Raw genomic sequence first — 68427 nt, forward strand, 5'->3', positions numbered from 1 at the left:
AAATGGCTCACAGGGAAGACCTATATAAAAGTCCCAAGTCCAATAGGCGGTTCACCAAAAATGCTGGCCAGGCTAGCTGTTCCGATTCAGGTAAGAAGCCCAGAGACCTCTTGGCTTTAATGAAACAAAGGCGACTTTACAAAAGAGGAAAGTATTTTAATGGGGAAAACATGCATGCCAAGTCTGTTCTTGGAGTGCCTCAAAGAATCCAGCCAGCTGGAAAACTTCAGAAACGTTTGGACTGGAAAGACAAGGGCATCTACAAACTTAGCCAATGCAGACTTCTTGAACCAGGAAGAAGACTAAGGCAACCCCTCAAAGACCATCTCCAGACTCGGGAAGCATTGCATCTGACTACAGCGACAATCAGAACGGCCTCAGGGACCGGACCTTCCCCTCCAAACCCCAAAAGACTGAAACCCGAGCCAGTATCTCCCTCCCCTCCCCCTCTCTACAAAATGGCGGCTGAGCCATCCCTGGCCCAGTTCATGGCTCTGCTAGAACAAGTTGCTGCCGACGCTGTGGAGATAAAGTCTGCAGTCTCCCGCTTGCACACCTCAGTCACTGCCATCCTCAACACCCTTGGGAGTCTCTCTGGGTCTTCGGACGAGGCTGAGCTCAGGATTTCCGACTTGGAGGACACCTCCCGAAATACAAAGGCCCAGCTTGTGAAGCAGTGTAATGATATTAAAGCTATTGAGGCCAAACTGATTGGGAAAGCCATCCAGACCAATGTCATTGCAGGGTTGTGGTCGTCGCTGAGGGGTCAGAGGGAGGCAGCCTCCCTTCATCAGCCCCCTAACTAATGTGCAAGGATGTTCTGAAGACTTGGCTCAGAGAGAGATCAAGCACCGATCATTCCAAAACTAGGCTTGGATGCGATTGGCCAAGACAACCTGTTCACCGGTCACAAATCCACCACTCCTTTCTGCTGCCTTAGAAGAACCTTTGCAAGCTTTTGACCCTCTGCTTCTTTCAATAAACCTTTGGTGACCACAGTAAAAAAAATAAAATAAAATGGTTCTTGTGCCTCTGCTGATGTTGATTCAAGTCATACTTGGCCTATCTAGGAATGGAGGGCAGGAGAGTAGTCTGGGAACAAAGGGGATGAGGGCAGCCAGTTTTGCTTGCTACATTCAGGTAAAGGGACCCCTGACCATTAGGTCCAGTCATGGCCGACTCTGGGGTTGCGGCGCTCATCTCGCTTTATTGGCCGAGGGAGCCGGCGTACAGCTTCCGGGTCATGTGGCCAGCATGACTAAGCCGCTTCTGGCGAACCAGAGCAGCACACAGAAACGCGGTTTACCTTCCTGCCGGAGCGGTACCTATTTATCTACTTGCACTTTGACATGCTTTCGAACTGCTAGGTTGGCAGGAGCAGGGACTGAGCAACGGGAGCTCACCCCATCGCAGGGATTCGAACCGCCAACCTTCTGATCAGCAAGCCCTAGGCTCTGTGATTTAACCCACAGCGCCACCCGCGTCCCTAATCACTAACATTGCATGTAAATTCCTACCTTTCCTCTGTGGAACCCCAAAGGGTGTAACTGAGGGTTCCCTGGTAGTTTTCCATCCAGGAACTGACTGAACCAGCTTTCCCCAAGAAGAGAGAGGTCCTCTCCCTCACTTTGATCGCCATGTTGAAAAGCACAGCCTGAAAGTGTTGCCTGTCTCCCAGTGCTGCTTGCGGTTAGAAGCTTCTGCCTGGAAGACAGGAGTCACCCTACGACAGAGCACCCATAGGCTGCTGAGGCAGATGAGAGATATCGTTGACTTCCCTGGGATAAAGAGGGTGAACGAACAACACTATAAATGCAATGGTCAGACAGAGCGAGCTCCTGACAGCAGGATGTGTCACAGCAGAGGCCATCCATGTAGTATTGCCAACTTTCCCATCAGCCACTAAAGCTGCGCCTCTTAACAACAGCTTGACGTGCAGATATTTATTAATCTCTAAAGCACCTATAATGTTTAGGCACAGTTTGAGGAGAATAACAAGAAGAGGAGAGGGAGCGGCCTACAGAGTTAGGTCATGTCCACACCATATATTTGTAGCACTATGATACTACTTGGAACAGCCATTGTTTTCCGCAAAGCATTCTGGGAACAGGGGTGGACTTTAGTAATCTTTGGTAATATGGCACCAAAATTTGGCATCCCTGAATTATGGAGCTTCTCAATTTTGTGCCCCATCAGCTTGGCACCCTGTGCCAGGGAGAACCACCCTCACCGCCCTAAACCCAGCGCTGCTATGAGCTGTAGTTTGCTAAGGGTGCTGAGAGTTGTCGGTAGAGAGAACCCCTCATTCCCCTCACAGAGCTAAATTTCTCAGAGTGGCTTAATGCTCAATGCCTCTTCCAAGAGAACTACCAGGAATCTTGGGGGGGGGCACAATTGTTTAAAATGGCATCATAATGCTTTAAAACAGGCTTCCTCAACCTCGGCCCTCCAGGTGTTTTTGGCCTACAACTCCCATGATCCCTAGCTAGCGGGACCAGTGATCAGGGATGATGGGAATTGTAGTCCCAAAACATCTGGAGGGCCAAGTTTGGCCATGCCTGCCTTAAAGCTTTCCTTTGGGGGGGGAGGTGCTGGCACTGCGCTCCCTTGAGCATCCCCAGAAAAACAACAACATTGCCTTAAAGTCCAGTTAGAAAGCTTGTGGTGTATATTCATTTGAGGATCCCGCCTGGGGACCTGAGGAGACCTGGATTTAAATGCCTAATTATACCTGGCAGCAAGTACCTAGAGGTGTCTACATTCCCAAAAAGTACAGTTCCGTAGCACTCCTGGAACACCTAAGCTGAGATCCATCAACATGGGCGGTTGAGCAGGGGCAGCTTCCCTTTTGTCTTTTGCAGGCTGATTGCAGCATTGGGGCTTGATGAGGAACAGGTGGCCCCTCCCCTGTTCCAAGCTTACTCCAGCTGAGGAATCACACACTTCCCAGAGCTAACAAGCCCCACCTGGCTAGCTAGGGAGCTGGGCTGTGGGTCCTTGCCTGCCTCAGCCTCATAGAGCACCCGCCCACCGCTCCCTGTGCCTTGGAGCTGGCCGAGTTCGTGGAGACAGGGGCCCCTTTGTCTCTGGTTCCTGGGCACTGACTCTCAGCCCTTCGCCATCTTCTGCCGCCCTGTGAGTACATTCCAGCTACCCCCCCCCCCACCTCTCCTCCACCTTGCCCTGGTGTGTGCCAATTGTGGCTACACCCCTTCCTCCTCCCTGTTGTCCTGCCAATTCATGAACACTCGTCCACTGTGAAGCTCGCTTTAGGTGGCTTGGGGCCAACCCCTGCTTCTCTATCTAACCTAACCTAGCTCCTTGGAGGGAAATTGGGATAGAAATATAAGATTTGGGAAAGTGGGATAGAAATGAGGCAGCTAGACGGGTGACTGGGAGCGGCCGCCGAGACCACATAACACCAGTCTTGAAAGACCTATATTGGCTCCCAGTACATTTCTGAGCAGAATTCAAAGTGTTGGTGCTGCCCTTTAAAGCCCTAAGCGGCCTCAGTTCAGTATATCTGAAGGAGCGTCTCCACCCCCATCGTTCAGCCCAGACACTGAGGTCCAGCGCCGAGGGCCTTCTGGCGGTTCCCTCACTGCGAGAAGCCAAGTTACAGGGAATCAGGCAGAGGGCCTTCCTGGTAGCGGCGCCCTCCCTGTGGAACAACCTCCCATCAGATGTCAAAGAGAACAACTACCACTAGACTTTTAGAAGACATCTGAAGGCAGCCCTGTTTTAGGGAAGCTTTTAATGTTTGATGGATTACTGTATTTTAATATTTTGTTGGAAGCCGCCCAGAGTGGCTGGGGAAACCCAGCCAGATAGGCGGGGTATAAATAAATTATTATTATTATTATTATCATCATTATTATTAGGCACGATGCAAACTGAATAAAGGGGATGGGGAGGGAAGAGGGAAATAAGCAAAATGTTTGCCCTTCCAGCACTCAGTGTCACCATGAAGCCTTCCCGAACCTGACACAGTCCAGATGTTTTCGGCTGCAACTCCCTGGGAGTTGTAGTTCGAAACATCTGGGTGGCGCCACGTTGGGGGAAGATTGTCATAGTTAATGTTCCAGCTTCTTTCCTCCGGTCAGGAGGAGCTGCAGATTGATTCAGGGGCTGGGTTTGACTCTGCTATGGAAAGCTCCCCCTGCTGATTTTTCTTTCTCAGCTCAAGCTCCTGTTAAAGGCACAAAAGGAGCCCCGGCTCCCACCATCTCCACAGTCAGATGACTAACCTACTTCCTTAACAGAAGAGGTGATCCTAGTCAGGTATGGGGTCATTTAAGCTTCTCCCCACCAGAGGGCAGTGCATGGGGGTTTTTGTTACCAGGCTAGAATGAAAGGAGTTTTATTTAAGAGGCTGAACCTCTAGTTGATTAGTCCTTCCTTACACCTGGATGCTAGTTTCATGGGATTGTGTGAGAAGGGGAAAGACTTTCCCAGAGCCTCCTGCAGTAGAGAGAGCAGCAGGTGAACACCCTGCTCAGCATTCCTCTGAACTTCTTGCTCCAGGTAAGAATCGATGGAACAAACATAGATAAAAGATTTTGTACCATGGGGCGGGGGACAGGGGATGGGACGACAACAACAAACACCTGCCATTTCTTTCTTTTCGTTTGCTCCAGATCCTTTATATGATGAGAAATTAATTCGCTCGCCCTGTTTCCAAAGCTTATGCTTGTTTATGCAGGTCAGAAATAATGCACTCAGGGCTAGAGGAAAGCTGTAAATCTGTGCCCCTCTATTTAGGAGATTTATAAACCACTTGATCAAAGAGCTCCCCAAGCGCTATACAAATCAAATGGTTGGGAGCCGGCACTGCTAAAATCCATAGACTAATTTAAAACCAAGTGGGCTTAATAAAGCCATTGTCATTTAAAGCAAAAAATCAAATCAAATAAACTTTAGAAATTTTTGAAAACGCAGAATCCATAGCTTCATTACCCACCAACTTTTTTTTCCTCCCCCTCCTTGCTAATAGTAAACTATTAGGCTGAGGCAGAGTTCTGGAGAACCTGAAAACTTGACCATTATTTTGTGACATTTTGGCTGGCCTAAATACTGATTTTGAAGTAAGTGCCGCAAGATTCTTTATCTCTCTTAATGCAAAGTAAAACGCTGTGATCCTTTACATCTCCTGGTACAATCTGCCTCCCAGACGTTGTCTCCCCTCCTTAGAGGCAATCCCCTCAAGGCAATAAGAAGCAAAGAGAACTAAATGGCCGTTCATACAATGCATTATAAAGTGAGTATCTTCAATTGTTATGCAAATTGTGCAGCACAGGAGTTCAGCCATTTGCCTTTGGAAAGCTATGTATCTGTTGACATCTCCTTTTCATAAGAGAACAATGTCCTTCAGGTGAAGGGCTGAGGTCAAGACAGGAATAAAAAACAGACTTTTACACACACACGCTTTTTAAAATGTATTTATTAAGGTCGTTTATATACCGCTTCATCCTTCAAAGGAAGATGGAAATATGTGTAGCAGTTAGCGTTTCTGGGGAACTGAGGTAAATTTATGATTGTGTCACACACTGGGATTTCAGAAGGACTTCAAGACACTCTGTAATCTCTATTTCATAGGATAGGACTTTCCTTGGGACAACGATGGCTCTAGCTGGGCCTCTGAGCAGCCAGATTTTCCTTCCAGCCTCTCTCTCCCCTGGAAAGTTTCCTCGGTCACGTCCCCCAACCAAGATGGCGGACCAAGTTGGCACTCCTGCGGAGACTAAGGCGTTGTGTCTGGCCAGCCAGGAATCTCATCGGCAGGTGTTCCGCCAGAGCATTGTCCCGCATGGAGAAACTCCTCTGGGGACGCTGTCCCGCCTGAGCGATGCTGCTCATCGATGGCTGCGCCCTCAAGAATGCACCAAGGAACAGATTGTGGATATGATCGTCCTGGAACAATTCTTGTCTCTGCTTCCAGAGGAGATGCAAGTTTGCCTGAGAACTAGAGGGCCAGGCAGCAGCAGCAGCAGCAAAGAGATTGCTCGCATGGTGGAGGCTGCCCTGCAACAGCAAGAACCAGCTGAAGTCGTCGTGGAGGTGAGGAATGCTGAAGGATTTGTGCAATGACTAATTCTGGTTATTCAAAATCTATAATACTGTCTACCCGTGTTGGGCTAGGCCAGATGTGAGGAACCTTTGATCCTCCAGATGTTGATGAACTACAACTCCCATCAGCCCCAACAAGCATGACCAATAGCCAGGGATGATGGAGGTTGTAGTTCTGGAGCGTGGATTTTTCATTGGGGGGGCAGAACCGATGTGATTGGTCAGTTAGTTATTTCTATTGTTTTACTTGATCTAGGGTGGGCAGTTCCCCCTCCTCCTTGGCTACACCCATGATCTGGAGCATCTTTTCCCAAACTTGGGTCTTTGGCTGTTTTTGGACTGCAACTCCCATCATCCCTAGCTAGCAAGACCAGTGGTTAGGGATGATGGGAACTGTAGTCCAAAAAAAAAAAAAACAGCCGGAGACCCAACTTTGGGAAACACTGATATGGAGGGTCAAAGGTTGTCCACACCTGGGCTAGACAATGTGGGTCAGAAATTTTGCTCTGGTTAAAGCTGGTGGGAAATGAAAATATTTTTTTCCTTCTGGCCGCTATAAGCCTCGCATAAACTCTCTGCAAAACCGCAAACTCCAGAAATGTGTTCCAACTACAACGACAAAAACCTGCCTCTGGTTTTCAGGAATCTGAACTTTGATTCTTTATGGCACTATTGTGACTATACAGCAAACAAATCTTTAGGTGTGAACATTTTTCAGCTGCCAGTGAATTTTGATGAGCCATCGACGTCTTTATCCAAAAGTGAGCAGACTTCAGTGAACCCCGGGCAAAAGACCCTTTACTGGAAAGTCATGGAGGAAAGTGATGAGAGCGGGTCATCATCAATGGGTAAGATCTCTTGCCTTCCCTTTGTCGCTGGATGCAAACAACTGAGCCACTGAAGGAGGACTTGTTGATGCATGCGTTTTAGCCAAGTTGAGGTGTGGATTACATATCATGCCTGAAACAAGTATTCTTTCTCTCTTATACACATACTCATCAGCTGAGTAACCGCTTGCTTTGTCATGTCCCTTAATTGCTAACTGCTATGCAACCTGGATTGGGGTCTCCTGAGCCCAGGTAGAATTCAGTTGCCTGTGAAGCATTTCTTTTACAGATCACCATTGCTTTTTCAGTGCTTCAGCTGTCAGACAGCAACACATCACAAACAAAAGCTGCCAGTCTTAAGAAGTCTGAAACAGGGATCCTAGCATCCATACAGGTGAGCAAACCTTGGGGAAAAGAGGGAAGGGATTTGGGAGAGGAGATAAATGAGGAATTGCAAGGGGTGCTTGTCACTCACTCACTCACTTTCTTTTTGACCTTAACAGCCTGAATCCATACATCCAGTCTCAACTTGCACTGTTGCCGATCCAGGTAAATTATTTTAGTTACTTACCTAGTTAGTGAATTTATAATTCTCCCTTCTGCCCCAGAGAGCCCAGGGCAGCAAACAGATCCTCAAGTGAAAAACAAAGCAATGACATTTTGCAAACAAAGCAAGCGGTAAGCTTTGCAGGTTGCTGTTAACGGATTTGAATATTGCATCTTTATATTGTTGGAACCCACCCTGGGATCTTTCAGTGAAGGGTCAGGAAAATAACAAAAATAAAAGACGCGGGTGGCTCTGTGGTTTAACTAGGGCTTGCCGATCAGAAGGTCGGCAGTTCGAATCCCCGCGACAGGGTGAGCTCCCGTTGCTTGGTCCCTGCTCCTGCCAACCTAACAATTCAAAAGCATGCCTGTGCAAGGAGATAAATAGGTACCGCTCCAGCAGGAAGGTAAACGGCGTTTCCATGCGCTGCTCTGGTTTGCCAGAAATGGCTTAGTCATGCTGGCCATATGAGCTGTACGCCGGCTCCCTCGGCCAATAAAGTGAGATGAGAGCCGCAACCCCAGAGTCTGGACCTAATGGTCAGGAGTCCCTTTACCGTTACCTTATCTTTATATTGTAAGAATCCACCGTGGGATCTTACAGTGAAGGGTCAGAAAAATAATAAAAATAAAAGATACCACCTATGGCACTCTCTTTGATGCAGAAGAAATATAGGGCTGTCATGGCTGCTTCATAAAGGATCAACAGAGGGAGCTTGGAGGGCTCTGAATCATTGGGGGCTGGTCCATTAGGGTGGAGGAGGCACTGCCCCACCAATTACAGCCTGCCCTCCATCACACACACACACACACACCGTCATGTGTTTGCCTTCGGACTTAGAAGGGCAGCAGTGCCTGCCAGCTTCCCCTGCCTAAGTCTGAATTTCCCTTGTAGAACTTAGCATGGAGGAGAATGGGGAGACCCCACTGGAATGAGTTGGCTCCGCCTCTCCCTGGCTCCACCTACTGATCGGGCTCCCTGCCTTCCGACCCACCAGCCACCTCTGGCTCAGCAGTATTCCCTTTGTGTTATGTAGGGCCATCTCTTAGTTTTAGAGACTCAGAGGTACCATATTCTGCTCCTTTGTCGCTAACGAATGTTGTCTTCAATGCACTGCGAGGGGGACAGTGCAGCAGTTGGGGGCACACGTGCTGGGCAGGAGGGCTGAGGTTCAGTCCCCGGAATTTGCAGTTTTAAGGGAAGAGGAAAGGATTCTGCTGGAGGACTTGGAGGGCCACAATGCTCAAAGGGCAAAGTCTTCCATCCTCTTTCCCTGCAGTGACCAAACAGATGCCCATAAGAAAAGAGGCACGCAGGACCTGATTGCAACAGCAATCTCCCATTTGTGATCCCCACCAACTGGCCCTCAGAAGGTATATTTCCTCCAACAGTGGAGGCAGAACCTAGCCATTGTTATCATCAATAGCGCTGTCCTCCATGAATTTGGCTAATCCTCTGAAATATACTCGGAGTCGAGAGTGGATTTCATGCTCTTTATTCAGCTCATAGTGGTGAGGAGGAATGGAAGTTCCCCCAGAATGTCTGCTTTATATACATTATTTACACAATAGACCCCACATGATTGGCTAATTCCGGGATTCTCCTGTAGGCCAATCAGGTTGCGGATTCACTTCCACCTGGAGCTGGATTGGGTGGCTCCTGTGGACCAATCAGACTGCTGCATTCTGAATCCTATTGTTCCAGGACCAATCAGACTGCTGCATTTTGGATCCTATTCAACTCAGTACATAACATCCTCTTTTAAAGCTGTCCAGTTTGGTGGCCTTCACTACCTCTTGGGGAGAGCAGATTCCATAGTCTGAACTGTACATTGTGTGAATAAGTACTTTTTTTTGGTCTGTCCTGAATCTCCCAACTTTCAGCTTCATGGGTCATAGAATTATAGAATGGGAAGGGACCCTGATGATCATCTAAGCCAGTGTTTCCCAACCTTTTTTGGGCAAAGGCACACTTGTTTCATGAAAAAAATCTCGAGGCACACCACCATTACAGCCCCGTGACGTCAGCGCGCAGCGTCACGCCGGGAGGGACATGAATTGCTAGCAAATTACATAATCACCTCCTTGAGGGCTGGCTCATCTTCTCCGAAGGCAGAACCCCATTAATTAACAGCACAGACTCACACCATAGCCAAGACGAGGGGGGAAAACCTCAGTCATGCACAGTCATGCACATGTGGGGGCTAAATGAGGACGAAGACCGGGCAGAGAGCAGGGTTCAAATCACCCCACCTGGCCAGGACAATCCCTGGGTGCTCCCTTGGGCCACTCGCCTGACCCACCTCGCAGGGCTGTTGTTGCGAGGATAACACAGGGAGAACCACGCGCGCCCCCGGGAGCTCCTTGGAGGAGAAAGCGGGCGATGAATGCAATGCACAAAATATATGAGAGGCGACCAGGTTTTGCAGGTGAGGGGCCCCCGCCAGCCTCCGCTTCCAACACCCGGCGCAACGACGGCAAAGTTTCCCCCCGGGCTCGGCTCGGGGAGCAGCGCTGCTCCCCCCCGGCTCTCCTTCGCCCTCCCGACTCTCTCTGCCACCCACTGGGGACCTCCCTCACCTGCCAAGTCCGGAGCGCCGGTGGAAGTTGCCTGCATGCATGCAGGGCGCCGCGTTGCCATTGCATTGCACTGCACTCCATGTAACGCCTGCACGCATGCATTGCCTTGCACGCCTGCCAAGGGGTCTCCCCGCGGTCCAATGCGTCCCCTCTGGCGCGGATGCAGCATTGCAAAAATTAAAACCCCCCGACGCAGCCCTACCTGGGGGGCAGCCGCCGCCGCCGCCGCTCCGCCTCCACGGGGATCCCCGGGCTCCATCCTGCCGCCCGATCCCCGCGGGGGCGCAGGCAGGCTGCGCGGAAGAGCCCCTGCCCGCCCGGCCGCCGCCGCCGCCGCTGCGCTCATTCCATGGCCGGGAGAAGAGCGCTTCAAACAAAACACCCGGCCCGCCAGGCCACGCTGGGAAACGTAGTTTGCGCACCCCGCACGGGCGCGGAGCCCAAGGGCGAGGGGACTACGGATCCCGGCAGCCCCCACGCCGGGGACAGAGGGGGAGAGGCCGGGTGCAGGGATGGAGGGACGGGTGGGCAAGCGAGTGAGTGAGTGGCAGCCGCCAAGCCTTGGCCGAGAGCCAGGAAGGGCCTCCCCGGAGGAGGAGGAGGAGGAGGAGGAGGGAGGCGCAGAGCGGGAGGGAGGGAACCCCAGGGGTCATCTAGTGACGGCGCCCCAATCGAAAATTTGACTTAAAAAAAAAATCTTTCGAATTTTTTAATTTTTCCCGCGGCACACCAGGCAACATCTCGCGGCACACTGGTGTGCCGCGGAACAGTGGTTGGGAAACACTGATCTAAGCCAATTGCCTGCGATGCAAGAATGTCCAATGGGAGAATGCTATTTTATTGTTGGTGTTGTTGTTCCAGAAATCAATACGGTGGAAATAAATTCAGAAAGCGAGTTTTGGCAGGATGATCCTAAAGACGAAGGGAATGAGATTCCTTCCTGGCCTATGAAGGAAGAAGAAGATAATGTGAGCTGGTACCGGCCACAGCAAAGCGATCAGCAAGGAAGCCACCCATGGAAGGAAGAGGAAAACGCATTTCATTTTGGAAGCAATTTGGAAGAAAACCACGATCCACAGATCCACTTACAAACCGAACAAGAAGTGGTTGACTACACTTCTACTTGGCCTGGGGAAACATACACAAGCACATCAGGGTATGAGAAAAGGGACGCCAGAGGAAAAACGTCCTACATGTGGCTTGAATGTGAAAAATGGCCCCCCTTCAGCTCTGACGTTGTAGGCCACTCAGAGATCTTCACTGAACTGAATCCCTCTGAAAACACCTTAAGCAATAGTTCAGTCCTCTTTAAACATGTTGCCTCTACCACAAGAGAAAGATCGTACGCTTGCAAGGACTGTGGGGGAAGTTTCGCTTGCAAATCAAGCCTTGATCGGCATCGGATGAGTCACACAGCCAACAGGCCCCACAAATGCCATGAGTGCGGCAAGAGCTTCCAAGCCCGGTCAACTCTTGTTCGTCACCAGAGGATCCACACAGGGGAGAAGCCTTACCAGTGCCCCCATTGTGGCAAGAGCTTCAGAGTGAAATCATCCCTGACCCAGCACCAGAGACTTCACACTGGAGAGAAGCCATTCCAGTGTCCTGACTGCGGGAAAAGATTTAATCAGCGCATGAAACTCGTCTATCACTATAGAACCCACACAGGCGAGCGACCCCATCAGTGCTTCGACTGTGGCAAAGGCTTCGTTAAACGTTCAGGTCTTGTTCAACATAATGAGAGAGTCCACTCTTAGGGCAATTGCAAAAATGTCCTCTGTGTGGAAGAGCTTTCAAGTCTAGGTTCTTTTTGCATTTTGTGCCTTTTGGCAGATGTGTCTTTTTGTAAATTACTATGTGGTTTGGAAAAGCTTTGATTTGAATGCATGTGCCCGCTTCTTTTTTATGGAACTTTTGTGTTTCTTACAAACCATGTAGGTATTGCATAATAAAAATAATAACAACAATAACAACAACAATAATTTTATTATGTATACTCCGCCCATCTGGCTAGGTTGCCCCAGCCACTCTGGGCAGCTTACAACACATATGAAAACATCAAACGTTAAAAACTTCCCTATACAGGGCTGCCTTCAGATGTCTTCCAAAAGTTGTGTAGTTCTTTTATCTCCTTGACATCTGGTGGGAGGGCGTTCCACAGGGCAGGCGCCACTACCGAGAAGGCCCTCTGCCTGGTTCCCTGTTACGTCACTTCTTGCAGCGAGGGAACTGCCAGAAGACCCTCGGAGGTGGACCTCAGGGTCCGGGCTAAACGATGGGGATGGAGACGCTCCATCAGGTATAAAGGGCCGAAGCGATTTAGGGCTTTAAAAGTCAGCACAGTATTTGGGAGACCACTTTTAACTCTCTTTTTGGAGGGGAATGATCTGGCTGACGCAAGGAGAGCAGGCGAGGAAGAGGCGTCGCAGGCACGACCACCAGAGGGCTCTGGCTACAGCTGAGGGAGGGGATCTCGCTCCCTGCCTTTCCCAAGCTCTCTATTCTTTCCCACCCAGGATATCAGGGGGCTGAGCTTCCTAGGTCACCCCAGCTGCGGCGGGTTCCCCCGTAGCGACCAGGCAGCCGCGGCTGCTGCTCCTGGCGAAGCACGGCGTTCGGCCGGGTGGCCGACCGGAGGGAGAACTGCCGCTGGCCGGGCTCAGCCTCGTGGCGCAGCAGCCGCGGGCGCCGCTCGCAGCGCTTAACCCTTCAGCAGCCGGAGACTCCAGGTAACCCAGAAGAGATCGGGAAAACGGAGCAGTTGTGTTCAAGGGAGAGATGGAGAGAAATGAGTCTTTTTCTTGTTTTAAAGCCTCCATTTTAAAGCCTCCCTTTCCAAACGAGGCGCGGTGGTGGCGCTGGTTTTTACGCAGCAAACACAAGACAGAGGGGGATTTTCCCTCAGAGATCAATCTCTGCATCTGATCAATAGGGAGAGCAGCGAAGGGGGACACTTAAAAAACAGCAGACATGTTTGCGTTTTCGAGGGGGGGGGACCCTATCTTCCACAGCTTCCCCCCACTCGACGATGCGTTTGTGCGGCGAAAAACCCCACTTGCAAGATGCACCGGTTTATTTGGATGCTTGCTCTGGCGTGTGCTGCAAAACGACACAGCGCGTTTTGTTGGGGTGTGGGATTCAGAAACCAAACCGAGCACCACCAGAAAATGGGTGGGGGGAGCTTAGGGGAAACCCTGCAGTTATATCCTTCAGCGTTTTTAAATTTAAACATAGCCCTCAAAGCACAGCCCAAAACACATCCTTATTTGACAGCAGCATTTCCGCTAGGGATTACATCTGTTTTATTTCAGCACAGGTTTTCTGTTGTTCTTTTGACAGCCACGTGAGAAGGTTGCTCCTTCCTCCTCCCGGCCGGAGCTTTTAACAACTTCACAGGTGTGTTAAGGGAGGAAGATTTTTTTAAAAAAAAATTAGTGTCACAAGAAGGCGAGACAGAGAAGATCCTATTTATATTATATTATGTTTGGCTGCAGGGCAGTTAAACGAATCCCTGAGTCCTGACAGGGGAAGAAAAGTGGAAAGGTAGTAAGGGATGGTGACAGAAGCAGGTGAGCTTTGTACCTGTTTGTGTCATGGAACTGAAGGGGTTCCTCCCCCCCCCCATGAGAAAAGAATGAGGATGTATGAGCATGCAGTATATCTATTTATCGCTACCGAGCCAAATTCAAGGTGGTGTTATTGGTGTATAAAGCCCTCAATAGCTTATTAGGAGCAGTTGACTTCTGAGCTCACCTGACCCCAAATATGCCCACTTAGCTGCTTCCATCTGCGGAACGGGCACTGCCACAGGTGCCACAGAAATACTCAGCCTGCATTTGTAATAATTAGATATTTTAGTGTGGCAGCACCTATACTTTGGAACTCTCTGCTGGTTTGATATCAAGCAAGTACTTCCATTGTGCTCTTTTCGGTGCCTGCTAAGGACTTTTTTTCCTCAGGCAAGGCTACCGAGATTGGTGAGATTTTTATATGTGTTTTTAGCTTACAGGCGGATTTTAATTCTTTAAGAAATGTTTTCAGTAGTTGTTTTTACCAAAAATTGTATCGTTTTATTCTGTTTTTTTCGGGGGGGGTTGTTTTTACAATGAAGCAATGTATAAATTTTATGAAATAAGACAAATACATATATACACCCACCCATTCAAAGGTATTGCTCACCCTCTCGCAGCAAAGGCACCTGAGACAGTTTGCAATAAAATCCAGTCTAAAATGTATATTGTGAAATCAAGCCATCATTTGCTTACTGTTGCCCATAACCTCCAGTTCAGTGCCGGATTTACGTATAAACTAAACAAGCTATAGCTTAGGGCCCCACTCTCTTGGGGCCGCCCAAAAAAATTAAAGGAAAAACAACAACTGGATGTACATTTCCAAAATATAATAGAAAAAGCAAATGAAATAAAATCTACATACAGCAACAATGTTTTGTGTTGTGTAAGCTCCTATTTGTTATGTGCAAATGGCTTTAGGTACCTATTAGGTCCATCAATTACCATATAGCATATAAGGTAAAGGTAAAGGGACCCCTGACCATTAGGTCCAGTTGTGACCGACTCTGGGGTTGCAGCGCTCATCTCGCTTTATTGGCCGAGGGAACCGGCGTACAGCTTCCAGGTCATGTGGCCAGCATGACTAAGCCACTTCTGGTGAACCAGAGCAGCGCATGGAAACGCTGTTTACCTTCCCACCGGAGCGGTACCTATTTATCTACTTGCACTTTGACGTGCTTTTGAACTGCTAGGTTGGCAGGAGCAGGGACCGAGCAACGGGAGCTCACCCCATCGCGGGGATTCGAACCACCGACCTTCTGATCGGCAAGTCCTAGGCTCTGTGGTTTAACCCACAGCGCCACCCGCGTCCCTCATATAGCATATATTCAACACAAAAAACAGTGACAATTTGTTGCTGACAAATGACAGCTGGGCATATAAAGGGCCCCATTACCTTCAGTAGCTTAGGGCCTCATGAAACCTAAATCCAGCCCTGCTCCAGTTCTTCCTTTGCCTGGAGTTTGGCCAATGGGACCTGCTGCTTGTTCTTCCAGAGGCTGCGATCTGTCTGAGCTGCGGCTGCTGGTGGCAATGGAGCAGTATGTGCTGCTGGATCCCCGGCAGAAGGCCTTGTACCACGACGTCATGCAGGAGAGCTACGAGACGCTGATGGCACTTGGTAGGACGATGCTGGCTGCCTCCTCCTCTCCTCCACCCATAAACTTTTACAGGGGGAAGCCAGTGACATGAAGCAGAAAAACCTCCAAAACGTTTTTTTCCCCCTTCTGCGGAAAGTCTTCTGTTTCATAAGTTCAATCGTGAAAACTAATTACAAATGCAATATCAGGCAATCATCAAACTGCTCAGCTTTGTTTACTAAATACAAATAAAATGTACATGCTAAAAGACATCACTCTCTAGGGCTTTGGAACATTTTCCAATGCAAGCTGAAAATGGTTCTGATGGAAATTAGCCTTATGCAGATCACCCTAATTTACATAGGAAAATTCCCCAGGTTATTTTCAAATTCAAATTTCCCCCAAAAAACCCAGATTACAGGGGTGGGGTGGGGGTTCAGGGAGTTGGCACACATCTTCACAGAGTCTGCTGCTAAGGGAGTGGTGCCCTCTCTACATGCCATCTGGGGAGATGGACTCCATTTTGTATACGGGAATGTTCATATTTATTTCGGGGTGGCGGCTGGAGTGAGAAGAGATGTGCCAAAATGTCTATGATTTTGTCGCTTGGTGTAATTGCTGCTGACGGCTTTAAAGTCAGAAGTGCTAAATTGGTACAGCAATGTTTTGCAGCACATTGATTTCTGTTCGTGTGCCAGCTTTCAAGTTACACAGACGCATTCACTTGAGAATTCCCAGTTCTTTGCAACCGTGAGAGCCCAGGCTTCTTTTAAAAGAAAAGGAGAAGAGATGAGACTTTCAGGAATTCTGAGCTTGCATAGTGAACACACAAATATGGCATGAGAATAAACAGGTTCAAAGTTCAGTTCCCTGAACATTGAGTAAACAGGGAGGGTTTCTGCAGTTCAGATCAATATTCTGCTTTCAGTATCGACACTGAGCTCAAAATCTTTATATATAAAAAATAATTATTGGTCTCCCTGCTCCTCGCCCAAACATTCTTAGTTTCAGAAGCCAAATACTGGGGTGGGTGGTGGGTTTGTTGCTGCTGTTAAAACATGTGGAGTCAACAACGCTTACTGATCTATTTCAAATCACCCATAGGTTTAGCGGGAGATCCTGCCCACATTGGCCTACAAATAGTTGAGATATGGGTAGCGGTGGATGATTTATAAGCTGAACTAAAGCTGCATTCCCTCCTCTTCCTCCCCCTGCCCCCATCTTTTCAACCTCTTTTCAATTGAGAAGAATTTCCACTGTCCAAGCCTGACTTGCTATCGCGATTGGAACAAGGAGATGAGGCGACAACCTTTGACCTCCAGGACCCGGGAGTCATCCTTCCAGGTGAGTCATGGGCTTTCCTAAAATACTTTGCTACAGATATTCAGAATAAGCCCTGCCAGTCCTGCCTTCCACACACTGGGGCTGAATCACACAGGGAGCTTAAAGGCAGAGAGCCAGACTCCATATATTTTGCTCCAGTGCATAGACCGCAGCTGGCTGGCTGGCAGAGGACATGAGAGTGGGGTGCACAGGCAGTCAAGGGGTGGGGGCTCACGGCAGAAAAGGAGAAGTGATATTAGAAGTGGAACATAGTTCCTGAGTACACTTAGGTCCAGCTCCGAGGGCCTTCTAGCGGTTCTCTCACTCCAAGAAGTGAGGTTACAGGGAACCAGGCAGAGGGCCTTCTCGGTGGTGGCGCCTGCCCTGTGGAACACCTCATCAAACCTATATTCAGGCCTGTTTGTGTAACTCTGGCTCCTCCTTTTTCCTCTTCCTGTCTCTCCAGCCATCGGTGGCAACATGGAAGAAGAGAATCTTCCTGCACAGAAGGACCCCAAAGAGGTGGAGCCGGCAGCAGAAGACTCCGAGAGTCCCAGGGGTGTTGATCTGAACAGTGGCATCCTGGCTGAGAGCCCCCTGCCGCCCGCTCCGCCTTCATCCCCGCCCCCTCCTCCTGCCGCCCTCCACAACCCCAACAACTGCCTCCAGTGTGGCAAAACCTTCAGCCACAAGTCCGCCTTGGTGAAACACCAGAAGATCCACACGGGAGAGAAGCCCTACGGGTGCGAGGAGTGCGGGAAAGGCTTCATCCAGCGCTCTGACCTGACGATCCACCAGAGAACCCACACGGGGGAGCGGCCATACCACTGCCCCGACTGCGGGAAGAGCTTCAGCGTCAGCTCCACGCTGCTGACCCATCAGCGGACCCACGCGCCGGGGGGAGAGAAGCCCAACCGCTGTCCCGAGTGCGGGAAGTGCTTCAGCGAGCCGGCGGCCCTGGACCGGCACCGCAAGAGCCACGCCGGAGAGAAGCCCCACGAGTGCGCCGACTGCGGGAAGAGCTTCGCCTGGAGTTCCCACCTGGAGAGGCACCGGCGGATCCACACGGGCGAGAAGCCCTACAAGTGTCCCGAGTGCGGGCGGGCGTTTGCCTGGAGCTCGCACCTGGATCGCCACAGGCGAACGCACGCCGGGGCGGCTCTGCCCGAGGAGGCGCCGCCCTCAAAATGCGCGGATTGCGGCAAGCGGGTCAACCACATCACTCAGCCTCAGCGCTTCAAGCACAAAGCCACCCAGACCCCTCTGGAGCACGAGGATGCAGAGGCAGCGGAGGAACAGGAGGCTGAGGCCGAGGCACGGCCCTATCCGTGCGCCGTCTGCGGGAAACGCTTCAGCCACAGCTCCAACCTGCTCAAACACCAGCGCGTCCACACAGGGGAAAAGCCCTACCAGTGCCCGGAATGTGGGCGGCGGTTTAGCTGGTGCTCCGCCCTCCTCAAGCACCAACGCGCCCACAGCAACAGCAGGCCGCACTCCTGCCCAGAGTGCGCCCGCAGCTTCCGGGACCCTGCCTCTCTGGCCAAACACCAGCTCAGCCACACCGGCGGGAAACCTCACCAGTGTCCGGACTGCGACAAAAGCTTCGGGTGGAGTTCGCACTTGGAGCGACACCGGCGTATCCACACCGGGGAGAAGCCCTACGAGTGCGGGGACTGCGGCCGGGGGTTCACGGTGGGCTCCCACTTGGAGAGGCACCGGCGCATCCACACCGGGGCCCGGCCCCACGGCTGCGGGGAGTGCGGCAAGACCTTTGCCGTCGGTGCCACGCTGGCCACCCACCGGCGCCTCCACGACGCCAAGTCCAAGCCTCACCGCTGCCCCGAATGCGGGAAAGGGTTCAGCAGCGCGGCGGTGCTTGAACGTCACCGCCGGTTGCACCGCGGAGAGAAGCCCTACCAGTGCGATGTCTGCGGCAAGGGCTTTGCTTGGAGCTCGCACTTCGACCGCCACCGGCTCTCGCACACCGGAGAGAAGCCCTTTCCGTGCGCCTACTGCGGGAAGTGCTTCGGCCGCAGCTCCCACCGCAACCGGCACCAGCGTGCTCACGCGGTCTCCGAAGACCAATGCCCGCCACAGAGCAACCAAGATGATGCATCGCTGGCAAAGGCCGTGCCCGAATGGTGGGAAGGGGACGGCGAAAGGAGGGTCCCGCTGGAGCAGCAGGAAGTCTGGTCGTCTCCACTAGATCCCGTTGGCCCTTTCCCGTGGGTGGCCAAATCTGCTGGTGATGCATGGAGGACCATAGGGGGAAACGGTTTGGGGCAAGAGGCCGAGAGTTTGACAGCCCCTGCCAGAAGCTGGACTCAGCCAGTTGCTCACATGCCCACTACTAACCCCCCTTGATCGATGCTGTGCAAATCTCATTCCCATTTTGCTTCCCCTTCAGCTGTTCACACACAGAAACACTTAAATACTTCCCCCTTACCCAGTAAACCAACTGTAGCTGGTCCGTATCTGCCTTGCCTCCCCACACCTCCATGGGCCAAATGTGATCACGTGAGCCCACATCACGTGATGTGGTGCTTTGAAGGCCCAGCACTCAGTTGATTGTTGGCACGTCAAAGCACCACACAGAGCTCTTTGCAAGGGACCCTGTGCTGTGCTTTGAGGTACTGCCAACCAACTGATCTTTGCTGTTTCAGAAGCCGTTTATGGCCCTATCCAGCTGTCTTTTTATGTGCCTGCATGTGACGTCATATATGACACCTGGTGATTGGCAGGTGGGCGTGGCTTGGCTAAAGTTCCTTACTCCTAGTTAAAGAGCTGAAGTTGGGCTGAGGAGCCAAAGTTGCGTGACACGGGGAAGGAAGTGGGACCCACTGGATTGTTTGTATTGCAAGTTCAGGTTCTGGTTGCCAAGGGGGTCTCATTGGACTCAGCTGTGTCACAGAGTGTGGCAGAGGCTGGAAACATGTCATGTCCAACTTTCAGAACGACCCTCTCCCTCCACAGATTAAACCACTGGCACCCTAGAATGAAGAAGCTGCAAGAGGACACAAGCAAAGAAAAAATAGGAGTACAGTGGTACCTTGGTTCTCAAACTTAATCCATTCTGGAAATCCGTTCCAAAACTAAAGCTTTCCAAAACCAAGGCACACTTTCCCATAGAAATGCAAAATTAATTAATCCATTCCAGACTTTTAAAAACAACCCCTAAAACAGCAGTTTAACATGAATTTTACTCTCTAACGAGACCATTGATCCATAAAATGAAAGCAATAATCAATGTACTGTATTATAAAATAAATAAGTGTTGCAGATGATAAAAAAAAAAATATTTTTTTTAATTCCTTACCTGCACTGATGATAGCCATTGTTTGGATGGGGGGCTTTTATCCATTTCCGCAGCCACATAATCAGTAAGCTGAACTGGGTTCCACATAGTCACAAAAACAAATTAACCGAAAAAGCCTCAAAAACAAAAAAGCAAAACAAATAGCTAAAACAAAAGTGCCAAACTTAATTCATTCCGGAAGTCCGTTTGACTTCCGAAATGTTCAAAAACCAAGGCGCAGCTTCTGATTGGTGCAGGTGCCCTGGAAACAATAGCCAACAGCCACATTGGGCGTTTGGTTCCAAAAAATGTTCAAAAACCGGAACACTTACTTCAGGGTTTTCGGTGTTTGGGAACCAAGAGGTTTGAGTACCAAGGCGTTTGAGAACCAAGGTACCACTGTATTGCTAACTGGGTTGTACCACTGAGGGAGGGACCCATCAAAGGGACATGTGCTCCTTACCTTTCCATACCTTGAAAGCACTATATGTCACTTTAAACAGTCACGGCTTCCCCCAAAGTTTGATTCGGTTTGAAATACAGTGGTACCTCAGGTTAAGAGCAATTCGTTCTGGAGGTCCATTCTTAACCTGAAACTGTACACACACACACACACACACACACACACACACACACACACACACCAGTTCCAACATATAGCGTATCTTCTCATCTTATACAATATTTTAGACTTCCATCAACACCTCTGATGATTTTCCGTTCTTTATCACTTATTCTGCATTTCTTAATTTCTATATTACATTTAGTTATCCTTAACTAATAATTCTCTTCATAGTCTTTCTTGCAGTATTTCAAATAATCCACTTTACAAAACTTCTTGCAATCCTACTAGCGTAATCTGTTCGTCACAATTACTTTTCAAATAGTTCATATATTTACTCCAGTAACCTGAAACTGTTCTTAACCTGAGGTACCATTTTAGCTAATGGGGCCTCCCGCTGCCGCTGACCAATTTCTGTTCTCATCCTGAAGCAAAGTTCTTAACCCAAGGTACTATTTCTGGGTTAGCGGAGTCTGTAACCTGAAGCGTCTGTAATCCGAGGTCCCACTATATGTGGAATGATGCCTGCAACTGGATATACACACAAAGGTTTTGCGTGAGTGGTTAAAAGAAATTACCCAGAGCAGTGTGTCTGCGCGTTGCATGCTGAGAAGCACTATTATTTTTTTAAGAGCATTTTTGTTTTGTTGTTGTTCAGCCCTAGTGGTGTCGGAGAAGTACGTAATTTGGAAATCTGAGAACAGGGAGTAGGTGAAAGCATGGGGTGGAGCCCCAGGTATTCCAACAATGCTGTGTGTATATTCAGCACCGCTGCAAAAGGTTTGGTTTAGGTGTAGAAATCCCGCCTCATAAATTCAGCTTTCATTTAAAAGCAAGCCAACGTTCTAGAATCATAGAAGAATCATAGAATCATAGAATCATAGAGTTGGAAGAGACCACAAGGGCCATCGAGTCCAACCCCCTGCCAAGCAGGAAACACCATCAGAGCACTCCTGACATATGGTTGTCAAGCCTCTGCTTAAAGACCTCCAAAGTAGGAGACTCCACCACACTCCTTGGCAGCAAATTCCACTGTCGAACAGCTCTTACTGTCAGGAAGTTCTTCCTAATGTTTAGGTGGAATCTTCTTTCTTGTAGTTTGGATCCATTGTTCCGTGTCCGCTTCTCTGGAGCAGCAGAAAACAACCTTTCTCCCTCCTCTATGTGACATCCTTTTATATATTTGAACATGGCTATCATATCACCCCTTAACCTCCTCTTCTCCAGGCTAAACATGCCCAGCTCCCTTAGCCGTTCCTCGTAAGGCATCGTTTCCAGGCCTTTGACCATTTTGGTTGCCCTCCTCTGGACACGTTCCAGTTTGTCAGTGTCCTTCTTGAATTGTGGTACCCAGAACTAGTCCTCATTCTAGTCCTCATGCTGTGCGGCGATGAGACAGAAGTGGGCATCTTTGCAAGCGGCAAGTTTTGCAGGGGTCAGAGGGTGAAGCTGGAGGGTTGTACTACCCCCGTTCCATTGCTGCTGCCCACAAAAAGCAGAAACTGAATATTGAGTAGAACAGGAAGAAGCTTGTGACCCTCCAAATGGTGTTCCATCTCCCATCCCTCCTGACCATTGACTGTGATGACTGGCGCCAGTTCAAAACCAGCAGTTCAAAATCAGTTCCATGTCAAAGAGAAAAATAACTACCAAACTTTTAGAAGACTTCTAAAGGCAGCCCTGTTTAGGGAAGCTTTTACTGTTTAATAGATTATTGTATTTTAGTGTTTTGTTGGAAGCCGCCCAGAGTGGCTGGGGAAACCCAGCCAGATGGGTGTGGTATAAATAATAAATTATTATTATTATTATTATTATTATTATTATTATTATTATTATTATTATTATTATTATTATTATTATGTACCGCGTCACACAAAAGGAGTCCTGAAGCAACTTACAGGAATAACAACACACAGTATATAAAAAATAAGTTGATGGGAGTTGGGAGTTCAACAGCTGGAGAAGCACAGGTCCCCTATTCCGGATTTTAATTGGGAGCAGCAAGTTAAAGGAATGATTAGCTGAGAGACAAGATAAACAAAAACTTTGTTTTTAGATCTCTCACACAAAGCAGCCATCAACTAGGAAGAGGTTTGCTGTCACTCAGGAGGAAAGTGCCTCTGCTACCTGTTCTTGTCACCTGCAGTTTCAACAATGATTTTGTGTTTTTCAAAGTGATTTTTTAAAACAACCACCACCACCACCTGCTGATTTATTATCAGGACACCGTTTGAAAAATATATATTTTTAGAGTTCCAGTGTGGTGTAATGGTTCGTGTCGGACTTGGACCTGAGAGACCAGGGTTAAGATCCCCACTCAGGCATGAAGCTCGCTGACCTTGGGCCAGTCGCTTTCTCTCAGCCTACCTTACAGGATCATTGTGAAGCTAAAATGGGGGAGAACCTTGTGTTTCTTGGAGAGGTGGGATAAACCTGTAATAAAATAATGTGAATTGTCCAGCAAATGTGTAATTTTAAGCGTGTCTTCTCAAAAGTATACCTCTTTTACATCAATGGGAACTTACTCGCAGGTAAACGTGCATTGGATCGCAACCCAAATCAGCTAATGCAATGGCCCTAACATGCATACTTTACACAGGTCACAGAATCTAGCTGTTCTTGGCAAGAGTTTGGATGACCTTCGTGCAAAACTTTAAATACATCTCACTTTAATATTTATTCTTTTTTGTAAGCACAGCCTGGGCTATAACTTTCCACCAGCTGCCACTCGCTTCCTGTTTGAATCTTCCCTTTTTCTGTTCCATGTCCTTCCAGCCATCTTTTTCGATTCTTCCCCTTACGAACAATTGTTTTAATTCTGAACCTTGAAAGCGGAATAAACGTGTTTGTATGCCAACGTTGCTCGATTTGCAGGATTTGGATTGCAGACTTCTTGGTAGCTGAAACAGAACAGCCTTTTTAAAGATTCAATCTAATAATAATAATAATTTAATCTACACAGGTCTGACCCTTACGCCTATGCAAGTCCATGAAATGCAACTCACCCAAGCTTTCTTAAGGTCTAGTGAGTGATGCATAACACCCATTCAGACAGTTCCTGCCCATCTGATCTTATAGACCTCTTTCCTGCCCCCAATCAGCTGCCTTTTGCAAAAGCAGATGGTGAGCATCCCTTTGTGCTTATTGCAAGTGGGAGACCTGTTCCCCTCCAGATGTAGCTATCCTACACAACCATCTTGGCCACCAATCCTGCTGGCTGGGGTTGATAGGAGTTGGAAGTTCAACATCTGGAGGACCACATCTCCCATCCCTCCATTAACCCCTTGCGAGTGGGCAGACTCTGAGCGTCTTGATTTACTTTGATATGTAGACCTTTGGGTTACGGTAATGGACACAGCCAGGCAGGAAAGGGGAAGAGTTACTATGAATGAAAAGAATGCCTCTGAGCACATTCTACTGCAGAGAATCCCAGCTTGCTTTCTTCACTTCAGCAGCCTGATACAGGTGGAGACCCTGTCATTTTGCTGTTAAGCAATTGGAAGTGCTGTATTTTTAATTGCTTCTTTCAGGAGTGCCAACTTGAATAAAATACTGGGGAGGGGGGCAGCAGGTAAGCCCGGTTTCGCATAACTGATCATATGACCCAATGTACACACCATTTAAATTGCAATGCCCATCAACTTTGGAGGGGCCGGCCCCCTCAAATATTTTACTGGGGGGACGGGACGAGGGGACCTTGGCCCCTAGGAGTTGGGTTTCTCATCTGTTGTACCCCATTGAATTCAGACCGCACAATACAACAGATAAAAGAGGCAATTAAAATGAGTATTTAATGCGCCGGATGTGCTGCAGCTGGTCTTCAACCAGATATGCGAAGGACCACCAGAATGAAGCTGGCAGACCAGTCTGGGAGCAACTGCTTAAGGTCAACACTCTTCAACCGAGGACTCGTCTTCAGCCCAAACCTGCATTTTCAGATGCACTCAGTTTCTTACCATTTATTGGTACGGTCGTTGTGCTTCCCTTACTTTGGAGGGAATGAGAATCGTCGTCTTTCCCCCCTAACTGTATATAACCTATTATAGTAACCCACCCTGGCACCTTATGGTATACATTTTATTATACAGTGGTACCTCGGGTTAAGTACTTAATTCGTTCCGGAGGTCCGTTCTTAACCTGAAACTGTTCTTAACCTGAAGCACTTTAGCTAATGGGGCCTCCTGCTGCCGCCGCCGCGCCACTGGAGCATGATTTCTGTTCTTATCCTGAAGCAAAGTTCTTAAGCTGAAGCACTATTTCTGGGTTAGCGGAGTCTGTAACCTGAAGCGTATGTGTCAGGGGTTTAGGAGCAGAGGCAAGGGCAAGGGAGGAAACAGAGAGCGAAGGGGAGGAGGCAGAAGAAAAGATGAGTGATGACGACGACCCGAGATCTCCGAGTCTTTCCAGTGAATCAGAGGATTCACAGAAAGGAGCACCAGTGGCCAGGGCAAGGGGGGAGTTTAGGGGGGCACCCCAGGAAGAGAGAGCCAGAGGGGACTCAGAGGAGAGCAGTTGGAAATCGGGACCAGCGTCACCGCTAGGGAGCAGGGAGGAGGAAGGGAGCCAGGGGGCAAGCGCTGGCAGCTCACCACAGGAGGGAGGGCATGAGTCAGGAGTGGCCACACCTCCATTGGGGAGCGAAGAAACGGTTAAGCGGAAAGTGGAAGGTTGGGCGCGCGCGCCAAGTTCAAATGCAGAGGAAGGCGGCGCAGTAAGCAGCCCGGAAAGGGAGCCAGGTCCTAAAGCCCGGCGCAAGGAGGCAGGAGGGTCCGGGTCAGCGTCAGAAGAATCCCGGAAGGAAGAAACCCCGGGGGGCAGAGGGACCCAGAGGAGAACAGGCGGAAAAGGTGGAGCAGGGCTAGGATATTAAGTTGGTGCACAAGGGGCGGAGAATCAGACGGAGCTGCGCCGATCTAGCTACTAGACGTAGAGTTGCACGCAGCAGCTTGAAAATGGAAACTGTAACTCAATAAAGACTTTTACTTAATGATCGCTGGCTAGCGTGATCCTCTGTGAGCTAGGATCTTCGAGCAGCTCTGACAGTAAGCTCCGTCTCACAAGTGTGGGCATCTACAGCCTCGAGGAGGGGAGAGAAGCAGGTGCCTATCAGCGAGCTCACGAACGGCAGCCGACATGACGGCTGAGCAGCAGATAGAGGAACTCAGAAAAGCAGTGTCACAACTGAATGCAGAGGCTCTCGCATCCCGGAAGAGAGAGGAGGAGGCAGCTGCCACCTGCAGGGATCTCCAAGTCAGGTTAGACGTGCTTACAAAGCAGACACCCAGACAGGAGGGAATTGGGTTGGCGAGACGTACAGGCGGTCTGGTCTCTCACTTCGATGGGAACCTGCAACAGTATCCCAACTTTAGAGCAGATGTACTGTGCGCACTGCAACTGCTGAATAAAGACTTTAGAGATGAGCAAGAGAAGGTGGGATTCATCATGTCCCATTTACATGGGGATGCTAAAGCATGGCTGCGCAATCTATGGAGAGATAAGGATCCGGCGCTCCAAGATGCGGATGCCTTTATTAAAGCGATGGATGGGTGTTTTTTATCAAGCATTGACGTGGATCTTGCCCGGAAGGAGGTGCATGGACTAAGGCAAGGGAGGGCCAGCGTAAGGCAGTATCATGCCCGCTTTTTCGCTTTGGTCAGTGCCCTGGAATGGGACAGAGATTCGGCCCCTGTGAGAGACCTCTTTTGGGAGGGGCTGCACAGCTCGATTAAAGATGAAATCGCGAGGGGGGAGAGACCCCGGACCACCCAGGAGGTCGTTCAGAGGGCACTGGCAGTGGGGGTGCGGCTGGAAGAACGTCCGTGGAGCAGGGACGAAGGGCGTGGAGGGCGCGAACCAGCCAGGGGCCCCTCCTTCCTTCCCAGAGACGCAGCGCGGGCGCAATCCACGCCTCCACCAGGAGGAGGAGCGGAACCTATGGAGGTTGGAGGTGCAAGGGCTCAGTCAGCAACCAGAGCCCTAGCACCGGCAGCAGTGAAAGCGAAGCCTCCTAGAGGGAACAGGAAGTGTTATGTCTGTGAGGAGCCAGGGCACATGGCGAAAGAGTGTCCCCAGAGGCCCCACAAGCTCACTGCAGCCTCAGCAATGGTGACTGCAGCGACGCAGCAAGGTGGACCACAGCAGGGAAACGACGCAGTCTGGCTGGAGGAAGAGGCACTGGGGCCCAGCCAGACGTGTTAGTGACGCAGTCCCCAGAGATTTTACAGCCCGTGAACCCCCTCCCGCCCAAACCAGTAGTGAGGCTCACCGCATCTCTCCAGCTGCCCAATGGCATCACCATGGACGTGCCAATCACCGTGGACTCGGGCAGCAATGCGGACTTTATAGGGCAGGAATTTGTCGACAAACACGCTATACAGTTGCTGCCGGCCACACTGCCCCTGCAGGTTGTCACGGTGGATGGCAGGGAGCTGCTAGGGGGGCAAGTGGTGAAGCAGATGCCACCGATGGTGATGCGACTTGGGAATCACAAAGAAGTCATCAGCTTCAATGTCACTCAACTATCGGATACGCCCATTGTATTGGGAATGAGTTGGCTGGACAAGCACAGCCCAACGCTGGCTTGGTACCAGAGGCAGCTGATCTTCGGCTCTTCCTTTTGTGCTGAACACTGCATCGTGCCCCGGCAGGAAGGAGAGGAAGAGGAGTCACAGCTGCTGCTAGGCACGCTGCAAGCGATTCCCCACAAGTACGCAGAATTTTTGGAAGTTTTCTGCGAAAAGGAGGCGGACAGACTACCCCCTCACAGACCATATGACTGCAAAATTGACCTGCTGCCGGGGGCGGCGCTGCCTAAAGGGAAACTGTATTCCATGTCAGAGGACGAACTGCAAGAACTCAAGGAGTTCATAGATCATAATTTGGAGCGCGGTTTCATCCGAGAGTCCAAGGCAGCGGGGGGCAGTCCTGTATTCTTTGTTAAAAAGCGAGACACGCCCCAAAAAAGACTGGTCGTGGACTATCGCATTTTAAACAGTGGGACCAAGCCATCGGACTTCCCCATGCCCCGAATCGACGACCTCCTAGCGAAGGTGCGGAAGGGAAAAGTGTTCACCAAGTTGGACCTGCGAGGGGCGTACAACCTCATTCGCATGCGGGAAGGAGATGAGTGGAAGACGGCCATGTTCACGCCACTGGGGACCTACGAATATAGAGTTATGCCTTTTGGATTGCAAAATGGCTCCCACGTTTTTCAAGCTTTCATGCATCACGTGTTGGCAGGACTTCTCTACAAGACGTGCGTCTGTTTCTTAGATGACATCCTGATCTTTTCGGAATCGCAGCAGGAGCATGACGGGCACGTCAAGGAAGTGCTGAGCAGGCTAAAGCAACATAGGCTCTACGCCAAGCTGGAGAAGTGCCAATTTGACGTGACGGAGGTGGACTTTCTGGGCTACAAGCTGTCTGACAAGGGGCTCGCCATGGACAGCGCCAAGGTTCGAGCGGTGTTGGATTGGAAGAGTCCGAGCAACCGGAAGGAGGTCCAACGGTTTGTCGGCTTCGCGAACTTCTATCGCAAGTTTATCAAAGGCTTCGCTATGCAGACAGCGGCCATCACAGACACGCTTAGCTCCAAGAAAAAGAAGTTCGTTTGGACAGAGCAGGCGGAGCAGTCCTTTCAGGCGCTCAAGCGTCTCTTCGCGTCGGAAGAGCAGCTGCTTCATGTCAACCCCAGCAGGCCGATGAGGGTGGAGACAGACGCCTCGGACAGAGCCGTGGGGGCGGTCCTGCTGCAGAAGGACCAGCAGGGGGTGTGGCGACCGGGAGCGTTTTACTCCAGGAAGCTCAGCAAGTCCGAGGAGAACTACACCATCTGGGACAGGGAGTTGCTGGCCATTCATGCAGCGTTCAAAGCGTGGAGGCACTTCCTGATCGGCGCCAAGCACACGGTGCAGGTTTGCACGGACCACAAGAATCTGGAGCACTGGCGCACGGCACAGTTCCTAAACCAGAGGCAGATACGTTGGGCTGAGTTCTTTGCGAACTTCGACTTCCGCATAGAGTATGTCCCGGGGGACACTAACATCATGGCGGACGCCCTCTCCCGTAAGCCACAGTATCTGGAGGACGCAACGCCAGCGGCCGCCATGCACATCTTCGCACCAACAGTGTGGGCGTGCGCCGCGGCCACCGTGGACCTGGAGGCGGTGCGACGAGCGTTGCAGGATGACTCCTTCGCGCAAGCAAAGATGGCAGAGGTGCAAAGGGGCAAGGCTGCGGCCGACGGTTTCCAGCTACGAGATGGATTGCTCCTCCGTAAAGGGGCCATCTACGTGCCGGGAGACGACCTTCGCGCCCAGGTGCTGCAGCAGCTGCACGACGCGCCCACGGCCGGGCACTTTGGCAAGGAGAAGACGGTGGAATTAGTAGCCAGGGATTTCTGGTGGCCTGGAATGAGAGGGGAGGTCGCAGACTACGTGGCGAGGTGTGACACCTGCCAGAGGGCCAAGCCAGTGCACAGACCGCCGGCCGGACTGTTGGAACCGCTGCAAACTCCGGTCGAACCTTGGGAAAGGGTGGCTCTGGACTTTGTCACAGATCTGCCCAGCTCGAGAGGCAAGACGGCAGTGCTGGTGGTGGTGGACCTGTTTTCCAAGATGGCACATTTCATTCCGTGTGCGAAGGTGGCCACGGCGGAGCAAACCGCCAAACTGTTCATAGACCACGTGTTCAAGGTTCACGGTCTGCCACGGTCTATTCTGTCCGACCGGGGGCGGCAGTTCATCTCGAATTTCTGGCAGAAGCTGATGGGCTTCCTGAACGTCAAGATCAACCTGGCGTCGGCGAGACACCCGCAGACCAACGGGCAAGCGGAGCGGGTCAATGCCATCATGCAGCAGTACCTGAGATGTTATGCAAATCAACAGCCTGCGACGTGGGTGGATTACCTGCCGCTTGCCGAGTTCGCCTACAACAACACGAAGCACGTGTCCACGGGGGTCACGCCGTTCTTCGCCAACAATGGGAGGCACCCCAGAACCTTCCCGGGACTGGAAAGAATGGGGGAGGGGGAGCCGCAGACAGCAGATGCGTTCGCGTCGGAGCTGCAGGAAGTCCACGATCAGCTGAGGCGCCACCTGGAGCTGGCCAAACACGCATACAAGGTACAAGCGGACAAGCACAGAAGGGTTGGCGAAGAGCTCCACGTGGGAGACTGGGTCTGGTTAGCAGCCCACGCAGTGCCGGCCAGGTCGTTGGCCAAGAAGAAACTAGGGCATAAACAACTGGGGCCCTACCAAGTCGAAGAGCAGGTCAACCCGGTAGCTTTCAGACTGGCACTTCCGGAGGGTTCCAGAATGCATCCGGTGTTCCACAGATCGGTGCTCACTCCCTACAAGGCACCGCACAGGTTCCAGGAACCAGGAACGGCGCCGAGTCCGGTCAGAGACAGAACAGGGCACGCGGGAGTGGCACAGAAGAAGCGCATCAACGAAGTCACGGAGATTTTGGACTCCAGATGGGGGGAGGAGGGGGTAGAATACTTTCTCGCCACGGAGGGCACCCCGGCCAGTGCGAACAGCTGGGTGCCGGGCTACGCTTTGGACGAACCTCTACTCAAAGACGAGTTTCACGCCCTCTTCCCACATAGACCAATGCAAGCAGACTTTTTCGACGACTGGCTTTTCACGCCCACGCTTTCGGCCAGCACTTTCCGGGGGTTCGACTCGGACGAGGACCCGACACAAGACGTAAGTTCCCCGGAGGGGTCACCCTCGGGATCTGCATCAGAACCCTCGTATTGGTGGGACGATAGACCAGAGGAGCAGTTCCGCAGAAAGTGGCTGGAATGCCCAGGACGAGCAACGCCGCCAGGAGGAAGTGAGGGAGAGACGGACATGGACGTTTTCGGGGACGACCCTGGTTTCGAGCACGGCGGCACAGAGATGGAAGCGGAGGTGACCGTCGTCGACGGGAGCAGGGAGGGAGACCCGGGAGCCTTCAGATGGAGGCCCGCCACGGGAAGCGAACGATATCCGACGTTCGTCCCTTTGCAACAGCAGCACCCAGCTCCAGCACCGGAAGGAGGGGAGGGGGGAATGGGGGGCTTCGAGGGGGGGATGGATGTCAGGGGTTTAGGAGCAGAGGCAAGGGCAAGGGAGGAAACAGAGAGCGAAGGGGCGGAGGCAGAAGAAAAGATGAGTGATGACGACGACCCGAGATCTCCGAGTCTTTCCAGTGAATCAGAGGATTCACAGAAAGGAGCACCAGTGGCCAGGGCAAGGGGGGAGTTTAGGGGGGCACCCCAGGAAGAGAGAGCCAGAGGGGACTCAGAGGAGAGCAGTTGGAAATCGGGACCAGCGTCACCGCTAGGGAGCAGGGAGGAGGAAGGGAGCCAGGGGGCAAGCGCTGGCAGCTCACCACAGGAGGGAGGGCATGAGTCAGGAGTGGCCACACCTCCATCGGGGAGCGAAGAAACGGTTAAGCGGAAAGTGGAAGGTTGGGCGCGCGCGCCAAGTTCAAATGCAGAGGAAGGCGGCGCAGTAAGCAGCCCGGAAAGGGAGCCAGGTCCTAAAGCCCGGCGCAAGGAGGCAGGAGGGTCCGGGTCAGCGTCAGAAGAATCCCGGAAGGAAGAAACCCCGGGGGGCAGAGGGACCCAGAGGAGAACAGTCAGGCGGAAAAGGTGGAGCAGGGCTAGGATATTAAGTTGGTGCACAAGGGGCGGAGAATCAGACGGAGCTGCGCCGATCTAGCTACTAGACGTAGAGTTGCACGCAGCAGCTTGAAAATGGAAACTGTAACTCAATAAAGACTTTTACTTAATGATCGCTGGCTAGCGTGATCCTCTGTGAGCTAGGATCTTCGAGCAGCTCTGACAGTATGTAACCCGAGGCACCACTGTATAGGTAAAAAAAGGTAAAGGACCCCTGAACGGTTAAGTCCAGTCAAAAGGCAACTATGGGGTTGCAGCGCTCATCTCAATTTCAGGCCAAGGTAGCTGGCGTTTGTCCACAGACAGCTTTCTGGGTCATGTGACCAGAATGACTAAACGGCTTCTGGTGCAATGGGACACAGTGACGGAAGCCAGAGCTCACGGAAACACCGTTTACCTTCCCGCTGCAACAGTACCTATTTATCTACTTGCACTGGTGTGCTTTCGAACTGCTAGGTTGGCAGGAGCTGGGAGAGAGCAACGGGAGCTCACGCCATCGCGGGGATTCAAACCGCCGACCTTCCAATCGGCAAGTGGTTTAGACCACAGCACCACCCGTTGTGCTTACTAGTGGATCCCAGGCCTCACATTTGCACCAATGCCCTGAGCTCAGCGAAAGGAAGAGCGCCAGCGCCGCCTTCTGTAAACCAACAGGGCTGTAACAAAACACCAGACATGCCACACTTGCGTGAGCTACGTTTTCAATCTTTATTACTCCTAACCAACAACAAAGAAGTCAGAGCTTAGAAACTCCCCCTTTTAATAAGTCAGTCGAGGGGACAGGACCCTAAAACATAAGAGACGCTTGCTTTGGATGAGAACAAAAAAAGGGGGGGGGAGAAAAATAAACAGAAGTACATTGAGGCAAACAGACTCCCCTTGCCCCCCGCCCCAAATGCAATAAAGTAAATAAAGCTTGGAAGAAGGGGCAGAACAACGGGGGGGGGGGAGTACACGCCCATAAGACAAGGGAGAGGTTAAGCCGGAAGCAGAAGCAGAGGGAAATCCAGAGTCCAGGCCTCATCCGTCCACCCACTTGCATGGTTAAGAGGGTGTTGTGGCGCCATGCCTCTTTGGGGTGTGTCTCTTGTTGCAGCGCAAAGGCCTCCCGTGACAAGCAAGGCTTTCTGTTCCTTCGCAGGCCTCTCCATCACAACAGGGCCGAGGAAGAATGGGGCTCTTTTTCCGTCAGTCCTCCCGAGCGAGATTCCGAGGTAGGTGGCAGGAGAGATTGCCACAGAATTGTAGAGCCAGAAAGGACCCCTGAGGGTCATCTAGCTCAACCCGCTGCAGCACAAGAAGCTCAAGCAAAGTACCCATGGCAGGTGGCCAAAATCTACAGTCGCCCCTCCCTGGAGCAAAGATGTGTTGTTCTCAGTCAGTAGTAACAGCTCGCCTGTCCTCGCCACAGCGGAGAGGCAAGGCCTTTTCGCTCTCAGTTCTCCCCAACTTCTGTCTAGGGCCTCATCTGCACTACAGTGGTGCCCCGCAAGACGAATGCCTCGCAAGACGGAAAACTCGCTAGACGAAAGAGTTTTCCGTTTTGGAGGTGCTTCGCAAAACGAATCTCCTATGGGCTTGCTTCGCAAGACGAAAATGTCTTGCGAGTTCCTGCAGGTTTTTTTCCTTTCCCCCCCTTTTTCTAAGCCGCTAAGCCGCTTATCAGCTGATCCGATAAGCCGCTAATAGCGCTAATCCGCTAATCCTTCAATGGGCTTGCTTCGCAAGACGAAAAACCGCTAGACGAAGAGAATCACAGAACGGATTCTTTTCGTCTTGCGAGGCACCACTGTACATATGTTTAAGGTCGTATCACACCACTTTAAACAGTCATGGCCTCCCACAAAAAGAATCCTACGAACGGTAGTTTGTTAAGGGCAGTGGAAGTGGTTAGGAAAACCCTCTGGGAAGAGGGTTAGATTGCTAAACCCCTCTAGGGAATTGTAGTTTGGGAGGGGAATAGGAGAGTCTTCCTCACAACTCTCAGGACCCTTAGACTACCAACCCCAAGGACTCTTTGAGGGGAAGCCACGACTGCTTAAAGCAGTGCCTTAATTATTATTTTTCCTTTGTATCACTTTCTTTATAACTGAAACATTTTCAGTAAAATATGAATACTAAAAAAAAAATGGCTGCTTTAAATGTAAGGTGCAGGTGGAGCCATGATGTATTACGGTAGTAAGTTCTGAGGCGTTAACCTTGCATGGCAAGGTAACATTTTCCTTTTCTCCCACTGAGAGCTCCACATTCCTCCTCTGCCTCTTTTCCAGATTATAAATTCTGCTTCTTTAGTTTCTCATGCATCCATCACACCACCCAAAGGCTCAATTTCTTTATCATTGTGTGTGTGTGTGTGTGTGTGTGTGTGTGTGTGTGTGTGTACACATCAATCCTACTGCCAAGCCAGGATAGGAAAACTCCAAGATGCCTATTTGTTGGGCTTTCTGGACCCAAGATCCACCCTCCTAGAAATCTGGATTTTATGTTTTAAGACAGGCTGATGCCTACAGCCAGCTACCCTCTGCCCCTTCAAAAAAATAAAAATAAAGAGACCATGAGCCTTTGAACTCCTATTCTGAATCTTATCCATCAACAATACACTACCCCAGCATGCTTCCAGGCCCAAAGCTGAACCCTCCTTGAGTGTTTTACGGTTTCCTTCCCCTCAGTAAGTTGCACACTTATGTTGTATCCTCTTCCATAAACCGAAGAGATGGGCTTTCTCACCAATACCTCAGTGAGCAGATTTCGCACACGTGCTTCACATTTGTGGCCAAACTATTAAGAACCCCAAAAGACAAGAGCTCAAAGAAGGGGACCATCTAGCTGAACAGCGGCACATAAGCACAGCTCCCACTTTCTAATGGGGTCTCAATCCTCTCTGCTTTTCCTTTAGTCCTCAGGAAACGAAACCCTCCAGGGATTCCTGGGTCTGGAGGGTGCCATCAGCAGCTTTGGAAAGCAGAAACTGAGCAGGAGAGATTCCGAGATCCAAGCAAAACCAATTTGAGCTTCTCTAGCTAAATGCTGCAATCTGACCCTCAGTGGCCATTGAGGTTCCAATGCTACTCAGGTGGGAGCGCTGCTCAAGGCATAGTTCATGCTCCCCCTACCCACCCACCCACCCCCAAAATGTTTAGATTATTTGTGTTGAATAAGTCAATAAAGCTTTTCCTCCACGTTCAAGAGGCTTACCAAAGTTTCATGGCCCTCCCTGCTCCCCAGGTGGATTCCCTAGCATCTAGTGAAGTCTGAGTCCTTCTCAGTTAGGCATCTATGGTCTGGAGGTCAGTCCTCAGCAAGTTAAAGCTTTGTTATCCAGAGTTCAAAGTTACCCACGGGGGGAAGCAGCTATAAGAGAGGATTAGACAAATTCATGGAAGATAAGGCTAGCAGCAGCTACTAGCCATGAGAGCAATGTTCCCCCCTCAACTGTCGGAGGCAAACAGAAACACAAAAAACCCTCTAGTTGCTGGGAATCACAAGTGATTGCTGCACCCGGGTCCTGCTTGCTGGCTTTCCATAGGCATCTGAACGGCCGCTAGGACGCACGATCCTCTATGAGCCTCTGACCTGATCCATCAGCGCTCTTCTAACAGGGCTGGAGGGGCGGGGAGAAGGGAGTCGGATACAATACAGGGCGAGGAAGAGTCAAGTAAAGCTTTTCGTTTCCCAAAACATGGGTTATATTTATACGTACACAGTGTCAAAACAAAAAAGGTGAGCGAGACACCCATACGGACTCTAAATCAGGATCAAAACTCCCCAGTGGACATGGTTACTAGGTTTTCACCTCAATAGGCCTTCTTTTCCAAGAACCTCTTTCCCCCCCCCCCGCCCCGCTATTGAGGTTTGTGTGTCTACAATCTCTTCGCTTATATGTTGCAGTCGCGTGTTTCTATTCCATTGCTATCTTTCCCCCATCCCACCCTAGCCCCTGAAATAATTCCTCAACCACGTGCAGATCCGCCGGGGTCACTGCAAGAGCTGCGCCGTAGCTTTCCCCCGTTAAGCAGAATGTACAAAAAGGATTCCTCTTCCTTGTGTGGATTCTAGACTCGTTTGGTAACGTGAGGGAGAGGGCGCGCGTCTCCCGTCTCCCCCCCACACCTTTCCCGCTTCTCTTGCGCCCCCTCTTCCATTTTTTTTTTAAATTTTATTTTAGGGGCTCTCCTTCGCGTGGCTCCGCTGGTGCTTCAGCAGGTTGGCGCGCCGCGTGAACCCCTTCCCACAGTTGGAGCAGCGGTAGGGCTTGGTCCCGAAGTGGGTCCTCTGGTGGATGATGACCTCCAGGGTGGTGCCGAAGCTCCTCCCGCATTCACTGCACTTATAGGGCCTCTTGCCCAGGTGGCTGCGCTGGTGCTTGAAGAGCTGGGAGGTCTGGCTGAAGTGCTCCGGGCAGTCGGGGCACTTGTAGGGCTTCTCGCCCGTGTGGATGCGCTGGTGCCGCTCCAGGTGGGAGCTCCAGGCGAAGCTCTTCCCGCAGTACTGGCACTTGTGGTTCTTCTCCATGGCATGGCCCCGCTGGTGCGCCAGGAAGGCCGAGCTGTCGCCAAAGCGCTTGTCGCAGTCGCCGCACTTGTAGGGCCGCGCGTGCGAGTGCGTCTTGTTGTGCTGGAGCAGGTGGACCTTCTGGGCGAACTTCTCCCCGCAGGTGGGGCAGGGGAAGGGCCGCTCGCCCGTGTGGACGCGGCGGTGGCGCTCCAGGTGGGAGGCCCAGACGAAGCCCTTGCCGCACTCCTCGCACAGGTGCGTGCGCTCACGGTGGTGGCCCCTCTGGTGGCGCATCAGCGTCTGGCGGCTGCGGTACACCTTGCCGCAGTCCTCGCAGCCCAGGTGCGTCTTCTTGTGCTCCTCCAGCTCCGAGATGAGCGCGTAGCTGCGCCAGCAGGCCGGGCAGTTGTAGGGCCGCTCGCCCATGTGGTTGCGCCGGTGCTTGGCCAGGTGGGCGCTCTGGCTGTAGGTCTCCCCGCACTCGGGGCACTTGAAGGGCCGCTCGCCCGTGTGGACCCGCCGGTGGCGCTCCAGGTGGGAGGCCCAGATGAAGCACTTGCCGCAGTCGGCGCACTTGTGGGGCTTCTCGGCCGTGTGGCCCTTGCGGTGGTTCTCCAGGGCCGAGCTCTGGGCAAAGCGCTTCCCGCACTCGGGGCACTTGAAGGGCTTCTCGATCAGCTGCGAGCAGCGGTGCTGCAGCAGGTGGAAGTTCTGGCTGTAGGCCTCACCGCAGTTGAGGCACTTGAAGGGCTTCTCGCCCGTGTGCATCCGGCGGTGGCGCTCCAGGTGGGAGCTCCAGATGAAGCTCTTGCCGCAGTCCGAGCACTGGAAGGGCTTCTCCCGCGCCGCGTTGGCCTCGCTCCGCTGGCGGCCCCGGGGCGGCGCATGCAGGCTCCTTGTGCAGTCCGAGCAGCGGCTCTCCAGACTCTTCTTCAGCGCATGCCCTCGTTGAGTCGCTTTGTCCTTCTTCACCACCGGGATGATCTTGGGGGGAGGTGGCGGTGGTGGCGGCGGCGGCTGCTGCTTGGGCGGTGCGCGGCGCACCACGGGCTTGACTCGCCTGGGGGTGCTTTGAGACGTGCCTGGCCGCAGCTCCTCGGGCCCTTCGTCCTCCTCCTCTTCATCGTCCTCCTCCTCTTCTTCCTCTTCATTGTTGTTACTGTTCAGCAGCTTGTCTGCAGCTGGAAAACAAGGCAACCACCTTAGGAAGGCCAAAATGTGTGAATTTATACAGCAGTAACACCTATAGATTGCACGTGAAATGTAGCAACACCCCCTCCGTAGAACTGTACAGTTGGATACTGGAAGAATAAGAAATCAAGATAGCTTTTATATATATATATATAAATGGAAATGGTTTGTTGAATATTTACAGGTAATTTGTAAACAGATAAAATGATTGGCCAGATTATTGTTATAACCTGCTGTTTTATAATAAGAGTAGGTTTTTAAAGTAGATGAATAAATTGTGGGAATCTTGAGGATTACACCCCACATAAATGAGCAAATTAAGTTAGTTTGGATAGGTAGGCAGAATATGTTAAAAATAAATTTAAGGAACCGCAGAAAGAGGGAGAAGGAAGTCAAGCTCTGAAATGTTATTATGATTGTAAAATTAGTGAAATGTATAAACTTGAAAAGCATAATTTTTTTAAAAAAAAGAACTGTACAGTTGGAAGGGACCCCGAGGGTCATCTATTCCAGCCCCCTGAAATGCAGGAATCTTTTGTCCAATATGAGCCTTGAACCCTGAGATTTAGAGAATAAGCTATCCAGAAGTTGCTACAAAGGAATGCAGCACAAGCATTAACATAGCAACTGTAAAATCAGCCAAGTCACACCTTAGTTGTAAAGCATCAATCAACTCTAACCCATTAGCAGTTTACATGGGCAATTAGTTCCCTTTATTGCTACCCAATTGTACAGGTAAACACATGAAATTCTGACTGCTACAATTTTAAAAACGTGGGGGGGGGGGAGATGTCTTTAGCCTTTGCATTATCTTACCTTTCACAACCTTGGATCCCCAGATGTTTTTGAACTACAACTCCCATGATCCCTGACCAATGGCCATGCTGGCTGTGAATGATGGGAGCTGTAGTCCAGCAATGTCCAGGGACCCAAAGTTTAGAAAGGCTGTATTAATAGCATCTTGACTTTTTTTGTAAGCCGCTTGGGGGGGGGGAGTGCAGGTTGTTAGGTATCGTGGACTAGGACTTGAGAGAACAGGGTTCAAATCGCCATTCAGCCATGTAGCTGACTGGCATAACCTTTGGCCAATCTCTCTCTCCCTCCCTCACAGGGTTGTTGTGAGGAGAAAACAAGAAGAAAGAGAATAACATAGGCCACTTCTAAGCTCCTTGGTGGAGACAGTGATATATAAATGTAAGAAATAAATACAGGATACAAACTCAAGCTTAACACTAAAAAGTCAGGGTGACTGGGGGGGGCGTGTAAAAAAGGGTTACTTCCACTTTAATTACTTTTTCTCCCAAGTGTCTATTTTAAAAGGCTGCAGGCAAAGTGTTTTTTTAATTTTTGTGCAGCATTAAAGGTAAAGGTACCCCTGACCATTAGGTCCAGTCGTGACCGACTCTGGGGTTGCGGCGCTCATCTTGCTTTATTGGCCAAGGGAGCCGGCGCTTGTTCTCAGACAGCTTCCAGGTCACGTGGCCAGCATGACTAAGCTGCTTCTGGCGAACCAGAGCAGCGCACGGAAACGCCGTTTACCTTCCCGCTGGAGCGGTACCTATTTATCTACTTGCACCTTGATGTGCTTTCGAACTGCTAGGTGGGCAGGAGCAGGGACCAAGCAATGGGAGTTCACCCCGTCGTGGAGATTCGAACCACTGACCTTCTGATCAGCAAGTCCTAGGCTCTGTGGTTTAACCCACAGTGCCACCCGCGTCCCTTTTGTGCAGCATTACAGGCCCTTTAATAACAACAGGAAGAAAGGGATGGGCATATGTGATAAGAAAACAGAAAAGGTGGTTAAGTCCAGAGCTCTCCAACATAGGAAGTGCTATAGTTGTGCCATATAATAGTAATTTTATTTATCTCATTTCAGGTCTGATGGTAAAAAAAAACACCTGAGAGCGGTTTGCAAAATGTATGCAGAACGTCTTTCCCAGTACCGCTGCATTAAAAACAGAATCGTCACCATCAACCATCACTATCAGTTGTGGGGGAACCGTTGGCCTGCCAGAGGTTGCTCAACTACAACTCCCATCAGTCCCAGCAAACCTGGCTCAGGCCAGGCGTAGTAGGAGATGATTGAGCAAGATCTGGAGGGCCAAAGGCACCCCACAGCTGATCTACATCAATGAACAGACACACAAACTCCACACACAGAATGTCTGGGATGAAAAGACTGGCATAGAGGAGTTCTGGAACTCTGGACAAAAATAAGGGCAGGGGATTGGAAGAGACAGGAATCTTGCAGCACAGGAAAAGCAAAAACGAAGGGGACCGAGTAGGCTCTGGGTGAACAAGAAAGGAGCTTTAGGGTGTAGGAAGAAATGGAGTGAAAGAGACAATTAATAATAATAATAATAATAATTTATTATTTATACCCCGCCCATCTGGCTGGGCTTCCCCAGCCACTCTGGGCGGCTTCCAACCAAATATTAAAATGCAGTAATCCATCAAACATTAAAAGCTTCCCTAAACAGGGCTGCCTTCAGATGTCTTCTCAAAGTTTGGTAGTTGTTGTTCTCTTTGACATCTGGTGGGAGGGCGATCCACAGGGCGGGCGCCACTGCCGAGAAGGCCTTCTGAGCTAGCACAAAAGTCCCTGGGAGGGTAATTAAAGCCACAATCGCTCCATATATTTAAAGCACTATGATACCGCTTTAAACAGGTGTAGCTCCCCCACCCCACCCCAATGATTCCAGGAATTGTAGTTTGCTAAGGGTGCCAAGAGTTGTTGGGGGGGGCACTACTCTCTTCACAGAACAATAATTCCCAGAGTTCCCTGGGAGAATGGGTTGCCTGCTAAACCACTCTGGGAATTATAGCACTGGGAGGGGAATAAGGGGTCTCTTTTAACAGCTCCCAGCACCCTTTGCAAACTACAGCTCCCAAAAGGTGCAGTGCAAAAGTGGCCCAAAATGGTATCTATCCCCCAGGGACTAAAAGAAAAGGAAGCATCTGATTGGCCCATGTTAGAACAGAATGTTGGACAAGATGGAATCCAGTTACAGATAGGTAGCCGTGTTGGTCTGCCATAGTCAAAATAAAAAAATTCCTTCCAGTAGCACCTTAAAGACCAACTAAGTTAGTTCTTGGTATGAGCTTTCGTGTGCATGCACACTTCTTCAGATACACTTCTTCAGATACACTTCAGTGTATCTGAAGAAGTGTGCATGCACACGAAAGCTCATACCAAGAACTAACTTAGTTGGTCTTTAAGGTGCTACTGGAAGGAATTTTTTTATTTTGAAGATGGAATCCAGCACAGCTCATCTTAAGCTTCTTATGAAGATGAAACACGCGAGGCTGTAGGAAATTGGGACTCTGGCAGCGTGGGAAAAGGGGCAAGAGTGAGGAGGGTGGGCATAGGAAATAGGAGATGACGGCAAAACAGGAACCTGCTAAAGAACACACCTGGCAAAAGGATACCCAATTCCAAAAAATAAATACTCACCAGGAAGAACAGGGAAGAAGAAAACCGGAATCTCAGCCCCTGTGTTCCTTGCTTCCATTGAAGCAGCCTGCCTCTCTCCTCTCAGGGAGGCAGCTGAGGGAGGGAGAAGGGCAATTTATTGGCTGGAAAGGGCACTCACTCTCTTTGTGGGTGGGGTCTTTAAAGAGCATCTCCTGGGGCACATTTAAGCTACGGTGCTGAAAGGACTCTTTAAGACAAACCCACGCTCCTTTCTCTTACCCTGCAGGACCCTCCGACCCCCACGCCCCCAAGGTAAAGGAAATGCAAACTGTCTCCAGATCTCTGTGGATAACAGCAGGGATGCAGGTGATCCACAGGCAGAAAATGGGGAAAAGATCTGGGAAACAAAGGCATTAAATGGCCAGTATCTTATTAGAAAAGAAAGCTAGATGGATCGTCAAGTGGCAAGAATAGTAACAGGAGCTCAAGGAAGAACCGGTGCTTGATTTCTCAGCACTGTTGTGGAAGCAGCAGACAAATTGGTTCCAGGTGCTATGGAAGCCTTGATGGCCAGAGAAAGCTGCTTCCTTAAAGGGTTGCAGAAAGTATAGGGTACTTTTCCCCAAGTTTACAAGCCCAGTGAAGAGGTTCTGTGTTATGCCAAGTGAGTAAAAAGTGCTTTGTTTAATGCTGAACAGAAAGAGAGGCCTCTTCAATTTTTATTGGGTTATAACCCTTTAGATCAGTCTTTCTCAACCTTGCATTCCTGAATGTTGCTGGACCACAACTCCCATCATTCCCAGCCAAAATGGCCAGCGGTCAGGGATGATGGGAGTTGTAGTTCAAAAAAACATCTGGGGACCCGAGCTTGAGAAAGGCTGGCTTAGATAGTGGAGTTAAATTTTTAATGTTCAATGTTTGATGATGCTTTTATAGGTGTTGGAAGCCGCCCAGAGTGGCTGGGGCAACCCAGTTAGATGGGTAGGGCGCTAATAAGGCTAATATATTATTATTATTATTATTATTATTATTATTATTATTATTATTATTATAACAGAAATAGTGCTCCAGCGGCACGGCAGCAGTGGGAGGCCCCATTAGCTAAAGTGGTGCTTCAGGTTAAGAACAGTTTCAGGTTAAGAACAGACCTCCAGAACGAATTAAGTTCTTAACCCGAGGTACCACTGTATATTATATTCTATTCTGGAAACCTGTTTCCTAAACCTATGGATGATACAGAATGTGTAGCCAGGGTTTCCAAGTTTAATGAGCAGGCCTTTTCCTACCTAGGATTCTGTCTTCTCAAACGTTAGAACTGGAGCACCGTACATTTCACACAAGACAACATCCATCTTAAAAGAGTCCTACGGATCTCACAGCAGCTTCTTGCTTGGCCTGCAGGTGCAATTGGTCCTTACAAAAAGTGAGCTGCACAAAAGCGGAACTTGCTTCTGCACAAGCAGACCCGGAAGGGGGATAAAAGCCGAGGCGCTGAGCGACTCCACCCCACCCCTATCCATACTTCCACACCATCCATGGAGCATCTTCCATGAGTGTTGTATGGGACTGCAAACCTGACACGGGTTGTCTTGGGTGTTCTGGAACAGGTGTAATAAACGTAAATCTGCCTTTATTCCCTTATGGGGGACACCAGAGCCCTTATAGAGTCCTTTGCAGGTTCTCCATCTGTGGAGGTAATCTGCCAGACAGGAGGTAAACAAAGCACTCAGATTTCTGTTGTAGGCCGCCCTTTCTGTGATGTAGGTGTGATGTATCCGGAGGGTGGTCTTGGACTCCAAGGCGGGCAATTTAAAATGTCTATAAAAGGGCGGGCACACCTTTGTTTGGGGTCCTCCTCCTGCGTGTGAAGGGGGCACCCTGTTGCAACAGTTCAATAAAGATCAGGCTTACTAGCTGCTTTGCTTCTCAATATTCTCTGGTTGGCCTCAGTTATTCTCTCCTACCGATGGAGAACCTGCAAAGGACTCTATAAGGGCTCTTGTGTCCCCCATAAGGGAATAAGGGCAGATTTACGTTTATTACACAGGTGAGGTATGGAAGCCAGCCTCGGGGCGCGGGGAGCCAAGGTCCATCCTTCTGAGGTCATTACGGAGGTCATTTTTCACTCAGGAGTCCCATGGACTGCAAGAAGATCAAACCTATCCATTCTTAAGGAAATCAGCCCTGAGTGCTCACTGGAAGGACTGATCGTGAAGCTGAGGCTCCAATACTTTGGCCACCTCATGGGAAGAGAAGACTCCCTGGAAAAGACCCTGATGTTGGGAAAGATGGAGGGCACAAGGAGAAGGGGACGACAGAGGACGAGATGGTTGTACAGTGTTGTCGAAGCTACAAACATGAGTCTGACCAAACTGCGGGAGGCAGTGGAAGACAGGAGTGCCTGGCGTGCTCTGGTCCAGGGGGTCACGAAGAGTCGGACACAACTAAACAACAACAAAATTAACTCTGCGAATTAAGCGAAAGAACTGCATGAGGGGGAGAATTGGACTCCCCCCCCCCCGGCACAGAGTAGCTTTTGAACTCCCTGTTCAAGTCGGGCAGAGCAGCCAGGGGAGAGGTCTGACTGAAGCCCTCGTACGCCTCACGTCCAGCACATTGCATCAAAGCAAGCGAGAGTTGTTGTGCAGGGACTAAGCACACACGTCTCGGCTTATGCGGCCTGTTTGACAGGTTTCAGACCTGCCTATTTGGAATGTTATTCCCTAGGGAGGAATGTTGCATGTACAGTGGTATCTCAGGTTAAGAACTTAATTCGTTCTGGAGGTCCGTTCTTAACCTGAAACTGTTCTTAACCTGACGCACCACTTTAGCTAATGGGGCCTCCTGCTGCCGCCACGCCACAGGAGCACGATTTCTGTTCTCATCCTGAAGCAAAGTTCTTAACCTGAGGTACTATTTCTGGGTTAGCAGAATCTGTAACCTGAAGCGTCTGTAACCCGAGGTACCACCGTAATGCAAAACCAAGAGGTTCCCTAGGCAAGACGAGAGGAGCTCCCGTCAAACGGTGAGCTGGGTGCCTAGAAAACTGTTGTCGGAACCTCACTATCTGAAATGTTGTGCTTGTACCCCATTTGCTCCTTGAGGTGGGAAAGCTGTGTGTCTTTTTCCCAGCCAAGTTCTTCATCTGCTCCCTGGGAATTTAAAATGCGTGCAACTGTGACTATAAACTGTAACCTGGTACATTTCTGCTTCCTGATGATGATGATGATGATGATAATAATAATAATAATAATAATAATAATAATAATAATAATAATAATTTTATTTACACCCCACCCATCTGGCTGGGTTTCCCCAGCCACTCTGGGCAGCTAATAATAATAATAATAATAATAATAATAATAATAATAATAATAATAATAATAATAATAATAATTTTATTTACACCCCACCCATCTGGCTGGGTTTCCCCAGCCACTCTGGGCAGCTGACAGCACATATGAGATCTTGCCTCTGCTATGAGTCTCCGAATCTCTCAGGCCATTCTCATCTAAGAATAAGGAGTCTGAGGGTCTCTCGTGGGTTTTTTCCTCCCTTTCTGGGAAATTCACACTGCTTCCCCCCTCACCTTTTTTTCAGAACAAAGAACACCACTTCCCTGAAAATGTTATCAGTGAAACACACACACAAAAAAGAGGAGCAAAACCAAGTACGAACGGAAGAGGAGAACCGATACAAAGCAGAAGGTAAATGGGATTCTTACCAAGAGACATCAGTGTCTCGTAGCTCTCCTGCATGACATCTCGATATAGTGCCCTCTGCCGCGGGTCCAGATACACCCATGGCTCCATGGCAGAATGAGTTCTCAGGAATCCAGCAGCACCTACCAACAAGAAATGAAACCCATTCAACATCTGCCTCTTTATTGGAATGTACTACTTAGGGGGGGACGCGGGCGGCGCTGTGGGTGAAACCACAGAGCCTAGGACTTGCCGATCAGAAGGCCGGCGGTTCAAATCCCCGTGGCAGGGTGAGCTCCCGTTGCTCAGTCCCTGCTCCTGCCCACCTAGCCGTTCGAAAGCACGTCAAAGTGCAAGTAGATAAATAGGTACCACTCCGGCGGGAAGGTAAACGGCATTTCCGTGCGCTGCTCTGGTTCGCCAGAAGCGGCTTAGTCATGCTGGCCACATGACCCAGAAGCTGTACTCTGGCTCCCTCGGCCAATAAAGCGAGAGGAGGGCCACAACCCCAGAGTCGGCCACGACTGGACCTAATGGTCAGGGGTCCCTTTACTGTTACTACTTAGGGGTGGCTTAGCTGCGACCTTCTGGAGACCATTGAACAACATCTCCCATCATCTCAGACTGTTGGCCGTGCTGGCTGGGGGCTGGACTTGGGAGTCCAAAGGCATCCATTCAGAGGACCACAGGTCTCCCCCCCCCATCGGCCCCCTGCTATGCCTTAGAGAACATTAGGAGGAGAAGCAACAGGTTTCTTTGCTCATAAAATCACCAGCCAACAGCAGGTTAATGGACAAGAGGAGACAGCCTGGTTAAAGGACTTCCGCAAGATTCAGTACACAGTGTCGCAACCTCTGCAGGTGTGCTGGGTTTTAAATATACTCACTGCCTTCTTTCACAGGCATGATAAGAGGTGTTATATGCGTACATAGAACTGTTATTCTGAGAGGCCCAGGAAAGGACCAAATTAAGGTGTTTTTACACCAAATGGAAAAGCTGGAATTTGGCAAATGGGTACTCCGGCACACCTTAATTGCAATGTCTGGAAGTAGGACCTTTACAAAAATAAACACACATACACATCTGCCATTGATGCTTTTGCTGAGATTCCTGCAAACTGGATGACCCTCGGGGTCCCTTCCAACTCTACAATTCTATGATTCTATGATCTGTATAAATATGCTCTACAAACTCACCCACAGCCAGAATTCCAAGAGTGGAAGCCAAAAAAAAAAAACCCAGTCTCTAACACAGCATAGGCCCGTGGGATCTCTCCCACCCCCCCGCAACCTCCACACAAGTGGGATCCAACTGAGTCCTACTCAGAGTAGACCCATTGGAATTAATTAATGCAAGTTGATGGTTCAGTGGATCTACTCTGAGTAGGGCTAGCATGGGCTACAACCCAATTTATTTATTTGTTAAGCTTTCTTATAGCAGTTTCCAACCTCAATGAGGTTTGCATAAAGTAGCAAAAACTAAACTGGAAAACGCACACTTTTAACAAAAATCAAAGCCTCGAGGCTTCAAAGGAGCAAAGCAAACCATCGAAAAGCCATGCTGAAGAAGGCTGTTTTCACCGCCTGCCTATACAGCGCTGAGGGATGTGGCTCTAGCTGCCTTTCCTTCTGAAAGGCAATTTCACAGCTGAGGGTGCCACTGCAGAAAAGGCCCCGTCTCACATTTCAATTTATAGGGGCTTTGATATTTTCAAACTTCCCTAAACGCCCAAAGGGAAGGACACCTCCACCAGCCACTGTACCCAACTTATGCCAGGAAGATACACCTTGACAGATTCTGATTTAACATTCAGATTGGGGGGGGGGGAGTTTTTGCAATTGTTTCTTCACACCGAACACCTCCAAATCAAATCAGGATTAAGTGGTTTTCTAAGGACGGTGGGGGCATGGGTGCTATGTTCGAAACTGTGGACAGGCGTCGGCTCCCTCGGCCTGAAGCGAAATACTGTGGGGGGGGGGCATCAGCAGAGGGAGAAGGGGATACAGTGGTACCTCGGGTTAAGTACTTAATTCGTTCTGGAGGTCCGTTCTTAACCTGAAACTGTTCTTAATCTGAAGCACCACTTTAGCTAATTGGGCTTCCTGCTGCCGTCACGCCACAGAAGCACAATTTCTGTTCTTATCCTGAAGCAAAGTTCTTAACCTGAGGTAATATTTCTGGCTTAGCGGAGTCTATAACCTGAAGCGTCTGCAACCCGAGGTACCGCTGTAGTTTCATTCTCCAGGGTGAGAGAGTCCTGTTCCTGTGGATCTTGCCCAATAACCCCAGAAAGGAAACAGCAGGGAGGCGGGTGATGTTTAACAACTCTTGTTGTTAAATACGGGGTGGTGTGCATTTCCCCTGGTGCTTAGCTGGCTGCAGTGGGTGAGAAAAGAAGCTGCTGGCCCCCTAAGCTGAGAGCCTGTTTTTAGGACCTCCTCCTTTCTCTCACCCGTAAAGGAAGCATTTGGGGTGGTTCACTGGACCTTCTTTCCATTGGCATTCCCGACACACATCCCAATGTGACCAACTTGGATTTGTGTCTTTGCTATTCAGATTCCTTTACTGTGCTTCCACAAGGGCATCTTTCTCTTGTACAGTGGTACCTCAGGTTAAGTACTTAATTCGTTCCGGAGGTCCGTACTTAACCTGAAACTGTTCTTAACCTGAAGCACCACTTTAGCTAATGGGGCTTCCTGCTGCTGCCGCGCCTCCAGAGCACGATTTCTGTTCTCATCCTGAAGCAAAGTTCTTAACCTGAAGCACTATTTCTGGGTTAGCGGAGTCTGTAACCTGAAGCGTATGTAACCTGAAGCGTATGTAACCCGAGGTACCACTGTATTAGGAGATGCTGTTTTGTTTTGTTTTTTTAAATTATAATGGCTTGTTTTCTTGGGAGGCTTTTGGAACTCGGCTCCACCGTGGGAAAAGCAGCGTGCAAAACATTAAATTGTTTATTTATTTTTTAAGAAACAAAAACCCTTAAGTACCTGAATGCTGCATTGGCCTAGCAACTCAGGACGGTGCAATTGCAACATAGCAGCGCCGTTTGTGAGTCTGATAGGGGCAGGAAAGGGGTTGGAAACACCAAGCTGCCCCACTTAATACCCAGAGAAAATTTCTACTACATTTAAAATGCCGCCTACTGCCCATGCCCCATTGTTGAATCGCTTGCAAAGCTCCAGCCCTTCTGCAGGCATCCATCTCATTGGACTGTTCCTGGTTTCCATGGCGGCCAGATTCAATACAGAACAGGCTTCACTGCTCTTTAAGGATGTTTACACTACTGAGCTTATACTAATTCAACAGCCATGCCCGCCCCCACCCCACTCCCAACACGAAACCCTGGAGACTGTGGTTCTACAGGGAGCAGAAAAGGTCTCAGAAATTCCTGTCCAATTCCACAAAGGTGGGGCCACCAAGTTTCTTCCCCAAAACAGTGTCTGGCTAAACCTTTAATCTGCTCATATTCTCTGCACTGTGGCTTTTGCATAGGAATTTCTGCAGCTCTCTTCAAGTAATAAAAGCTGTCCCAAGTCTTGCTTATTCTGCCTTCCAACTCCAGAGGTAATGTGAATTTTTAAATTCCATTTTTAAAGCTCATTGGGGCCTTCAGGGTCACAAATTCTGGACCTTCTCCCGTTCAAGGTCAGTGCAGTTTGCCATTCTCCATCCCCTCAGGACCCAAAAAACCTGCCATATATAGGAATCTTCTAGCTGCATGACCAGGACCCTGTTGTTTTGCAGACCCGGAAGCGGATGGTTTGATCCTCTCAATCAGGCATAGACAAACTCCGGCCCTCCAGATGTTTTGGAACTACAATTCCCATCATCCCTAGCTAACAGGACCAGTGGTCAGGGATGATGGGAATCGTAGTCTCAAAACAACTGGAGGGCCGGAGTTTGCCTATGCATGCTCTTAATACAGGGGTGTGTGGGAATCTATGGTGCGTCAGGTGCTGATGTGGACTACAATTCCCATCATCCCTAGACCTTGGCCACCCTGACAGGGGCTGCTGGGAGTCCCAACGATGGATATAGAAGACTGCAGGTTCCCTATTGCCGGTCTAGAAGATTCCCTTCCGCTGCTTACGCAGGATGTGATTGGCTACATTGCATGACAGGCCCGTCGCAAACCAATCAGGGAGCTTCCCAGCTGAGCAGAGATTTGAACCCACAGCTCCCACACCCAAGCTTAGCATTCAGTGCACCAGGCCAGTCACAGCAACTGGAGAGCGTGTGGTTTAGGCTTGAACCCCAGCTTGGAACCCAAAGTATGAGCTCACTCTCCTCGGCTAGCCTACCTCGCAGAGTTGGTAGTCTCCTCGCAGGAGACCATAAACTCCCCCCTCAGCCCCTTCGAAGAAACGAGGAATATTTATCATCAACAGCACCTCGCTGATGAATATCGCTGACGGATTTTAACTCCCTGTGGGTATAATAACTCTCCCAGCACATTTGAAAGCTGACCTCTTGCTGATTTTAATTTGACATATACAAAAGGGTGGGATATCAAAAGGCAGAGGAAAAAATAAGAACAGATAAAGGGTTGGAGAGCCACACACAAACTATTACCCAATCCGGAGCATGTTTATTTGCACAGCGGCAATACTTATTTGGATTGCTAATTTCTTGTGCAATCTGCTATTGGTTAGTCAGGTAAAGAGTCTACAAACAGGGTGTGTGAGACCAGTTGCAGTTTAGCTCTCCCAAGATTGGGAGGGAATGCTTTTTTTAAAATAAAATAAAAACACAAATAAAAAAGGGGGTGGGAAACCAGAAACTGTGATGCCTCATGTTAAAGAGATTCCACCCTGCCTCCAAACTGGCTCCCTTCAGGAGTTTTGAACTACAACTCCCAGTGGGCTGGAGCTGATGAGAGATGTGGTCTAAGACAGCTGGAGGGCACCAGGTTGGAAAATGCTGCCTTATGCAGTTCAGAAGGTCCAGCTTGAGATATTTAGGGCAACTCAAGGCATAAAGTCCAAACGGTGCTATGTCCTACACTGCAAGGGTTCAAAAGCAGATTAAAAACGGAGAAATCTGTGCAAGCCTTATTTATAATATTGTTCAAGGTGCTGCAAGTTCTTTGTTCATAATTTGTTTGCTTTAGCGAGGCATGAGCTTCTGTATACCAGAAACCACTACATCAGAGGCATCGTTTGATAAAACAGGCTCTCCTCCAGGAAAGCTTAGGGCATAATGAAGCACAACGTTTTTGTGGATTTCGACACAACATGCTATACTGTTGAGCAGGGTAGCTAACTGGTCGTGCACCATATGTTGCTGAACTACAACTCCCATCAACCCTGGCCTAGATTGGCTAGGGCAGATAGGAGCTGGAAGCCCAAAAACATCCAGGGGGTTAGTGCCCTTGCTCATCTAAACCTGGCTCTCCAACTGTTGGACTACAACTCCCATCATCCGTAGATAGCAGGACCAGTGGTTAGGGATGATGGGAATTATAGTCCAACAACAACAACTGGAGAACCAAATTTGGGAAATCCTCGACTAGAATAACTGGAAATTTGCCTCCATATTTCACCCAATGCTAAGACCATTTCTGTTCTTCCAATTCATCTTCTAATAAGGCTTTTTCAATACTGGATTTTAAAAAAAAGTTTGCATGTTTTCATACTTTGCCAAATTCTTCTGTTAGCAGAAGGCAAACTTGGCTACTTCAGAACATAGAATAATAAGAATTTTATTGTTGGAACTGAGCTATCCTGCAGCATCTCAGGGATCACTCTCAGCAACTTTTAAAAACACATACAAGTGCAAATATAAAATTGCAATAAGCATAAATACAGCAGTATGTGATACCGGTTAATTTCTGAGATTTCACATTGCTGTGCTCATACCCTAAGGGTCCCTGAGAGCTTAACTCCTAAAGCCATGTAAGAAATCTCTTTCAAAAATCTTGTAAGAATTACTAATAATTCCTGGAAGCAGTAGCATTGCGAAGACTAGATACAAAGCAAGAAAACTTAACATGACAAAGGTGGGCGTAACTTCTGGTACAAAAGCGGGCAGGGACGCTGTTTTATTTACCCCCCCCGCCCCCATATTAAAGTAACCCACAAGAAAGGGCTAGGAGTTTCTGCGTGGGGATGAACTGAACGCGCTCGGCTACCACGAAAAAGAAAAAAGGAAACCCGGATTGCTTGCAAATTAAAACTTTTGTGCGTGCTGCAACACGCTTACGAGGCTACCCAGAAAACTAAATCCGGGCCTTAACCCCCGAAATCTATAGGGACAGATGGGAAACGGCTTGCTCCGATTCCACTGCAGGAGGACGCAGGAGCCCAATTCGATTTGGCCATTGATCTTCTAAGGAGGTGGAAAAAATAATCAAGTCTCCTTTTCTCTCCCTCCCCCCCCCCGGCGGCCAATTTGGCGCTCGCCCTTGTTCCCAGTCCCACCCACCCCCTGCAGCAAAATGGGCCGAGGCTTAATCGCTCCCCCCTCCTCCCCTTTAAAGGGCTCCCCACCCCTCAACCGGCAGAAGGGCTTTGCTTCGCCATCCCTTCCCTCCCACCCCCCACCATGAAACAAAAAAATGAGCGGGGGGGAGGAGGGATCAGGGCCAATTAGTCGGCAATCCCTCCAGGCCTCGATCCCGCGCGCAGCCCCTCCCTCACCTCTCCGCGGGGATCCTCGCCTTTGGTCACCTGCAGCGCGGCTCCGGCAAGTTTGCAGATCGGCCGGGGGGGGGTCGTCCCTGCTGCGTGTTGTGGGGTGGGGGGGTAAAGGAGGAGAAGCAGCAGCAGCAGCCGCTTCAGCTTAATCCGGATGTGCAGCGGCGGCTGACTCAGGAAACTCCGCCTCTCTCGGTGCGGGGCTGCCGAGCGGCGGCGGCGGCAGAGAAGGGCGCAGCTCGGGCGGCTGGCAGCAGGAAGGGGAGCCCTCTGCTGGGCGAGGACCCCCAGATCGGGATCGCGAGTGGCTCTTGCAGCGAGGGGGGGGGTTGGGGTGTGTGGATGAAAGATGGGGTGGATGAAGAAGAGCTTGCTCTCTTTAATAAATAAATCGATCGATCCTATCTGGAATATATCTATATTTATGTCTTCTGGACTGGTTGCTACTCTCATCCGAGTTTCCTCCGCGGTGACCTTAAAATGTTTCTTCTCGACCTGCCCGTGCGAGTTTTCCCGCAAAGGAAAAGGGTGTCTCTCCCCCCCCCCCCCCCAGAGTTGAAAAAGAATCTCCGTCGGCGTTCTAGATCTTTGGGCGCGTTCTAGATCGTTGGGCGCGTTCTAGAAGGCGAGCGGTTTCGGTGCGTTCTGGGGAATCCTTGCCGCTGGAGGGAAATCGGAGAATTGCAGAGTTGGAAAGGGACCACGAGGGTCCAAAACCCCCATGCAATGCAGGAATCTTTCGCCCAGGGGTGCCAACTGGGAAAAATGATTAGGGAGGCACAGGTAGGCCCGCATCACAAGACATGGCACGCAAACACCATTTGAACGGCAATGCCGTATCAACTGGGGTGGGGGGCGACCCCCTCAAATATTTTATTGGGAGGAACCAAAAGGACCTCGGCCTCAAGGAGTTGGCTCCTGTGTTTTCGTCCAACGTGGGAACCCAGGACCTGAGATTAAGAGTCTCATGCTCTACGGACTGAGCTATCCTTGGCCCCTGAATGATCTTCCACCCACTGGAGGAAGGACTTAATTTGAAAGGGGTGGGGAAGTGGTTACCCTTCCCGATTTTATAATTTTGTCACCTCTCCGTTTCTGTTGTAGTAAGGATGTTGCCCTGGGTTACATAAAGCGACTGACCGAATTGAGCAATTGCAAGCAGGACGTGAGTGCGATTCCTCTTCCCTCCTGTGGCTTCTGGCTCCAGCTGTGGAAGCAGTTCATAGGGACATCATAGCTAGCAGCCACTGATAAGTCTTCTCCATAAATCTGTCCAAGCCTCTTGCAAAACTTGGTGGCCACCACTGCCTTCTGCAGGAACCAGTTCCATGGTTTTAACTATGCGCTGTGTGAAGAGGTGCTTTTTTAAACAAAAAATCTGCCCTGATAAAGATGAAGAGCAACTTACAAAAAATTGGAATGAACAATACACAGCCTAGTCTAGCCCAGGGATAGGGAACCTTTTTCAGCCTGAGGGGGAGCTCTGAGGCCAAAAGCTACCCACCCTCCTGGTAGGCAGCCTCTGATTCAGAAAGACAGATGTGTCATACATACCTAAGCGTGTGGTTTTTCTGTTACACAATTGGTTGAGGAGCCAATAATGTTTCCTACCTACATTCCAATGTATTACTTAGACAGGCCACCACCAAGATCAACTATCTGAACATGTCTGATGTTTGGCGGTGAGTGTTCCAAGCACCACAGCTCATGGCTCTGTAAAGCCAGCGATATTGTTCGACTTGAGCATAGGAGACCTGGTTTCAACAGCTTTCTCAGCCATAAGGTTCCATACATTTAGGGATACAGTGGTACCTCGGTCAAAATAAAAAAATTCCTTCCAGTAGCACCTTAAAGACCAACTAAGTTAGTTCTTGGTATGAGCTTTCGTGTGCATGCACACTTCTTCAGATACACACAGTGGTACCTCGGGTTACAGACGCTTCAGGTTACAGACTCTGCTAACCCAGAAATAGTACCTCGGGGTAAGAACTTTGCTTCAGGATGAGAACAGAAATCATGCGCTGGCAGCAGGAGGCCCCATTAGCTAAAGTGGTACTTCAGGTTAAGAACAATTTCAGGTTAAGAACGGACCTCCGGAACGAATTAAGTTCTTAACCCAAGGTACCACTGTATATATTTTTAAGTATGAATGCTTTGTTTAGCTTGCTAATGCGGATATAAAATACTATATTTAGGGAGGTAGCCGTGTTGGTCTGCCGTAGCTGAAACAAAATAAAAAAAATCCTTCCAGTAGCACCTTAGAGACCAACTAAGTTTGTTATTGGTATGAGTTTTCGTGTGCATGCACACTTCTTCAGATACCAAGTGTGCATGCACACGAAAGCTCATACCATTAACAAACTTGGTTGGTCTCTAAAGTGCTACTGGAAGGAATATACAGTATTTAGGGAATGTGCTTGCTTTTCTTGTGCTTTAAGTATTGATAACTTTTTAAAACTGCTCCTATGAGCGGCTTCTGAGCATAATTTGCTAAATATTCACTGGGCAACTTGCAAAATGGCCACAGGTTCCCCATCTGTGATGTCACCACATCAGGATTCATAGAAGTCAAGGTGATTTTAAGCAGAGGTTGGATAGCCACCTGTCATGGATGCTTTAGCTGAGATTCCTGCATTGGGGGGGGGTTGGACTAGATGACCCGTGGATCCCTTCCAGCTCTAAGATTCTATGATTTTAGTGCCTTGGAATAGGAGCAACAAACTGATTATTCAAATACTGTTCCCAGTCTTGCTCCACCCTGAAGGCACACAAAAGAAATTTGTATCAAGTTCTGGGTTGAAATTTGCCCATACTGTAGTCTTACTCATAAGGGCAGAGGAAGGAATATTTTCAAGATTTTAAAAAAAGAGGCTTTTCACACTTTAATGTTACAGTCCTGTTTTTTAATTGTGTATCTTGGTGGTTCTCAACAGCAAAGCTCTTCACTTGAAACAAAACTTCAGAGGAACGCTTGTAGTAAAACATTTTAAAGATATTAAAGGATGGTGATTATTGAGAAAGGCAGCGGGAGGAGCAACTTTAGGAAAATAAGAAGATGCCTTCGACTCTCCCAGTCCCATTTACAGATGTCCAGGCTCTGCGTAATTTGAGGAACATTGCAACAACGGTGTGATTTGGGGTTGCTGGCTTGCTTTACTTCGGAAGCCCCCCTGTGTTCTGACAAGGGGTGATCAGACCTCACCCAGGGACTACGACGCTCATTCCCACGTTACAAAGTCACGGCCCTTTACACTTGCATTGCCTGCTGCTGTAGCGACCTTACTCTACAAGCCTTAGCTGCGTTCTTGGGGAATCTCCGCCTTTGCAGGAGAGCAGCGCCCGGCTGTGGCGCTTTCCCCCTCTACGCGGCTCAGTTCGCAACCCTACCTTCTTTCCCCACGCGCGTGCAGTTGCGTGTATAGAAAACGGGTGGCGCCACCCTCCCGCGTGGTAATTTGACATCTGTTTTATATATATATATATAACGTGTCGGGGGGCGCTGCTGTGCCTTGCAACTCCCCCAGACCCCGCTCAGAGGTTGCTGTTTTGTTTTGTTTTGATCCGCCTTCCTGCCTGCCTACTTTTTCTCTCTTTGCAGCGACTGTTGTAGCGGGGTTTGCTTTTCTGCCGGCACAGGAAGGGGCTGGAAGTAGCTGGGGAGGAAGGAGGGCGGCGAGGGGTCGCATGGGGCGCTGCGATCGGAAATCGACTTTTTCTTTGACTTTATTATTGGCCAGGGAAAGCCCCCTTCGCCTGAGGCGCCCAGTAGCTGATCGGCGCCTGCAGAGGGAGAGAAACCTTTCGGGTCTCCGCCCACTCCTGCGCGCCCGACCGAAGTGGAGACTGCGTCCCCACCTACTCCCTGGACTCAGCCCCCCAAGAGGGGAGCCAGCGATTAACTCCGGAACAGCCGGGCACTCTAGGTAACTGTGGCGTGGGGCAGGACGGGGTCTCCGTCCCCTTTTCCTCCTGCTACGTTGCTGGGGAATGTCAGGTCAGCTGACAATGGGTAATGACCTGAGAGCCATACGAGAGAGTTGTTTTGTTTTGTTTTCTGCACACTTGTGTAATCCTTTCCCACGTGTTCCTCAAAAGGGACGGAAGGCGGCCTATGTAAAGGCGACCCTGCTTTATGCTCGCAACAACCTTGTGAGGTAGGCGAGGCTGGGATTGTGTGACCAGGCTGTGTTCACCTGCGTGGTGTTCCCCATATTTTCCCCAGTGAGACTCAATGCCCTTGGTCAAGGCACAGTCTGACCCCCCTCCTTTGGTGACCCTCGTAGAACTCTGGCCCAGTGGTTGCTATTTATTAATTTGATTTTGAATTGATTTAAGAATATTGCTTTTAAAATGCTGTGTTACTTTTATTGTTAGCTGCTCTGAGCCCGGCTTCGGCTGGGGAGGGCGGGATATAAATAAAATATTATTATTATTATTCGATCTGCAGTTTCTTAACCCTAACAATCAGCCTAATGCAGATATTTGTATTTGAAGATTACACACTCCAGCCGGGCAAAGACTCTCAAGTTACAAAGCAGAGCCTGCCAGAAGGGGGCAGGTATGGCCTCCGGAGAGTCTTGAGGGGGTCCAGAATTCCCCACTGCACCCCAAGGTCTAAGGTTCCCCATCCCTGAAACAGGCCTTTATAAAACACTCAGGTATCTTGCTGGAAAGGAGCTTGGGAAGTTGCCTAAATATTTGTCCATCTAGCAGCTGGCACAGTGATGCCTACTCTGTCTGGCAGCAGGTCTCCAGCAGAGGCCTCTACCCCATCACCTGCTTCCGGGTCCTTTTCAAACTGGAAATGCCAGGGACTTGAACCTGGGAATATCCCTTCTTAAAATGAACCCTTTTGCTGTTTTTCTTTTACATCACAGTCTGCCACGTATCCGCCTGCCATCTTCTTCCCCAACCCAGTGCATTCTGCTGAAAGAAGGAATGGCTACTTCAGAACCAACTCAGGTAGGGGGGGAAATCTTCAAATAATTTATTTTAGTAGAGGCAATTTCAAGAAGGTTTCTGAGCCACCGTGCCCTTGGAGCAAGAAAGGTGGGCATCTCAAGAGTTGGGATTTGAGTACTATGAAGGGGAACATTGATCTGTCCTCTGGGGCACAATCTAGTTGGGTTGGTTGGTTGGTTTGAATGCAGTAGTAGTTTCATGTGCTTCTCATTCATTCAGAAAATATGTAGACGGGTGGGAAGCCTTTGGCCCTTTAAATCCCATCAGCCCCAACCAGCATGGTCAGAGTTGATGAGAGTCCAACAACGTATTGAGGACCAAAGTTCCCCCACTTCTGAAGTATAGGGTTGTGGTCTTAGACATGTTGCCATATGCAGATGATACCCAGCTCTACATCTCTTTTAAAACAGAACCAGTGAAGGTCCTGTGTGAGTGTCTGGAGGTGGTTGGAGGATGGATGGCAGCTAACAGATTAAGGTTGAATCCTGACAAGACAGAAGTACTGTTTTGGGGGGACAGGGTATGGGCAGGTATGGAGGACTCCCTGGTCCTGAATAGGGTAACTGTGCCCCTGAAGGACCAGGTGCGTAGCCTGGGAGTCATTTTGGACTCACAGCTGTCCATGGAGCACAGGTCAATTCTGTATCCAGGGCAGCTGTCTACCTGCTCCACCTGGTACGCAGACTGAGACCCTACCTGCCTCCAGACTGTCTTGCCAGAGTGGTGCATGCTCTGGTTATCTCCCGCTTGGACTACTGCAATGCGCTCTGCATGGGGCTACCTTTGAAGGTGACCTGGAAACTACAACTAATCCAGAATGCAGCAGCTAGACTGGTGACTGGAAGTGGCCGCCAAGACCATATAACACCAGTCCTGAAAGACCTACATTGGCTCCCAGTACATTTCCGAGCACAATTCAAAGTGTTGGCGTTGACCTTTAAAGCCCAAACTCGGCCCTCCAGCTGTTTTGGGACTACAACTCCCATCATCCCTAGCTAACAGGACCAGTAGTCAGGGATGATGGGAATTGTAGTCCCAAAACAACTGAAGGGCCAAGTTTGGGGGGTGCCGGCCCTAAACGGCCTCGTCCCCAGTATACCTGAAGGAGCGTCTCCACCCCCATCGTTCAGCCCGGACACTGAGGTCCAGCTCCAAGGGCCTTCTGATAGTTCCCTCGCTGTGGGATGTGAGGTTACAGGGAACCAGGCAGAGGGCCTTCTCAGTGGTGGTGCCTGCCCTGTGGAACGCCCTCCCATCTGATGTCAAGGAAATAAACAACTATCTGACTTTTAGAAGACATCTGAAGGCAGCCCTGTGTTGTTTTTAATGTTTGATGTTTTATTCTGTTCTTAATCTGTTGGAAGCCACCCAGAGTGGCTGGGGAAACCCAGCCGCATGGGCGGGGTATAAATAATAATTTATTATTATTATATTTTTAACATCTTTTCATGGCACAGGAGTTTAGGATTTGTGTTAGTGTGGAACAGACAGAGGCCTGGGCACAGGAAGGCTACGCCCTGCAGCCATCCTAGTGTGACTTGTTAATACAGCAGGCAGTAAGCTTAGGAGCCTTGTTGTTTTAGGAGCTGGGCACACCTGAGGAGGAAGACGAAGAAGCATCCCCCACAAATGATACTCCAATGGGGGAAGAAGAGGACTGTGCAGCATCCCCAGGTAAAAAGCCCCAGTGACTTCTGTCTTTCTGTGAGCCACTGCCTCACCCTTGGCTTCGCTCCACTAGGACCTCCCTCAAACTCTTTAGTTCTGGGTTTCTCCCGGCCATGACGGTCCTCTGAAGTAGCTCAAGCGCTCTGGACAGATTGCCTGCACTTTGTCCCATGTGGCAGTCAGATGCAGATCTAAGGGACACCAGAGATTGGACATCCTTTCTTGGAGATCAAGAAATGCACACTAGGTAATATCAGTTTTAGTTGCTATTTTTAAACTTCTGGGGTTTGGCTTTGTTGTCATGTTTTTTTTTATTAGCCAAACCTTTGTTGTGTGTCAGCCTTTTGAAACATGCACACAATGACTGGAAGAAAAAGTTTTACTTTAGGACAGGGGTTCTCAAACTGTGGTTCGCAGGCTACCAGAGATCTGTGAGTTTCACTCTGGTGGTCTGCAACGTGTCTGTGGTTTCGTGGTTGAAGATGGGAGGTGGACATCCACTCACTCTGGCTGGGGCTGATGGGAATTGGAGTCCACTCATAACTGGAGGACTACAGGTTCTCCATCCCTGGGCAAACAGGAAGGATTTAACTGGAGCTCTGGCAGAGAAAAGGTGTCAGGTATATATATTCCTGTGAACAAATTGTTGCATCCAACTGAATAACTGCGTGTAGAACGACTTCTCTGACCAAATTTCTTCTCTCTCTTCTACCCACTTGCTCCCAAATCTTCTATGGGAGTTCCCCCATCCCTCCCACAGCAGATGTGGGAATGGTCCACGGGTGTTTGGAGTTGAGATGCACTTGAGGAAGTTGTTCTGCACATGCAAGGACTTAGCTGAATTCATGTGCAGCCTCTCAGAAAAGAATTCTGGTATTTACCTGACAGGAGATTCTGTCTATGAAAAACAGGATCTCCAAGTTCTTCTGGGGGTGCCCAACCAGAAGGAGAAGAAACGGCCTGGGGTCTTTATCTCCAGTACTCAGAGGAAGCCAGGAGCCCAAGAGATAGCGATGGTTCGGATGGAGACCACAGCTGGGAATCCCAGGCAGTCCTTGTGAGCTCTCCTTGCCCAGTACCATCTCGCCCAGGTCAGGAGCTCATGGAGCAAGCAGTGGGTTCCTGGAGGCTTTTGGGCTTTGTTTTGTTTTGTTTATTTCGCAATATTTATATGCCGTTCGAATAGAATAGTATAAAATATTCATTTTTTAAAAGATAAAACAGACTTAAATAACAGCACACATAATAAAACTACCCAAATAGGAGTAAAAATCAAGTGATTCTGTGAAAACTGCATGTTTGGGTGGGCTTGCCAAAACAAGAGAGTTTGTAGCAGGCATCCAAAACAAGGCCTTGCATCTAACGCAGCGCTAAGTTACCTGCGTCATCTGTGCAAGATGCTGTTGGACTACAACTCCCATCATTCCTGATGATTAGACATGCACGCTGGGGCTGACGGGAGCTGTAGAGTCCAGCAAGATCTGGAGGGACATGGGTTTGCCATGTCTGACTTCCAGAATCAGGCCTTTGGAGTCCATGCCATTCTGGCCGCTGTGGTAATGGGAGCCATTTTGTGCTTTACAATATGATATGATAATCTTTATTGTCATTGTCCCATACAGAACAATTAAATTGAAAATCTACATCAGACATTTAGAAACCAACAAGCCTGCTATCCCAGCTACCCCAGCCTGGTTAGCCCCCTAAAAACTCTGATACCCCATAATTAAATACAATATACTCCCATAGAGACTATCTTACACTGTGTTTAAAACCAAAATGACATTTGAATAGAAACTGTTTCTCAGGCAGCTAGTCCTAGTCTTTATAACCCTGTACCTTCTTCCAGAAGCCAAAAGCTGAAAGAGATCATTTCTGGGGAGCGCACTATCCTGCACTATGTCTGCAGCTTTCTTATGGCACCTGGAAGCATAGATTTGATCCAAGGTAGGGAGAGTGCACACAATTATTCTCTCCACAGTCTTTACAACCCTGGACAACATTGTTTTTTCCCTGACCGTGAAGTTCCCAAACCACACACAGAGACCATAAGTTAATACACGCTCAACAGTACAATGGTAAAATGCCATCAACAGGTCCTTTGAGAGATTATTTTTTCCGGAGGATCCTCCAGAATCTGTGAATGACACATTCATGTGGGTTTCTTTTCAGAGAGTGAAAACAAGGAAGAGTACCCAGAGACTGTGAGGTCTCGCATGGCCTTGTCTGGAGCCTGTAGAAGGAGGGGGTCCTCTGGTGCTAAGAAGTGGGAGTCCCGCGAGAAGCGAGATGAAAGCTTCCTCAGAGAGAGCTGGGCTTGCCATCCTCCCTATATAGAGGTTATTGGAGGCACTCAGGACTGTGCAACCCACCAGGGGCTCAGCAACCATCACAAGGAGCGTGGGAAGATCCTTAAGGCCCGGCCCCCCAACCTCATTAGCCGCCAGAGACTTCACGGGAGCATGAAGCTCCACCGCTGTGCCGACTGCGGGAGAGGCTTTGGCCTCCTCTCAAACCTCATCCACCACCAGAGGACCCACGTTGGGGGGAAGCCCTACAAATGCCCCGACTGCGGGAAAGAATTTGGCCACAGCTCGGCCCTCATCACTCACCGGCGCATCCACACCGGGGAGAAGCCGTACGTGTGCAACGAATGCGGGAAAAGCTTCAACGTGGTGTCAAACCTTCTGCGCCACCAGAGGAGCCACACGGGAGAGAAGCCGTACCAGTGCCCCGACTGCGGGCGCTGCTGCAGCCAGAGGTCTCACCTGGTCACTCACCTGCGCCTCCACACCGGGGAGAGGCCTTACCGGTGCCTGGAGTGTGGGAAAAGCTTCAACGTCAGCTCCGACCTTATCAAACATCGGAGAATCCACACGGGCGAGAAGCCTTATGAGTGCCGCTACTGCGGGAAGCGCTTCAGCGGCAGCTCAAACCTCCTCACGCACCAGAGGCTCCACACGGGCGAGAAGCCCTACGTCTGCCCAGAGTGCGGCAAAAGCTTCCCCATCAGCTCCAAGCTCATCGCTCACCAGAGAATCCACACAGTGGAGAAACCCTACGACGGCGCCGAATGGGGGAAGAGTTTCCCCGAAAGGCCTCGCCTGGCCAGGCGCCAGCAGAGCCCGTACCGCCGAGAGAAATGCTTCAAGTGTGGCGACTGTGGGAAGAGTTTCACCACCAGCTCCTACCTTATCACTCACCAGCGCACCCACACGGGGGAGACTCCTTACATCTGCGGGGACTGTGGGAAAAGCTTCACCGTCATCTCCAACCTTGCCAGACACCAGAGAATCCACACGGGAGAGAAGCCCTACCAGTGCCCGGACTGCGGGAGGAGCTACAGCCAACGGGCCCACTTGACGACGCACCTCAGAGTCCACACGGGAGAGAAGCCTTACGTCTGCGCCGACTGTGGGAAGAGCTTCAACGTCAACTCGTCCCTCACAAAACACCGGAGAATCCACACGGGCGAAAAGCCCTACATGTGCCCTGACTGTGGGAAAACGTTCAGCCAGAGCTCCAACGTCATCACGCATCGAAAGCTCCACCATGGAGAGAGCCTCCTCGGTGGCCCCATGAGGATCCTTCAGATCAAATAGAACTTCCCATCTCTACCTAGTGACTGGTGCCTCTCTGTGTGGGATGTGAAACACAGAGCAGTCAAATACGACATTCCTAGAGTGGACATAAAGAGAGGGTGTCTGGACCAGCCAGTCAGAACTTCCTGTTTCCACCTGGGCTGGGACAAACTTCCTTTACATGTGACCAGAGGTGGGCGTGACCTCACCTTTGCAGGTAACAAAATAGCACAGGGGAGGCAGCCATCTCTCTCTCTGACTCCATTCGTTGAAGAAGCAACTCTTGAATGGTCTTTAAATCTGAAGGTTCATTATTGTTCCACAAGATGTGTATTTCTTTAAAGGCCAGAGCAAATAACGTGACCTGGTTTTAAAGCCAGGGCGATAATTAATTTGGCTGTCAGCGACCAGCAAGTAGTCTATATAAGAAATAAGAAAACTGCCAAAGAAATGTGGGACAGTCTTGCAGCAGTACATATTAGAAAAAAGTCAGCGTCTGCATTGACATTTTTCAAATAGCTGTACCAGACGAAGTTGCAGCCTGGTGGTGATTTGGTGGCACACTTGAGACGTCTAAAGGCGATACGCGGCAAATTGATTCGAAGGGACATGGAGATACCTGATATTCAGTATGTATTTATCATTCTTTGTTCCCTTAATGAGGACTTTGATGGTGTAGCTAGCCAGATATCTGCTGTTCCACCAGCACAATTAACTGTGGAAGGGGTAACAAGATTAATGAGCGAGTTGGACAGAAGGGAGGCTTGCGCGATAAGCACTCCTATGTCCAGAAATAATGAGGAACGCCGTATGCAAACTTGTGGTGATACAACTGCATTTAAAGCTGCCAAGAGTTGTTGGTTCTGCAATAAACAAGGACATTTTGCAAAGGACTGCAGATCCAAAAGAAAGCAAAGTACTCCTAAGTCTGTTTCTGTTCGTCAATCACAGTCGTCAGCTGAGCAGCCAACATCGTATCATAAAGACAGAAAGGAGCCGCGAGCTTTTCATTCTCAGACAACATATCATAAAAGAATTAGAGGTGCCAAGTGGAATAGCTAACAGCAACATCTTCTTAGTCTGAGATGCTCCCTTGGCTTCCAGCCAAGAGAGGACAAAGGAACTATCTCCTTATGGGATAGATTCCAGGTGTATATATTTTGTAACTTAAGTTTGCCTTCTGGGATCCATCTGTGAACAGAATGTGAGTAAACTGTTTTATACTTTTATGCAAGACTGTGTCTCGTCTAATCTTTTTAAGAGGGAATAAAGGGGAAATTACCAGGAAACTTATTTTAGAGGCTTATACAAGCCTGGCAAACGTTATCCACTGTACAAGTTTAAAAAGGGAATGATACTCTGCTAAATTATAGAACTTGTTAACACAAGTTGGGAAGGATATAATTAAACACTATATCCTCTCCTGCCTCCCTTAACATTCCCACACTCTGGGGGTCTGGCTGCCTTTGAGGAACTTGACAGTCTTTTCTTGCCTTGTCTTGACTTTGGAAAACGTCCTGTGGAAATGCATGAAGCCTTCCCAAATGTGCCCAGTCGCTTGTTCCTCACTGAGTTTGAGATACGATTAGGCGCTCAGGTGGAGTAAATAAACACCTGCAAACTCGCATTTCATCGCCAACCAGAACCTCCAGCTGAACAGAGTCCTTTTGTGTGGGATCTGCCTCAGCCAGCCTGTTTTGCTCAGTATATATCGAGGAATCATGACAGGCTAGATCCGTGGATCCCCTGGCGACTTCAAGGAAGGCTTTCCTCCCAAATCATTTTGTCTTTCTAATCAGAAGAGAATCCACTATTGAGAATGACCTCTCTCTGCTCTGGTGACATGTGGGGAAATGTTCAAACATCATACGTGATACTGGCGACTCTCTTACGCATTCCCACAAAGGAGAAGTTATCTTTAAGGCTTCTGACAGAAAGTGCTGTTGCACCTTTGACTGTCCCCAGTTGTCATTTCAGGGAATTAGGATGCGCAGCTGACCCTGAACATCTGACAGGCTCTTTGGATCTGAAGCATAGCTTTGTAGCCCTTGGCTCATCTGGTAACTGGAAGAGAAAAAGACTCTTCAGTAAAAATGGCTTCCTTGATTTTATGACGAAGATCTCAGAAAACATTTTCAGGTGGGGGAGTAAATGGGGAAAGTCTTGACATTGGTGCCTGTCGTATGACAATAAAAGGATGCTTTTGTTAGTTATTCTGTACTTTCTTAACTAGCAGTGATGGTTGCCGAACTACTATTGTCACTGCGTTGCTCAACGTGGAGTAGACATTTTGCAGTTTATACAGCCACTGAGTTAGCAGGGTGTTCGCAATAATCCCTGCAGTAATAAATACACAGTGTGAAGGGTGGGCAGCCTAAACAGAGCAGTTCTTAGGCTTCCCAAGGAATGAGAATTTACTGTTAAATCACTGAGAACTGTAGCTCTGTGAGGGGGGTCTCCGGTTAACACTCAGCACACTTAACAAACTACAGTTCCCAGGATTCCCTGGGGAAGCCATGACTGTTTAAAATGGTATGACATTGCAGATGGGGGTCTAAGTTCAGCTACCCAGCACGTGCCACAAATGCATGCTTATAGCCCTCCAAATGTCATCGGACTCCAACTTCCTTCAGCCTCAGCTGGTCAGGGATGATCGCAGTTGGAGTCTAGCAGGGTGGATTTGATTTAAATCACTAGTTAGTAAGACTTGATTTAAATCATTTCTTTTTACAGAAAGACTCATTCTTTCTGGTATAATCTTAATATTTACAACCAGAGGATGGTTTCATTTTTGGAATAATTAATTTTCAGAGTAGTCTTTACAGTTATATCAAAAATTACTGATTTGGTTATACTATTAGAAATACATAGATAATTATGAAATTATTGTGAGGTTTAATAAGTTAACTGCTTATATTTGGACAACTTTTCTGCTGTACTTTATTGGAAGGAAAATATAATTGGTTCCTTAATAACAATTTAAACAATTTATTTAACTAAAACAATAACAGTATAGCATATGTATCCATGTTTGTTAACTGATGTGGTTAAACTTTGTTGTTGTTGTTTTAAAAAAACTTAGACTGAGTTTTAGCACACATGAAAAACTTAAAACAAATTCTTATTTCCTGAGGAATAGCCTTTGGACTATAATGTAACTTAAATCGAAAACTAACTTTTGAAAGATTTTTCCTCCAAAAGCATTTTATTTTAAAAATCTTATTTAAAATTTTAAAAATCTGATTTTTTAATTATTATTTTTAATCATTGATTTTTTTTCCCCACCCTGGAGTCCAGCAATTCCCTGGTTTCAGGAAATGCATCTGCCTTTCACAGTTTAATGGTTTACTCCGGAGATCGCTGCGTAAGACGAATGTGGCTGCTGCTCCAAATCTCTGAAGCAGCTCTTCCACGTTGTAACTGATTTTTGCCAGAACAACAGTTTCCAAACAGCAAGGATCTTTCAAATACTGCTCTGAAACATGAACAAATTTACACCAAGGAACTCCAAACATACCGTGTCTGGTATGTTGTCCTACCCTAAAGAAAGTCCAGTTCTGCCAGGGGTACCAACTTAAATAAAATGGGGGGGGCAGGTAAGCACCACCCTGCATAATCGATTACATGATGCAGCACGCACACACCCCATTTGAATGGCAATGCCCATCAACTGGGAGGGGCAGACGGTCCCCTCAAATATTCCATGGGATACTGAAGGGACCTTAGCCCCTAGGAGTTGGCTTCTATGAGTTTTGCCCTCCATGCTTCGTCAATAAGCTTTATGCAAATGTGCTTATCTTTCATAAACATCTATGGTTTGAATCTTTAATTGAAATCTCCAGTGGTACCTCGGGTTACATACGCTTCAGGTTACATACGCTTCAGGTTACAGACTCCGCTAACCCAGAAATAGTACCTCAGGTTGAGAACTTTGCTTCAGGATGAGAACAGAAATCGTGTTCTGGCGGCGTGGCAGCAGCAGGAGGCCCCATTAGCTAAAGTGGTGCTTCAGGTTAAGAACAGTTTCAGGTTAAGAACGGACCTCCGGAACGAATTAAGTACTTAACCTGAGGTACCACTGTAGTGTATTGAGTGGCAGGGGACATTTATGGTGGTGTGATGGTTAAGAGTATCAGACTAGGACCAGGGAGATTAAGGTTCAAATCCCCAGCTTCCCACATAAATCACGAAGCGACCTTGAGCTCCTCACTATCTCTCAGCCTAATCTACTTTGCAAGGCTGTTGTGAGAATAAAATGGGGGGGGGGTGGACCATGTACCACCCTGAAGTCTCTGGTCACGACTGTCCTTTTCCATCCTGTGATTTTAGAATGACTGAAGAAGATTTCTACAGCCGGATGCAACTATTGTTTTGCTGCAGGATCCTACCCTTTCTCCAAAGTTCCTAGAAGCTGGAAGTTGGCCAGAGCATGGATTCCTTTCCAGATGTCAAAGCCTTGTGAAAGACCCTTTGCCTCTCCCAGAATAATAATAATAATAAATTTATTTATATCCCACCCTCCCCAGCCGAAGCCGGGCTCAGGGCGGCTAACAACAATAAAACAGTTCAAAAGTACAGCACAAACAACACTCTAAAATCATTCATTATAAAATTAATTAATTCAAGCCACTGGCAACCATTGGGCCAGAGCTCCGCGAAGATTGCCAAGGGAGGGAGTCAGGCTGTGCCCTGGCCAAAGGCCTGGTGGAACAGCTCTGTCTTGCAGGCCCTGCGGAAAGATGTCAAGTCCCGCAGGGCCCTGGTCTCTTGTGACAGAGCGTTCCACCAGATCGGAGCCATGGCCGAAAAAGCCCTGGCTCTAGTTGAGGCCAGCCTAACTTCTCTATGGCCTGGGACCTTCAAGAATAAATTATGGAAGTAGATGCAAATTGATTATGCATAGCACATAGGGACTGCAGAATTCACAGAATCTAGATGGGGTGTACAGTATATTACAAGGCACACTGCCAAAGATGGCAGTAACACAACAATATCAAGACCTGATTTGCCTACCACTCCCCCCCCCCCCCTTCATAAGACGATCTGGCCATCCATTCCTCCTCATAAGGAAGCTGTGCCTGGAGGAAGAACTGTGAGGGGAGAGACTCCATCAGGCAAGGCCTCCTTCCACCTGCCTTGCCCCACCCTCTGCTTCTCAATGTGTATTGTATTTTATGTACTGTGGCTTGCCGTTGTCTTATTGATTATAGTTTAGATAGTATTGTAACTGTTGAGTGGATTTCTGTTTAACTTTTATATGTTGATATTATTATTTTATACTATTCTAATTATTGTTGAATGTTACTTTTTTGATGGAGGTTGCCTATTTTAAAGTTATGTTTTATTATCACATCTTTGTATCGCATTAGATTGCTATAAGATGTACACATTTTGTTTCTTCAGCTCGTAAACCGCCTTGAGTATTGTAAGATAGAAAGGCGGTATACAAGTTAAAAATGATGATGATGATGAATGACATGGATGTCAGAAGGTCTGAGGCAGACAAAATATATTGCTTTTCACACAGGTTATGGGCATCATTACCACAAGATAATGTGCTTTGAATAAAAGTGTATAGTTTGTACACTACAGCCATATAAAAGCTACAAGAACCCAAAATATCAGATCCGTTTTGTTTTTTTTAAATTTGTACTGCGACTCCAGGACATGCTGAGTTCTGTGATTTTTAGTGATGGTCAGAGGCGAGGTGCATTTAGAGTGAACAGTTTGCAAACATGAGGATTTAATAAAATCAGTGCAGATCCAATCGTCATCTTCACAGAATCGTAGATTTGGAATGGCCCCCTGCAATGCAGAAATCTCAGTTAAAACATCCATAATATAATCAGCATTTTCCTTCTATGCAATGCAATGGCGGGGTTGGACGCTCAAAAGCAAGGCAGGGGCCACTCCTAAGCGCGTCTCTCTCTGGCCTGGAGGCTGCAGCATCTCATCTCAGGACGTCCCAACTCGGCTGCCTGCAAAATTGAGACACGATCCCCGTTCCTGGCTTCTCGACCCTGCAAATGATCTATGGGTTAAAACCACCAGCGATCAGATTCCTAGAAGGCTCCAGGAAAAAACAAAAAATTAAGGAGGAAGGAAATAGCTAAAGCCACCTTCCTTCCCGTTCCCCAACCCTCTCTTCCGGCTAGAAATTACCTTTTTTGGGGGGGGGGAATAACATACAAATAAACAATAAATACAACCGCTGCGGATTGCAAAGGGTGCAGAACGGTGGATTTGGGGATCTGTCGGCTCATGCAGGAAGGGGAAGATCTGGAGGCAAAGAAAAAGGAGATCAGAGACTGCAAAAGGGTCGTTGGAAGGTTTCCCAAAGCCCCACTCCAGATCAGAGCCTGTGCTGCTGATCCCCCACACTTTCCCTTGTCCGGATCCCCTCTCCAGATCCGGGCCAGAGCAAGGTAATAAACAGAGGGGAGGAAATGAATCTCAGGTGCCTAGCTCTCATTCAGGTTAGCTGATCCATAACGCCCTGTCCATTCAAAGAAGGCGACTGGACCATCCCGTTTAGCGGTTTCTACACTGGGCTAGTTAGCAGCTCTCTCTGGTCATAACCATCACCCGCTGCCTAAGGTGCTTCAAGCTGCAGATTCCAGGATCTGAGTCTTGGGATCCTCCCTGTGTAAAGTGCGTGCTCTGCCACACTGAGGAGCTACAGGCTTCTCCCCAGTCAGGATGTAGAAATGCAGGGTTTTGAGCCAATTTAGTCTGTAAAGGAGCTGTCCTGATCCGAATCAGCCCAGGGACCCAATGCTGCAAAACCTCTGAGTGCCAGCAGCATTTGGAGGTTTCCATCCCTGGTGCTCAATATCCTTTTAATGAAAGGTTGACTCTGGGTCTTTAGATGCACAATCTGTGGGTTTTAGCGCTTAGCTAAGGCTTCTCTGTTATTGACTGGCAGTTCAAAACCGGTGGCAGAGCTATTTTTATCTGGTCCAGTGAAGCTCAAAATGCGGCGGCATTAGGAACAAAGTGAGAGTGTCTATAATATAGCCAAATGTCATTGACATCTGGGTTCGAGGCAGTGTGTTCCTGTTACAAGTCCTAAAAGGAAGAATGTTGTTTTATTTATTTGTTTATTTGTCTGTTTATTGAGGAAGGCATATCCGATGCTGAAAACCCAAACCCTGAATTAGAATGGAAGTGTAGACCTGAGAACAGGGATGGGGAATCTGCGGCCATCCAGGTATTGCAGGGACTACAACTTCTGTCATCCCTGACCATTGGTCATGCTGGCTGAGGCTGGTGGGAGTTAGAATCCAACCACATTTGGAGGGCCACAGATTCCCTCATCCTTGATTTAGAGCGGGGTTTCCCAAACATGGGTCTTAAGTTGGATTTGGACTACAATTCCCATCATCCCTGACCACTGGTCCTGCTAGCTAGGGATGATGGGAGTTATAGTCCAAAAGCAGCTGGCAACTGAAGTTTGGCGAACCCTCTTTTAGAGAAACCCTGGAATAAAATAGGCTTTTCATGCTCAGGGCAGATGATGCTCTGTTGGAGCACTTGGATGCTGGACTCTTGAGCTTCCCTTGTCTGCATCTTGCACTCATACCATACGTACCTTGTTTTCTTCTCTCTACTCATCTCATTCCTTTCATGCCACCATCTGCCCATCACACCAGTTGTTTCCCCCATGCAATACCTTTGGTTCCGTTTTCCTTGTTTCTACTTAGCTAATATCCCCATTTGCCGTGCTCTCCATTAACGTTTCTCATCAGATAATTGTATTG

The 68427-nt window shown here is 49.3% G+C and overlaps 6 protein-coding genes and 1 long non-coding RNA gene across 17 annotated transcripts in view; 6 read left to right on the forward strand and 1 right to left on the reverse strand.

The window, feature by feature from the left end:
- The window catches only part of LOC308580390 (uncharacterized protein), a 6279-nt gene extending 5245 nt beyond the window's left edge, over nucleotides 1-1034 (forward strand). For both annotated transcript variants that reach the window (XM_081181918.1, XM_081181919.1), the window contains exon 3: nucleotides 1-1034. This exon is cut by the window's left edge. In XM_081181918.1, the coding sequence (XP_081038044.1) occupies nucleotides 1-806 (806 nt within the window). In that variant the 3' untranslated portion in view covers nucleotides 807-1034.
- A 3465-nt stretch (nucleotides 1035-4499) lies between these two features.
- LOC308580713 (uncharacterized protein) lies at nucleotides 4500-11979 on the forward strand. 2 transcript variants are annotated; one of them, XM_081182774.1, is made up of 6 exons: nucleotides 4500-4524; nucleotides 5596-6057; nucleotides 6785-6914; nucleotides 7202-7287; nucleotides 7397-7442; nucleotides 10881-11977. In XM_081182774.1, exons 2-6 carry the CDS (start codon nucleotides 5620-5622, stop codon nucleotides 11774-11776), a joined length of 1596 nt encoding a protein of 531 aa, XP_081038900.1. In that variant the 5' UTR covers nucleotides 4500-4524; nucleotides 5596-5619; the 3' UTR covers nucleotides 11777-11977. The 2 variants fall into 2 exon arrangements, with proteins under 2 accessions (XP_081038900.1, XP_081038899.1); XM_081182773.1 differs by lacking the exon at nucleotides 4500-4524 and adding an exon at nucleotides 5164-5257 and having other exon boundaries at nucleotides 10881-11979.
- Nucleotides 11980-15102: 3123 nt separating this feature from the next.
- LOC308580530 (uncharacterized protein) lies at nucleotides 15103-20430 on the forward strand. Its single transcript, XM_081182313.1, has 3 exons — nucleotides 15103-15209; nucleotides 16417-16512; nucleotides 16958-20430. The coding sequence occupies exons 1-3, from the start codon at nucleotides 15122-15124 to the stop codon at nucleotides 18853-18855; spliced, it is 2082 nt and encodes a 693-aa protein (XP_081038439.1). The 5' UTR covers nucleotides 15103-15121; the 3' UTR covers nucleotides 18856-20430.
- A 14249-nt stretch (nucleotides 20431-34679) lies between these two features.
- On the reverse strand, nucleotides 34680-50985 carry LOC308580733 (uncharacterized protein). Of its 2 annotated transcripts, none has more exons than XM_081182843.1 (3): nucleotides 50490-50985; nucleotides 43842-43961; nucleotides 34680-36692 (listed from the first exon to the last, which is right to left on the reverse strand). In XM_081182843.1, the coding sequence occupies exons 2-3, from the start codon at nucleotides 43927-43929 to the stop codon at nucleotides 35179-35181; spliced, it is 1602 nt and encodes a 533-aa protein (XP_081038969.1). In that variant the 5' UTR covers nucleotides 43930-43961; nucleotides 50490-50985; the 3' UTR covers nucleotides 34680-35178. The 2 variants fall into 2 exon arrangements, with proteins under 2 accessions (XP_081038969.1, XP_081038968.1); XM_081182842.1 differs by having other exon boundaries at nucleotides 50460-50984.
- Nucleotides 50986-54077: 3092 nt separating this feature from the next.
- LOC308580714 (uncharacterized protein) lies at nucleotides 54078-61901 on the forward strand. 6 transcript variants are annotated; one of them, XM_081182778.1, is made up of 3 exons: nucleotides 54078-54379; nucleotides 55334-55418; nucleotides 59259-61901. In XM_081182778.1, exon 3 carries the CDS (start codon nucleotides 59303-59305, stop codon nucleotides 60686-60688), a length of 1386 nt encoding a protein of 461 aa, XP_081038904.1. In that variant the 5' UTR covers nucleotides 54078-54379; nucleotides 55334-55418; nucleotides 59259-59302; the 3' UTR covers nucleotides 60689-61901. The 6 variants fall into 6 exon arrangements, with proteins under 6 accessions (XP_081038904.1, XP_081038906.1, XP_081038901.1 ...); XM_081182780.1 differs by lacking the exon at nucleotides 54078-54379 and adding an exon at nucleotides 54389-54610; XM_081182775.1 differs by lacking the exons at nucleotides 54078-54379; nucleotides 55334-55418 and adding exons at nucleotides 57039-57092; nucleotides 57998-58177.
- A 2178-nt stretch (nucleotides 61902-64079) lies between these two features.
- The window catches only part of LOC308581397, a 9707-nt gene continuing 5359 nt past the window's right edge, over nucleotides 64080-68427 (forward strand). The window contains exon 1 of the long non-coding RNA XR_014005051.1: nucleotides 64080-64696. This is a non-coding gene — a long non-coding RNA (uncharacterized lncRNA). The remainder of the gene's footprint in view (nucleotides 64697-68427) is intronic.
- The window catches only part of LOC308580602 (uncharacterized protein), a 5908-nt gene continuing 3967 nt past the window's right edge, over nucleotides 66487-68427 (forward strand). Inside the window, exon 1 of one of the 3 annotated variants that reach the window (XM_081182500.1) lies at nucleotides 66487-67092. The gene's annotated coding sequence lies outside the window, so the exon portion shown is untranslated. Of the gene's footprint in view, nucleotides 67125-68427 lie in introns of all 3 variants that reach the window. The other 2 variants (XM_081182499.1, XM_081182498.1) reach the window with 2 other exon arrangements.

The sequence above is a fragment of the Podarcis bocagei genome (genome assembly GCF_964188305.1).
Source record: "Podarcis bocagei genome assembly, chromosome: 2".
In the NCBI taxonomy this organism is placed as follows: domain Eukaryota; kingdom Metazoa; phylum Chordata; class Lepidosauria; order Squamata; family Lacertidae; genus Podarcis; species Podarcis bocagei.

Excerpts from the sequence above, each read along its gene's own strand:
- LOC308580713 (XM_081182773.1), top strand. The coding sequence starts at position 5,231 with ATGGCCGTTCATACAATGCATTATAAA. Across the intron at positions 6,915-7,201 it reads GAGCGGGTCATCATCAATGG|TGCTTCAGCTGTCAGACAGC; the intron begins GTAAGATCTCTT and ends TTGCTTTTTCAG. Across the intron at positions 7,288-7,396 it reads GGATCCTAGCATCCATACAG|CCTGAATCCATACATCCAGT; the intron begins GTGAGCAAACCT and ends TGACCTTAACAG.
- LOC308580530 (XM_081182313.1), top strand. The coding sequence starts at position 15,122 with ATGGAGCAGTATGTGCTGCTGGATCCCCGGCAGAAGGCCTTGTACCAC. Across the intron at positions 15,210-16,416 it reads CGAGACGCTGATGGCACTTG|AATTTCCACTGTCCAAGCCT; the intron begins GTAGGACGATGC and ends TCAATTGAGAAG. Across the intron at positions 16,513-16,957 it reads CCCGGGAGTCATCCTTCCAG|CCATCGGTGGCAACATGGAA; the intron begins GTGAGTCATGGG and ends CTGTCTCTCCAG.
- LOC308580733 (XM_081182843.1), bottom strand. The coding sequence starts at position 43,929 with ATGGAGCCATGGGTGTATCTGGACCCGCGGCAGAGGGCACTATATCGA. Across the intron at positions 36,693-43,841 it reads CGAGACACTGATGTCTCTTG|CTGCAGACAAGCTGCTGAAC; the intron begins GTAAGAATCCCA and ends CTTGTTTTCCAG.
- LOC308580714 (XM_081182775.1), top strand. The coding sequence starts at position 57,059 with ATGGGGGAAGAAGAGGACTGTGCAGCATCCCCAG. Across the intron at positions 57,093-57,997 it reads GGACTGTGCAGCATCCCCAG|GATCTCCAAGTTCTTCTGGG; the intron begins GTAAAAAGCCCC and ends TATGAAAAACAG. Across the intron at positions 58,178-59,258 it reads CCCAGTACCATCTCGCCCAG|AGAGTGAAAACAAGGAAGAG; the intron begins GTCAGGAGCTCA and ends GTTTCTTTTCAG.